Source organism: Heteronotia binoei, chromosome 14 (genome assembly GCF_032191835.1).
Source record: "Heteronotia binoei isolate CCM8104 ecotype False Entrance Well chromosome 14, APGP_CSIRO_Hbin_v1, whole genome shotgun sequence".
Taxonomy (NCBI): domain Eukaryota; kingdom Metazoa; phylum Chordata; class Lepidosauria; order Squamata; family Gekkonidae; genus Heteronotia; species Heteronotia binoei.
Genome location: NC_083236.1, coordinates 61,588,677 through 61,660,213, shown reverse-complemented (window position 1 = coordinate 61,660,213; position 71,537 = coordinate 61,588,677). Strand labels below are relative to the sequence as shown.

The window sequence follows — 71,537 nt, the reverse complement described above, 5'->3', positions numbered from 1 at the left end:
AGAGTACATCCTTCCTCAGATTTCAAAACCTTTATTTTGAAGAGAAATACTTTAAGCCCTAGCTTCCATTGATAATTTGCCTAATTCCACTCTCAATCAACAGTATAGACCTTAGTAGAGTCTGGTAGCTACACAGAACCAGGCAATTCGAGGTTTCAGATTCAAGGTCTGAAAGAAGAAAGGAGGCATAGCATGCCTCTAATCTTCCTGCAATTTTTAGAAGAAGAAGAAGAAGAAGAAGAAGAAGAAGAAGAAGAAGAAGAAGAAGAAGAAGAAGAAGAAGATGATGATGATGATGATGATGATGATGATGATGATGATGATGATATTGGATTTATACCCTGCCCCTCACTCTGAATCTCAGAGTCTCAGAGCAGCTTACAATCTCATTTACCTTCCTCTCCCACAACAGGCACCCTGTGAGCAGTGTTCCCTCTAAGCTGAGTTAGTGTGAGCTAGCTCACAATTTTTTAGCCTCCAGCTCACACATTTTTGTCTCAGCTCAGGAGAAATGGTCCTAGAGCAAACTAATTTATGCAGTAACTCACAACTTTAATGCTAGTAGCTCACAAAGTAGAATTTTTGCTCACAAAACTCCACAGCTTAGAGGGAACATTGCCTGTAAGGTGGGTGGAGCTGAGAGAGCTCTTATAGCAGCTGCCCTTTCAAGGACAACTCTGTGAGAGCTATGGCTGGCTCAAGGCTATTCCAGCAGCTCCAAATGGAGGAGTGGGGGAATCAAACCCGGTTCTCCCAGAAAAGAGTCCACACGCTTAATATTACACCAAACTGGCTCTTTTTTAGAGGAGGAATGTAATAAATATGTACCTAAATTCTCTGCAAGTGCATACCTGAAGACAACCAAATCCAGGTGGGCATGCTAAACCATTGTGTGAAAACAGCTAAAATGGATTTTCCCACACAATCCCCATGCAAGTAACTTGAACCAACAATGAATTTCTAGTTAAGAAGGCGAAGTATTGTTTCTGGCTCATTTCAAGTTGGGATTAACTCTTCTAGTTCTCTTTTGTTGCCATTTTTCTGGCATAAATTAATTTTGCATCAGTCATGGAAGAGGAAAGTGTGTCATCTCCAAGCAAACATTGTCAAAGCAGCTTTGGCGGCAGGCCTGAAATTTGCGTTCCACAGAAATGCAGGCAAACACAGCTTTTTTTTCCCCCCCTTGCAAGCGCTTTCAAAGACGGAACAGGGTGAGATGCAAACAGAGGCAAGCTGAAAAGCGATTCTGGATGTGCAGACATATTCAGATACATTTCTCCCCCCACTGTTTGCCTAGCTGCGAATCAGAATTGATTTTCAACAAGCACAAAAACACAGGTACCTTGAGCCGCAGCGTGTAATTTTTCAAATCAGATAAAATTATTTGTAAATGTCATTTTCTTTTCTTTGCCTTATCTCGCCGCTCCTCGCTTCTCGCCGCTTTTTGCCTGGGTCCCCCTTGCTGTACCGCATTCTTTCATTCCACTTCTTCTTCCAACATCAGAAGCTCTCTTGCTTCTGAGGCCTGTGATATGGGGCTTATCGTTTTGGAGTCCTCTTCCCTTCCCTTAAAAGAAAAATCAAGACCAAGTTTTCAGAAACGGGGCTGCCGTCCAGGAAAATAGCCACAGATCTCCCCTCTTCTGTTCCATTGCTCAGGCCAGTTTAGAGAAATGGGATTATTTTAAAGGCATATCTGTGTAGCATTGAATGAATGAGTCTCCCCACTAGGGTTATCAATCCCCAGGTGGGGGCAGGGATCCCCCAGTTTGGAGGCCCTCCCCCCACTTCAAGGTCATCATAAAGTGGGGACGTGTCTGCTGGGCACTCCATTTTTCCCTATGGAGATCGATTCCCATAGGGTAAAGTGGAGAATTGATCTGTGGATATCTGGAGCTCTGGGGTGGCTATTTTTTTGAGGTAGAGACACCAAATTTTCAGCATAGCATCCAGCACCTTTCCTCAAAACACCCTCCAAGTTCTAAAAAGATTGGACCAGGGAGTCTAATTCTATGAGCCCCCAAAGAAGGTGCCCCTATCCTTCATTATTTCCAATGGAGGGAAGGCATTGAAAAGGTGTGCAGACCCTTTTATTGTGACAGCCAAAACTCCCTTTGGAGTTCAATTATCTTTGTCATACCCTTGCTCCTGGCTCCACCCCCCAAAGTCTCCTGACTCCACCTCCAAAGTCCCCAGATATTTATTGAATTGGACTTGATAACCCTACTCCCCCCCCACACACCAATAAAACAGATATTAACTATGTCCTTGGGTACCAGCAGGGCTATTTTTTGTATTGAGAATTCCTTTGCATATTAAGCCACACACCTCTGATGTAGCCAATCCTCCTGGAGCTTACAGTAAGCCCTGTACGAAGAGCCCTGTAAGCTCTTGGAGGATTGGCTACATCAGGGAGGATGGAGACTGTTACTCATCAATAGAACATCTGCTTGGCATGAAGAAGGTCCTCAGTTCCTGCTACACAAAATGCCTTAGATAACAGTCTTATCCCCACCCTCTCCTTACTGGATTTTGTGCCAGTCCTCATCTACCATGGAAGGTTGTACCTTGATGCCTTTAAAACCATTAATCCCATTCCCAGAGGGCAGGTCAAAACAGGATACAAGGGAGTGGTGGAGACTGAAAGTCCAAAGAAAGGATGGAGACTGTTGCTCATCAATAGAACATCTGCTTGGCATGAAGAAGGTCCTCAGTTCAATCCCCAGAATCTCTAGTTCAAAGGACCAGGCAGGAGGTGATGTGGAAGACCTCCATTGTACATTTTGGAGAATTGCTGTCTGTCAGAGTGGACTATCCTGTTCCTGGGAAGAGGAAGAAGAAGATGATGATGATATTGGATTTATATCCTACCCTGTTTTCTGTGGTCCTAGAAGGTAGGACCAGAACCAATGAGTTGAAATTAAATCCAAAGGGTTTCCAGCTCAACATTAGGAAGAACTTCCTGATCGTTAGAGCGGTTCCTCAGTGGAACAGGCTTCCTCAGGAGGTGGTGGGCTCTCCCTCCTCGGAGGTTTTTAAACAGAGACTACATGGCCCTCTGACAGCAATGAAGATCCTGTGGATTTAGGGGGAGGTATTTGTGAGTTTCCTGCATTGTGCAGGGAGATGGACTAGATAATCCTGAAGGTCCCTTCCAACTCTATGATTCTAGGTGGCTTGGCGTTGCCTGACTTGGTAGTCTCCCATCCAAGTACTAAACAAGACCAGCCCTACTTAGCTTCTGAAATCTTATGAGATTGAGCTAGCCCAGCAATACCTGGGTGTTTCCTTTGAAAGACCTCTCTAGGTCCACGAATGTCAATCGAAGCAGCCTGAATGGCAATTTGATCAAGCCCTAAAAAACACATTTCATTAAGTTGGTTCACTGTGATGAGTTTATTATGTGGAACTAATAGAGACTGGTGCTTTCCCCTCCTTTTATACAAAATACAATGTACTGCATAATAAGATTCCATTTATTACTTCATCAACTCTTTCCAGATTGATAACGGGTGACAGACATAAGCAAAAACATTAATCACGAGGCGGGCCTAACAAGAAAGCCGGGCTGTCGCATTCCATCAAAAATTTCTTTCAAATTGTTTAATCTCAACGTCCCCCCTTTTCCCTCCCTGTCGTTCAAGCGCTTGGAAATGGGAAATAAATAAAGCAAACCTTGCGCTGAATTGAAGTAATGTTACCATTTCTTTTTTCCCCCCTTCAACGTGGATTATGTGGAATGAAGCCAACGAAGAGCAGGAAGGGCAGAAACAATAAAGACTCGTTATTTTCGAAGGAGTGAAATTTAATAACTTTAGACCACCATTTCCTTGGCAGGCTCTGTCTCACGGTCATTATCCAATAATTTAACATAAAGCGTTCCCGGAAAGACGTCTCCATTGAACGATGATTTGGAATTGATTTCTTCTCCCTTTCCCTTTTTTGTCATTTAAAAGTCAGTAAAAAAAGAATTTTTAAAAAAGATAGCTTTTCACTCCCCGACGAACCCCCCGCAACATGTAATGCCAATGTCAGTAATTGTCAATTCTCTGTTTCAGATAGCAGTTCTGGAAATGTTTATATATTATCAAAATTAGGTTTCAAAATGAGCTATTGTGCCTATAAAGAAGAGGAAGAATATTGTTGCGTGGAAACTAATTGGAAACTTGTTTTTTTGACTAAAGTAGTTATTATTTCCATTAAGGCCGGTTGGAAGAACATGAAATTCACCTTTATCTTCCTTCCAGCCTGCTGTCTTGCGTTATTTATTCAAAGTGAAATTAAAACCTGACAAAATCCCAGGGAGGTATTTCATACCAGTAAAAGATTATTCTTCTGGAAAGAAACTTCTATATGAAATTTCATTATGTTGTTAGAGATGCATTTATTATATCAAATGGAATGCATAATTCAAAGATATGTGCTTCACTTTATGCAGGGAAAACCTCTATCGTGTCATATAAATGTAATGCAATAACACTGGAAAGATACATACCCTCCCTCCCCCGCCAAAGATATGAACTGACCTGTTCAAGAGGCTTTTAATACATTCGCTGACAGATTCATTTGCCCTTTTGCATCAGTCCCCCTCCCCCAAGGAAAAAACCCTCCTAGTTTATGCACAAAAAACACTGCCAATCAAAACAGGTCTGGAACTATTAATGTTGCTTAATAAGGTTTTTTTTAAAGTGTTTAGTTATGATTGATGTATATGGAAAGGAAAGGAAAGGTCCCATGTGCAAGCACCAGTCATTTTCGACTCTGGGGTGATGTTACTTTCACAACATTTTCACGGCAGTCTTTTTACGTGGTGGTTTGCCATTGCCTTCCCCAGTCATCTACACTTTCCCCCCAGCAAGCTGGGTACTCATTTTACTGACCTCAGAAGGCTGGAAGGCTGAGTCAACCTCGAGCCAGCTACCTGAAAACCCAGCTTCCACTGGGGATCAAACTCAGGTCGTGAGCAGAGCTTAGACTGTAGTACCGCAGCCTTAACACTCTGCGCCACAGGGCTCTTCTCTGATGTATATGAGAGACAGCTTAATGTAGTGGTTAAGAACGGCAGATTTTGATCTGGAGAAACGGGTCTGATTCCCTGCTCCTCCTCCACATGAAGCCAGCTGGGAGACCTAGGGCTAGTCGCCGTTCTCTCCGAGCTCTCTCAATCCCACCTGCCTCACGAGGGGCCTGTTGTGGAAAAGAGCTGTGGACTGTAAACTGGAGAACCAAGTTTGTTTCCCCACTCCTCCTCATGAAGCCAGTTTGGTGACCTTGAGTCTGTCACAGTTCTCTCAGAACTCTTTCGGTCCCGCCTACCTCTCAGGGTGCCTGTTGTGGGGAGAGGAAGGGGATTGTCAGCCATGTTGGAATTCCTCAGGGTAGAGAAAAGCAGAATATAAAACCAATTCTTCCTTTCTTGATTTCCCTGTACGCATCCACTTTCTGATGTCGAAATAAGGCTGCTGGTTTCACAAGAGAGAGAAGCTGTTACCTGGGTGGCCCAGACTAATCTGATATAATCAGATGTTGGAAGCTCAGCAAGATCAGCCCTGGTTAACACTTGGATGGGAGACCACCAAGGAAGTCCAAAGTCTGGCTGCCTGGCCTAACACTTAAGAGCAATCGCTAAGAGGATTCTTGCAGCTTGAAGAGGCTCACTGCAGACTGAGGAAGCTCACGCGAAACAAGGGTTCAGTACGACCTTGTCCTTGGAAACTTGGATTATTGGCTGCATCTGTGGACAGACATTAAACGTCTGGAGTGCTACACCAGGATTTCATGGAATGAGATGGGAAGTTTTACCATAGGATAAAAAGGAGGACTCTTGGTGCTAAGGCTTCCGTTTCTATTAAGGACTAAAAGTTATGGTTGTTTTGTAATTTATGACGGTGGAATTTGTATATGAGTGTGTTTATTTTTGTCGACCTTGTATAATTTAATAATAGAAGCTGGTTTTCACGGTGGGTTATGTACCTTTGATTTTTTTTTTTTGTCCTTTTGCCATGTTACTCTCTGTGTGTTGTATAATCCCCAGGTGGGGGCAGGGGATCCCCTGGTTTGGAGGCCCTCCCCACACTTCAGGGTCGTCAGAAAGCGGGGGGAGGGGAGGGAAATGTCTGCTGAGAACTCTATTATTCCCTATGGAGATTTATTCCCATAGAAAATCATGGAGAATTGATCTGTGGGTATCTGGGGCTCTGAGGGGGCTGTTTTTAGGGGTAGAGGCACCAAATTTTCAGTATAGCATCTAGTGCCTCTCCCCAAAATACCCCCCAAGTTTCAAAAAGATTGGACCAGGGGGTCCAATTCTATGAGCCCCAAAAGAAGGTGCCCCTATCCTTCATTATTTCCTATGGAAGGAAGGAATTGAAAAGGTGTGCCTCCCCTTTAAATGTGATGGCCAGAACTCCCTTTGGAGTTCAATTATGCTTGTCACAGCCTTGATTTTGGCTCCAACCCTAATGTCTCCTGGCTCCACCCCCAAAGTCCCCAGATATTTCTTGAATTGGACTTGGCAACCCTAGCTGCGAGCAGGGTGGAAACTGGGGGGGGGGGGGGAGTCAGCCAGGGCCTCTAAAGGCATGGGGGCCCATAAGCCAGTGCCTACTTGGCCTAATAGTTAATCTGGCCCTGCAGGCAATGACTGACCAACTCTGTTTCTCTCTTGTCTCGAAACCTTATGTTATGGCTGCAGCTTGTTGGCACTTTCCACCTTCAATACGGCTGATAAAAAGGGGATTGGAGGATGGATGGAGAATAGAGCGGATCATGAGTTTCAGAAGCCGATTGGTAGGCTCCTCGAGGTACAGGATGTGACCTAAAAGTGCTAGAAGTGAGGACCCTGCAAATGTTTGCATTGAATATGTTCAGTGGTTGACGTTTGACTGGGATGGTCAGATGTGAAGAAGAAGAAGAAGAAGAAGAAGAAGAAGAAGAAGAAGAAGAAGAAGAAGAAGAAGAAGAAGAAGAAGAAGAAGAAGAAGAAGAAGAAGATGATGAAGATATTGGATTTATATCCCACCCTCCACTCCGAAGAGTCTCAGAGCAGCTCACAATCTCCTTTACCTTCCTCCCCCACAACAGACACCCTGTGAGGTGGGTGGGGCTGGAGAGGGCTCTCACAGCATCTGCCCTTTCAAGGACAACCTCTGCCAGAGCTATGGCTGACCCAAGGCCACTCCAGCAGGTGCAAGTGGAGGAGTGGGAAATCAAACCCGGTTCTCCCAGATAAGAGTCCACACACTTAACCGCTACACCAAACTTGCTCTCCGACTTATAATGTGGACTTATTACCGGATCTGTTTGCTTAACACCGAACACCTGTCCAACAGATTTGGATATTAATGCATGCAAACACAGCCAATCCAATTTACAGTAGTGTTCCACCCCCCCCCTCCCCCCCAAAAAAACACTGCACAAAACACGCTGCCCATCAAAACAGGCCAGTAACCATTATTGTTGTTAGTAAGGATTACTTAGACCAGAGATGTCGATGTTGTTATGAGGGCCGGATCTGACACAAATGAGACCTTGTTGGGTCAGCCCATGTGTGCCATAAAATGTAATGCCAGGTAACAGAGATATAAACTTTATAAAGGACACAGACAAGCACAATTAAACTTTTTTAAAAAAAAAACCCTTAAAGCATGCTTAAAACATTAGCACTCATTGGTCATAAACGTGCTTTCTTTGTATCTCTCCCATGGGATCCAGGGAACTGGGCAAAGGAAGCTCTGGCTCTTTCCTCCCATCCCCAGGGGGATCAGGAGGGAGAGAGCCTCAACCAACAGAAAGAAGGGAGGCTTGGCTCAGTAGCTCTACTGTGCAATTGAGGGGCCTGGCAAAGCGAGCTCTGTCTTCTCCCCAAGGGAGGAGCCTCAGCCAATGGAGAAAATGCCAGGTAGTGAAGATATAAATTTTGTAAAAAGACACAGACAAACATTATATTTAATAAACACCAACACGGCCAAGTATAACCCTCATTGGCCCCCATTTTGTTTTTCAGGACCCCAGCATCTTCAGAGGTAGGGTAGGATTATCTCTGGCAACTAATGGGGGGCAAGGTGGTCTTACGGAAAGTGGGAAGGCGGCAGAGGCCACTGGCACCAGTGATGCAGCAACAACAGCGATTCGGCCCCCAGGCCGCATATTTGACACCCCTAACTTAGACAAATGCTGAACAGTAGGATTTTTTTTAAGCATTTAGTTAAAATTGATGTCTATAATTTGTGACTATAATTGTGACATAACTGCTGATCAGAGCAGTGTTGCAGCCGGGGAGAAGTCAAAGGCTGGGTGAGAACATACTTACGAGATAAGCCAATGGCATTTCAAAGGAATGGGTAGAATGGATAGAGCTGCTGAACACCCATGAATAGGTTGATGAACAGAGGAACGGTCTATTGGAAAACCAGCTCACTTTTCACAACTGGGAAACAGGACGTGACACGAAAAGAAGAAGAAGAATTGCTGAGCAGTTGGGTTAGAATAGATAAAAGGAAGTACCTTCTTCGCCCAAAGAGTGAGTAACACAAGGAATTCACTGCCACTAGAGGTGGTGGCAGCTACATGCATAGATGGCTTCAAGAGGGAATTGGATAAACATATGGAGCAGAGGCTCATCAGTGGCTATTAGCCACAAGATATTGATAGAACTCTCAGTCTGGGGCAGTGATGCTTTGTATTCTTGGTGCTTGGGGGGCACAGTGGGAGGGCTTCTAGTGTCCTGGCCCAATGGTGGATCTTCTGAAGGCACCTGGTTTTTTGGCCACTGTGTGACAGATTGTTGGACTGGATGGGCCATTGGCCTGATCTAACATGGCTTCTCCTATGTTCTTATGTGAAGGAGGAAGAGGAGGAGATTGGATTTATACCCCACCCTTCACTATCCAAAGGAGTCTCAGAGCAGCTTACACTCTCCCTTCCCTTCCCATACATTCTGTGAGGTTAGTTGTGTTGAGAGAGCTCTGACGGAAACTGCTCTTGAGAGAACAGCTCTGAGAGAGTTATGATTGACCCAGGAATACTCCAGCAGTTGCACGCAGAAGGAGGAGTGGGGAATCAAACCCAGTTCTCCCAGATAGGAGTTCTCACCTTTAACCACTGCACCAAACTGGCTCTCTAGGTGGGTGGTTGATCATCCGTAGTTGGAAGGGGGGGGGGTTGCAGGACCATGGACAGTTCCAAGGAGTGTATTCAACAGGAGACGGAGATGATTGGTGGTTGTGTGGTCTGATCCAGCCCTGACCTGGATTGTTCAGGCTAGTTCAATCTTGTTAGATCTCAGAAACTGACTGGAGTCACCCAGGTTAGTATTTGGATGGGAGACCACCATGGAAGGCCTGGGTAGTGACGCAGAGGCAGGCAATGGCATATTTGATCTGAACGTCTCTTTCCTTGAAAACCCTACACAGTCAGAAGAAGAAGAAGAAAGATATTGGATTTATATCCTGCCCTTCACTCTGAATCTCAGAGTCTCAGAGAGGCTCACAATCTCCTTTTTCTTCCTCCCCCACCACAGACGCCCTGTGAGGTAAGTGGAGCTGAGAGAGCTCTGACAGAAGCTGCCCTTTCAAGGACAACTCTGCAAGAGCTCTGGCTGACCCTAGGCCATTCCAGCAGCTGCAAGCAGAGGAGTGGAGAATCAAACCCCACTTCTCCCAGATAAGGGTCCACACGCTCAACCACTACACCAAACTGAATCAGCTGAGACTTGACAGCAATTTCCACCACCAGTCTGATGCAGCCCTCAGAGATTAACTAAGTCCTGTCCTTCAGTGGACAGTAAGACAACTGTAAAAGGTAAACCCTCTGGCTAAGAACCTGGAAGTACATATGAATCTGCCTCGTACTGAATCAGGCCCTTGGTCCATTAAAGTCAGTTTGTCTACTTGGACTGACAGCAGATCTCCAGGGTCTCAGTCTTTCCCATCATTTGCTGCCTGATCCTTTTATCTGCAGATGCTGGGGATTGAACCTGGGATCTTCTTCAAGCCAAGCAGATGCTCTACCACTGACCCACCTAATCCTTGTCACTGGAGACACCAGGGATTGAACCTGGTACCTTCTACACGCCACGCAGATGCTCTACCACTGACCCACCTAATCCTTGTAACTGGAGATGTCAGGGATTGAGCCTGGGACCTTCTACATGCCAAGCAGATGCTTATCACTCCCCCCCCCCCATCATGAGTGCTGTGGGATCCCCTCTCCCCTTGAATGCCTCTTTCTTGGGTCCTTGTATGTTGTGCTGTGATGGCCGTGCACTTTTTGTGTTTTGTGTGGATTGGTTTGTTTTGATCTGTGCTGGCCACTGGCCGTAATAATAATAAACTAAACTGCTCTACCACTGAGCCAACTAAGCCTTGTAACTTGGAGATGCCAGGGATTGAATCTGGGACCTTCTAAATGCCAAGCAGATGCTCTACCACTGAGCCACCTAAGCCTTGAGATGCCAGGGATTGAACCTGGGACCTTCTGCATGCCAAGCAGATGCCGTACCACTGAGCCACCTAATCCTTGTAACTGGAGATGCCAGGGATTGAACCCGAGACCTTCTACATGCCAAGCAAATGCTCTGTCACTGAGCCATGTTTAGCAATGCTGCAGATATATAATGTCCACGAACCCTGTACATATCCATGAACCTCTTGAAAAGACTTCTGAGAACTCAAAGATGGGGTTCACAAGGAAGAGGGGGACCTTAAGTATTCGGCATAGTGACTCTCTGGGGTTCTTAGACCACTCATTTGAGGCCAGGGGTAGAATTCTAGCAAGAGCTCCTTTGCATATTAGGCCACATACCCCTGATGTAGCCAATCCTCCAAGAGCTTACAAAAAAGAGCTACATCAGGGGTGTGTGGCCTAATATGCAAAGGAGCTCCTGCTAGAATTTCACCCCTGGATGTAGCCAATTCTCCAAGAGCTTACAGGGCTCTTTTTTGTTAAACTCTTGAAGGATTGGCTACATCAGGGGTATGCCTAATATGCAAATGAGTTCCTGCTACAAAAAAAGCCCTGCTCTCACCACCAATTCTACTCGGTCAAATCATAAATGTTAATTCAGGACAAACTTTTAGAGTCGTACAAAACCTTCTCTTTATCCACGTCTCCCTGCTTTCAAGGGTGGAATGAGAATTACACAGGGTGGCATTAATTACTTCCCTTCCCTTTTAATTTGAATGCATGCAAAGTTGATCGTCAGTCGTCGGAGTCCAAGACATGCGAATTAGGGATGTTTCGATGTGCTAATCCCCTGTTTGAAATGCAGAGAAGGGAATGCTGCCGTGATCATTTGACAAAAGGGAGGAACCCAACCTCCATTGAAGCACTGGGAATGTTGCCACCGGCTTAATTGATTCTGTCCCAATTACCTCCATTATATATGAGTGACGGCAAAAATCAGTTTGAGTACACTGAGACCAGGAACGAATGTCCCTCCAGAAGGGGGGCTATTGCTTTTGTAGATGTCCTGAAAAGACCGCTGAAATCCGCCCCCTTCCCCTCACTATTCCTGTTTTCATTCTCTTGCCTTTATTGGACAGGACTGGGAAAACAGAGTGAGACTGGTAGATAGTGATGATGATGATGAAGAAGAAGAAGAAGAAGAAGAAGAAGAAGAAGAAGAAGAAGAAGAAGAAGAAGAAGAAGAAGAAGAAGAAGAAGAAGAAGAAGAAGAAGAAGATATTGGATTTATATCTCGCCCACTCCAAATCTCAGAGTGGCTCACAATCTCCTTTTTCTTCCTCCCCCACAACAGACATCCTGTGAGGTGGGTGAGGCTGAGAGGGCTCTCCCAGCAGCTGCCCTTTCAAGGACAACCTCTGCCAGAACTATGGCTGACCCAAGGCCATTCCAGCAGCTGCAAGTGGAGGAGTGGAGAATCAAACCCGGTTCTCCCAGATAAGAGTCTGCTCACTTAACCACTACACCAAACTGGCTCTTTCAACCATCCTTTCAAGGACATCCTTTTCCAGCGCTATGGCTGACCCAAGGCCATTCCAGCAGCTGCAAGTGGAGGAGTGGGGAATCAAACCCGGTTCTCCCAGGTAAGAGTCTGCACGCTTTACCACTACATCAGACTGGCTCACTACACCCAACTGATGAGAGAGAAATGAATGTCTCACTATTACCGATGGCAAGAATTCACACTAAGGCGATTGATTGATGCACACTTTAATGCTGAGGCTGCGATCACGCACATGAAATAATGCTCTTTCAACCCACTTTGAATGCACTTTTTCAACTGGATTTGACTGTGTGAACTGGCAAAATCCAGTTGGAAAGTGCATTGAAAGTGCATTGAAAGTAGCCACTCCTCCTGGAGCTTACAGGCCTCTTAGAACAGGGCCTACTGTAAGCTCCAGGAGGATTGGCTACATCAGCGGTATGCAGCCTAATATGCAAAGGAGTTCCTGCTACAGAAAAGGCCCTGGGAGACACTGTGTTTCCCAACAAAACTCCCAACTTTGGTGTATGTGTGTGTGTGTGTGTGGTTGGGTGGGTGGGTTAGATCTGGAAAACAGCAAACGGGAAAGGGTTAAATGTTCCAATCTCTCGCTCCCCCATAGCTGCTTTATGGCAAAACTGAACTGAAAAGAACCCTGGCGAAGGGGGAAGGGAACTCTTCAAAACTCACAGCAATCATGTTATTATTAGTATTTTGATTCCCCCCCCCTCCCAATCGCATCAGTGTAATGCAATTAAACTTTAATCATTCTGATGGTGTCAGCACCCTCCATTAGACAAAATGTTCTCTTTTTTTTCCAATATCCCTCAAGTTTGCCTCACATCGACAGAGTCATTTTTCATGTGCCATGCTGAGATTTAGCAATTGCTATGACAGCCTAAACAATGAGCTGGAAACGATGCTGGATCTGGTATGTGTGTGTGTGTCTGAGTTTTGTTGCTGTTAATCAGGGGAGATTTCGACACACTTGCCCAACGTTTCGACGGCATGAGCTAATTTCACAGAAAACCAATGGTGTTTGTTCAGCTTATGAAATAACAAGTGAGAGATCAAGCAACCATGCGGCGATGTTACCTTGCGCTCTTATCCAACAAATCACGGGAATGGCTTTTTGTTTTTGCTCCCTTCAGCAACATTTGGGAATGTCTCTGTTCTACTGTGGCTCTTTCTGTTCTGCATCCAGGTTCCACAATGGGTGCTCTTTGAGCTCCTGTTTTCACCTGCAGTGATCAGAACCAGAACCTATATTGGGATGGCCAAACTGTGGCTCTTTCAGCAAATATTGTGTGGCTCTTAAAGCCCCCACTGCCCTGTTGGCCAGCTTGGAGAAGGCATTTGTCTCTTTCAATCACTTCTTCAAGCTAAGCCAGCCAGCAGCTTGAAGAATGCATTTAAAGTTAAAGTTGCTCTCCTTCCATCCTCCCTCCCCCCCTCCCTCCCCCCCTCCCTCCCTCCCTCCCTTCCTTCCTTCCTTCCTTCCTTCCTTCCTTCCTTCCTTCCTTCCTTCCTTCCTTCCTTCCTTCCTTCCTTCCTTCCTCCCTCCCTCCCTCCCTCCCTCCCTCCCTCCCTCCCTCCCTTCCTTCCTTCCTTCCTTCCTTCCTTCCTTCCTTCCTTCCTTCCTTCCTTCCTTCCTTCCTTCCTTCCTTCCTTCCTTCCTATGTTCATATCCTGTGGCTCTCAAACAATTGATGTTTATTCTCTGTGGCTCTTATGTTAAACAAATTTGCCCACCTCTGGCCTATATGTTAGAGGTGAACCGAAACTTGGATTGATTTCACACTAGGCTTGTTCTGGGTAGAGAGCCCTTTTGCTCCTGGGGCTTCTCTCTGTTTTCACACAAGTTGCGAGTTGGCCCGCCGCTTTTCTGCAGCAAGTGAGATTGGTTTCTGCTTGCTGCAGAAAAGTGACAGGCCAACTCGCAGCTCCGGGGCGACTTGTGTGAAAATGGAGAGAAGTCCCGGCTCTCTACCCAAAACAAAGCCCTAGTGCAAAATCAGTTTCGGTGTCAATTTGAAATTGGTCACACGTTCAGAACTAGGTTTTGTTTACCCCGCATACACTTTTTTTGGTCTAACCTAGATGCCCTAAGCTCTTCGATGCAACTGGGAGTGGAAAATCTCCTAAAAATCATTAATTGCCTTTATGGCCACCTGTGGCAGGATAAATCAGTCCTAGAGAACCAGTTTAGTATAGTGGTTAAGTGCGTGGACTCTTATCTGGGAGAGCCGGGTTTGATTCCCCACTCCTCCACTTGCACCTGCTGGAATGGCCTTGGGTCAGTCATAGCTCTGGCAGAGGTTGTCCTTGAAAGGGCAGCTGCTGTGAGAGCCCTCTCCACTCCACCCGCCTCACAGGGTGTCTGTTGTGGGGGAGGAAGGGAAAGGAGATTGTGAGCCGCTCTGAGACTCTTTGGAGTGGAGGGCGGGATATAAATCCAATAACATCATCATCATCTTGAAAGGGCAGCTGCTGTGAGAGCCCTCTCAGCCCCACCCACCTCACAGGGTGTCTGTTGTGGGGGAGGAAGGTAAAGGAGATTGTGAGCCGCTCTGGGACTCTTCGGAGTGGAGGGTGGGATATAAATCCAGTATCTTCATCTACCTCACAGGGTGTCTGTTGTTGGGGAGGAAGGTAAAGGAGATGGTGAGCCGCTCTGAGACTCTGCGATTCAGAGTGGAGGGCAGGATATAAATCCAATATCTTCATCTTCTTCTTCTAACTCAGGGACCCTGATGAATCGGAGTTCCCATTTTCTTTTTCCATTTCAAATTAAGCTTGCGATTCTATCTAGACCAAAGGAAATTAAAGACACATTGTTTCCCAATAAATGACAAAATAGGGAGGGAAGGACGAGGGATGGAAGGATTATTAGATTAATTATTGTGTGAGTCATTAATAACATCTGAAAATGTGATTTCTAAAATTACTAATCCGTATTACGCTCACAAGAAGTAGGGACAATGAGTTAACAAAATAAATCCCACTTTGTAACTGGGGGAGAGGGGAGATGGGGCCATCAAAAATCTTTTGTTGTTGTTCAGATTGTGGTTATTCATGGTCCAACTCTCTCAGGCATAATGACAGAACAATTATTAATTCAAAACATGCAAATAAACGAAGGGAAAAAACTTTGAGAAGATTTTTTTTTAAAAAATTACCTCCGCAAGCAAGCTCAGAATTAATCGTAGCTCTATGGGCAGGGGTGTCGAACTCATTTGTTATGAGGGCCGGATCTGACATAAATGAGACCTTGTCAGGCCAGCCTGGGCTATGTTGCGCTGGGCCATGTGTGTCCCTGTTTAAGATTAGGTAGCAGCGATAGAAACTTTTTAAAGGAGACAGACAAACACAGCTAAAAAATTTTTTAAACTTAAAAGAAAGCATGCTTAAAACATTCACACTCGTTGGTCTTAAAGGTGCTTTCTTTGTGTTTCTCCCATGGGATCCAGGGAACTGGGCAAAGGAAGCTCTGGCTCTTTCCCTCCCTCCCCAGGGGACCAGGAGGGGGAGGAGCTTCAACCAATGGAGAAAATCGAGGTCTTGCTCTGTAGCTCCTGTGCGACTGAGCAAGCCTTACAAAGCAAGTTGAGCTGCAGAAGGAAGCGAGAGAGGGAGAAGGAAGCGGACAAGAGCCAGTTGCTCAGGGGGCTGATAGGAGCCCTTTGGGGCCTGATTCGGCCCCTGGGCTGCATGTTTGACACCCGTGATCTATGTGCTGCTCATCGTTTTACTGTTTTTAATTGCTTTTACTGTTTTGACGGGTTCTTATTGTAAGCAGCCCTGAGCCCACTCATGGGAGGTTATAAATCAGATGATTATGATAAAGACAATGACGACGACAACAATGATGACGACAACAATTATGGTGGTGGCAGGTTCCCCAACATGGTGCCCATGACCCTACCAACACCTTCCCTGGTACCCACCAAGTAGGGGTGGAATTCTAGCACGAGCTCCTTTGTATATTAGGCCACACCTCCCTGATGCAGCCAATCCTCCAAGAGCTTCCAAGGCTCTTTTTTGTAAGCTCTTGGAGGATTGGCTACATCAGGGGTGTGTGGCCTAATATGCAAAGGTGCTCCTGCTAGATTCCCACCCCTGCCACTTAAAGGTGCTTTCTTTGTGTTTCTCCCATGGGATCCAGGGAACTGGGCAAAGGAAGCTCTGTGCATATTATAATACTTCACCTTATTTTGTCCTAGCATACTGTATGATTTCACCTTAGGTACAATTCATTGCTTTAAGTGGTTGTTTATGTTTCCTTTAAAAATTTCAATGAAAATTTGTTGATTATATTGGAGGCTGGTTTAATCACAGAACTCTTAGGGGCTCCCCTGCTACCCACCTGGGGATTGGCAACCCTAAAGCTGTGGCAGCCATTTTGTGGCTGCACCCATCAAAGCTGTGCCAGAATCCCAAAGGTGCCTGCAAGCTCAAAAAGGTGGGGGGTTCCCTGGTGTGTATATCCACATTGAGGAAGCAAAATATGTTAAGTTATTCTAAGATTCCCAGGGGACAGAGGGGTAGGGTTACCAGATACAGGTTGGGGAACCCCTATGGATTTGGGGATGGAGTTTGGGGAGAACAGGGACCCCAGTGGAGTACAATGCCACAGAGTTCACTCTCCAAAGCATCCATTTTCTTCAGGAGAACTGATAGGACTGCCAAGTCCCTCCACCCCCATCATCAAGTGCAGTGCCCTGCTCAATGACATCACCCAGAAGTGAGGTCATTGTGCTGGGCACGTTGTGCTGGAGACTCACTAGGATTTGCAGTAAGGAATCTATGGTACCATAGAGTTTCACCGTGAACCCTAGAGCATCCCTGGTGTGCCGTGCCCAGGGCGATGATGTCACTTCTGGGTGACATAGGGTTGCCAATCCCCAGGTGGGGGCAGGGGATCCCCTGGTTTGGAGACCCTCCCCCCACTTCAGGGTCGTCAGAAAGAGGGGGGAGGGGAGGGAAATGTCTGCTGGGAACTCTTATCCCCTAGGGAGATTTATTCCCATAGAAAATAATAGAGAATCGATCCGCAGGTATCTGGGGCTCTGGGGGGCTGTTTTTTGAGGTAGAGGCACCAAATTTTCAGTATAGCATCTAGTGCCTCTCCCCAAAATACCCCCCAAGTTTCAAAAAGATTGGACCAGGGGGTCCAATTCTATGAGCCCCAAAAGAAGGTGCCCGTATCCTTCATTATTCCCTATGGAACGAGGGCATTGAAAAGGTATGCCGTCCCTTTAAATGTGATGGCCAGAACTCCCTTTGGAGTTCAATAATGCTTGTCACAGCCTTGCTCTTGGCTCCACCCCTAATGTCTCCTGGCACCACCCCCAAAGTCCTCAGATATTTCTTAAATTGGACTTGGCAACCCTAGGGTGACATCATCAAGCAGAGCACGTCACATGACAACGGGGGCGGGGATCCCCCCAGCAGACTGCTCCATGCCAGCAGGTTGGGGCATCCTGAACTGGGGGATCCCCCACACCTGGCAGGAGCTTGGCAGCTTTTAGAACTGAGATCTGGTCTGGAGATGAGCTGTAAATCTGGGGGATCCACAGGTGCCACCTGAAAGCTGGCATGATATCCTCATTATCTATCTATCTATCTATCTATCTATCTATCTATCTATCTATCTATCTATCTATCTATCTATCTATCTATCTATCTATCTATCTATCTATCATCTCTCTCTCTTTCTCATTCTATCTATCTATCTATCTATCTATCTATCTATCTATCTATCTATCATCTCTCTCTTTCTCATTCTATCTATCTATCTATCTATCTATCTATCTATCTATCTATCTATCTATCTATCTATCTATCATCTATCTATCTATCTATCTATCTATCTATCTATCTATCATCTCTCTCTTTCTCATTCTATCTATCTATCTATCTATCTATCTATCATCTCTCTCTTTCTCATTCTATCTATCTATCTATCTATCTATCTATCTATCTATCTATCTATCTATCTATCTATCTATCTATCTATCTGTCTCCATCTATCTATCTATCATCTCTCTCTTTTTCTCATTCAATCTATCTATCTATCTATCTATCTATCTATCTATCTATCATCTATCTATCTATCATCTCTCTCTTTTTCTCATTCAATCTATCTATCTATCTATCTATCTATCTATCTATCATCTCTCTCTTTCTCATTCTATCTATCTATCTATCTATCTATCTATCTATCTATCATCTATCTATCTATCTATCTATCTATCTATCTATCTATCTATCTATCTATCTATCTATCTATCTATCTATCTATCTATCTATCTATCTATCTTCTCTCTCTCTTTCTCATTCTATCTATCTATCTATCTATCTATCTATCTATCTATCTATCTATCTATCTATCTATCTATCTATCTATCTATCTATCTATCTATCTATCTATCTATCTATCTATCATGTTCAATTTCTATCCCACCCTCTCCGCAAGCAGACTCATTGCAGCTAACCATCCATTCTATAATCCAATTTAAAACCAATAAATACAATTTGAAACATTTTGTGGTGCTCTACAACTTTGATATGGCGGTATCTTTCTTTTTTTGCTGTTAGCGATCCTATGACGTTTGTTAACTCTTCAGTGGTGTTAGATGGCAGTTCTCTCCCGGTTTAGGTGTTGAAGGCCTGCCAGAACGATTCGGTTTTACAAGGCCTGCAGAGTTGAGAAAGATCCCGCAGGGCCCTTATGGCCTCCGGGAGAGCATTCCACATTTCTGGTGCTGCCACCGAGAAGGCCCTAGTCCATGTAGAACACAGCCTGGCTTCCTTTGGTCTGGGGATGGACAATAGGTTTTGTGTCCCTGAACGCAGTGCTCTCTGAGGAACATGCGGAGAAAAGCAGTCCCATATATAGGCAGGCCCCCGACCATAAAGGACTTTAAAGGTCAAAACCAACACCTTGAAAGGGACTCGGAGCACAATAGGCAGCCAGGGCAGATCACACTAGCCCATATATATTATCTGGTTGCAGGATGGAAAATGATGCAGTATATGAACACTGATTGTTGCACCACTCGAGAAGTTGCGTCATCCCTCATATAAATGACTACACAGACAAGTGGGGGGGGGGAGAAGCACAAAGGGATTCCCTGATGTGTTCATTTTTCTGAGAACTTAAAAAGGAATCCAACAAATGCAGTCTGTGTTCAAACCGGACTTGCGGCTGGCCATTAAGCATCAGACTGCACGCTGGCCCTAAGCCGACTCCTGCCAAGTTTGCATGTGTCCAGTCCTAAATTAATTCTAGCATCACACTAATTAGCACTAGAAGATTCAGCATCAGACATACCACCTCTTCCCTTCTGAATCTCCCAGCGCTGAGAAGCCAACATGGCTAGGTTTCACAGCACAGATTAATTAGCTCCGCCGGCCAACGCATAACACTGGCGGCTGAACATCTTTTTCATCTCTGCCTTTCCCCTCTAATGACATCGTTTTTTTTTTTTTTAAGGGCAGATGGGAGAACAACCTACATCTAAGATTATCAGCACTAATCGGTGCTTCTCGTATCGAAAGGAGGGGGGAGGTTAATTGGTGTTGAAAGGAACTTGTGCGCAAACAGAGACAATGCACAGAAATGGTTTGTTAGCACGTGCGTCAGGATCAGTTCGCATTTCTCTTCCCGGTCCTGAAATCCCACGTTTCTCACATGCAGCCAAAACTGTGAGTCCGTTCTCGTGCCAGTTTCTGGGTTCCTTGAACAACACAACTAATCAGCAATTATTTGTGGGCCAATTAATCGACATTATATGCATACTGTATGCTCTCAGTGATGTCTATGAGAACATAAGAAGGAGCCCTGATGGATTAGACCAGTGTTCCATCTGGTCTAGCATCCTGTCTCACATGATGGTCAGCCAGGTATGCTGGATGACCAAAAACAAGGCACAGAAGGTGAGGCCTCTCACGGGTGCTTCCGCCTGGTACCAGACCTCTCCTCCATGAATCTGTCTACTTCCCCTTTTAAAGCCATCTATGCTCCTGGCAAGGGGTCATTTTGTAGAAAAAGAGGTGCTGATAGGGTTGCCAAGTCCAATTCAAGAAATATCTGGGGACTTTGGGGGTGGAGCCAGGAGACTTTGGGGATCTCCTTCACATGGCCTTTCATGGAGACATGAGTCTCTGCAGGTCTCTTCTGCAGATACAATGCCCTCATCCTCCCACATACATGATGCCAGATGAGCTGGCCATTTGTGATCAGGAGAGTACTCTTTAGATTAGGCTTAAGAACATAAGAGAAGCCATGTTGGATCAGGCCAATGGCCCATCCAGTCCTACACTCTGTGTCACACAGTGGCGAATATATGTGTGTGTGTGTGTGTATATACACACACACACATACACGCACACACACACGCGCGCACACACACACACACACACATATATATATATATACACACATACTGTGGCTAATAGCCACTGATGGACCTCTGCTCCATATGTTTATCCAATCCCCTCTTGAAGCTGGCTATGCTTGTAGCCGCCACCACCTCCTGTGGCAGTGAATTCCGCATGTTAATCATCCTTTGGGTGAAGAAGTACTTCCTTTTAACCATTCTAACCTGACTGCTCAGCAATTTCACTGAATGCCCACGAGTTCTTGTATTGTGAGAAAGGGAGAAAAGTACTTCTTTTTCTGAATGTGAACTGGATCCACTTGGATAGCTGCAAGTTCACCTTTCTCGCAATATACTTCTTGGGAGATTTATTTACTGCACTCAGGATCACGCTTCTCTGACTGGGCAAGCTCCGCTCTATTAACCAAATACCCCAATGCATCTGTCTGAATCCTGTTGTATGGCATGCAGAGATTTCTCTCGCCGTGCCTTTGAGTTTTGTCACGTCCCCTCCATGTATTTTTTTTTTTTTATACCACGCAACTAATGAGGGGTCAATTGCTTATGCAAATGTGGGAAACAGTCATCTAGGGGTTGCTGTACTGAGACTCAACGTGAGCTACCGCTAATGTTCTAATATAAATCATTTTGATTTTAATGAATGCAATACTTTAAAAAAAAATGGCCACAGCACATTTGCTATCGTTCGAGGGTGTGTACTAGGGGGGGAACGTGGAAAATTTAGACCATGCTTTACGGCAGCTACCCTAGATTCCGTTTTATTCTCTCTGGCAACACAATGACTAATATTGTGTGGAGAAAAAGTCCATTCTATCCACTGTAGTCATTAAAAGCGGGTATTTTTATCAGCCTCCCGCTGTGATTGCGGGAGCTGCCTAACAACACAGGTGCGAGCTGCACTGGATTCGTCACAGTGGATCAAAAGGGTGATCCATCATCCGGAGCCAAGTTTTACCTCCAGCAACACTCCTCCATAATAAAGTTGCAGCGTTCAGGTATTTAAAGGTGGACTGAAGTGCATGCAGTAGAACAAAGTAGGAGTCAAGTGGCACCTTTAAGACCAACAAAGTTTTATTCAGAACGTAAGCTCTCGTGTGCTCCAAGCACGCTTCGTCAGACGAAGAATCAGGTACAGTGGGCAGAGCTACATATAGCTGGTAGGCAGGGGTTTAGCATGCAAAATGGTACAAATTTAAGATCCAATGACAGAATCGTGAAATTAGCAGATTGAGCAAACCTTTGATCTGGGTGGCATGAGTATGAGAAAGCAATCAATCAGTAATACGTCAAAATGTAAGAATGTCTGTCAATCACTCTGTTATATAAGCCTGCGTCAAAAAGAGGGCATTGCTTTCCCAGGGCATGCTGTCTCAGAAGGACGCGGTACTCCGGGAAAACTTGTAATGCACCATGGCGAAAGAAAATAGTCATCACAAAATCAGGGCTGGATTAACAATTAGGCCAAGAAGGTACTGGCCTATGGGGCCTCACGGCTTTAGGGGCCCTGGGCCAGCTCTCTCCCCCCTCCCACCCCCCCGGTTTCCCCCCAGTTTGCAGCCCTCTCAGCCTGCAAATAAGTCGCTCTTTGCCCGACTTGCCTGGTGCGGCTGCTGCTGGTGTTGTTGCCAAGTTTGCCTCTCTCTGTCTCTCCCCCGCAGCTTTGTCAAAGGGGCTTTTGAAGAGGGGCCTGCAGGCTGCAGGGGGGCTGTGGGTGGCGGGGCGGGCACCCTGACTCTGAGATCATTTGCGAGGAGATCCCAAGATTTCGATTGCCTAGGGGTCTCCACAGGGTTTAATCTGGCACTGCAAAATGATTGATCTATCTGACCAGTTTCTATCAGGCTTTTGGAGAACAAGTTTTCAAGGTGGATTACAAGCCCTCCAGTTTGGTGTAGTGGTTAAGTGTGTTGACACTTATCTGGGAAAACCAGGTTTCATTCCCCACTCCTCCACTTACAGATGCTGGAGTGACTTTGGGTCAGCCATAGCTTTCGTAGAGTTGTCCTTGAAAGGGCAGCTTCTGTGAAAGCTCTCTCAGCCCTGCCCACCTCGCCGGGTGTCTGTTGTGGAGGAAGAAGATAAAGGAGGTTGTAAGCTGCTCTGAGTCTCTGATTCAGAGCATAGGGCGAAGTATAAATCTGCAGTCTTCTTCTTCTTTGTAGCAGGAACTCCTTTGTGTATTAGGCCACACCAGGGCTTTTTTTGTAGAAAAAGCCCAGCAGGAACTCATTTGCATATTAGGCCACACCCCCTGACACCAAGCCAGCTGAAACTGTGTTCCTGTGCATTCCTGCTAAAAAAAAAGCCCTGGGCCACACACACCTGATGAAGCCAATCCTCCTGGAGCTTACAGTAGGCCCTGAATGAAGAGCCCTGTAAGCTCTTGGAGGATTGGCTATATCAGAGGGGTGTGGCCTAATATGCAAAGGAGTTCCTGCTACAAAGAAAGCCTTGATTACAAGAATAACTGTCTACCAATCTATCTATGTATAACTACCTGCCCCCAGTGCCTGGGGGACAGAGTTGTCAACCTTCAAGTGGAACCTGGAGATCTCCCGGAATTACAGCTGATCTGTAGACTATGGAGATAAGTTTCCCCAGGGGAAAGTGGCTGCCGCAGAGGGTGGATTCCACATGGCATTATATCCTGCTGAGGTCCCTCCCATCCCTAAACTCCGCCCTCCCCGGGATCCACCCCCAAACCTTTTCCCAACCTGGAGACAGCGACCCTACCGAAAAGAGACCATTGCTCTCGAGGGCAGAGATTTTACATCCTGTCTGCTCCCCTCCCTTGTGAATTAGTCTGTTGATAACAGGGCAAATTTGTTGCATTTAATCTTTTATTAATACACTGCCTGATTTTTCTGTGAGGTTTTTTTTGTGTGTGCCTGTGTGTGTCTCAGTGTGTGTGTTTGCATGCCTGGAAGTCACAGTGACTTCTGGTAATCCCTCATAGCGCTAGGACATTTCAAAGAGGTGCCTTGATATCGCCTGCCTCTGCATCCCAGCTCTGGTATTCCATAAGAACATAAGAGAAGCTGTGTTGGATCAGGCCAATGGCCCATCCAGTTCAATACTCTGTGTCACATAAGAGAAGCCATGTTGGATCAGGCCAGTGGCCCATCCAGTCCAACACTCTGTATCACAGAAGAACATAAGAGAAGCCATGTTGGATCAGGCCAATGGCCCATCCAGTCCAACACTCTCTGTCACAGAAGAACATAAGAAAAGCCATGTTGGATCAGGTCAATGGCTCATCCAGTCCAACGCTCTCTGTCACAGAAGAACATAAGAGAAGCCATGTTGGATCAGGCCAATGGCCCATCCAGTCCAACACTCTGTGTCACACAGTGGCCAAACCGCCCCCCAAAACCAGGTGCCATCAGGAGGTCCATCGGTGTGGCCAGAACACTAGAAGCCCTCCCACTGTTGCTCCCCCCAAGCACCAAGAATGTAGAGCATCACTGCCCCAGACAGAGAGTTCCAACAATATGCTGTGGCTAATAGCCAATGATGGGCCTCTGCTCCAGAGGTTTATCCAATCCCCTCTTGAAGCTTTCTATGCTTGTAGCCGCCGCCATCTCCTGTGGCCATGAATTCCATGTGTTAACCACCCTTTGGGGGAAGAAGTCATTCCTTTTATCCGTTCTAACCCGACTGCTCAGCAATTTCATGGAGGGCCCACGAGTTCTTGCATTGTGAGAAAGGGAGAAAAGAGAAAATTCCATGGAGGTCTCCCTTCCAAGTGCTTGCCAGGGTCGTCCCTGCTTCACTTCCATGATCTGATGAGATCAGGCTTGCCTAGGTTATCCAGGTCAGGGCTGGTTTTTCGGTATTTGATTACTGCTGACCATCGCAGTGGACAGTTCCAGCATTAGACGGATGCTCCGATTCCCCCGATGAAGCCTGCATGGCAAAACAGGTAGGGACTTTGTACAATAATCCATCATTTTTTTTTCGGAAAAAGCCCAGCAGGGACTCATTTGCATATTAGGCCACACACCCCTGACACCAAGCCAGCTGGAACTCCGTTCCTGCTCGAAAAAAGCTCCGGCAGTATGTCATTACGTATTTATTATTCTCGATTTATCATTTCTATGCCGCTTTTTCTCCCCAAGGGGACTAAAAATGCCTCGCAGAACTTTCCAAACCCGCCAATTTAAACAATGCACTTTCATTCAATAAAATGCTGCCATTTCGTTTTTGCTGCCCCAAACTCCCTACCCGGGCAAGGAAAAGCGGAACATACCGAGCTAGTGAAATCGCCTTCTGCCTTTCCCCACCTCCCTCCTTTAAAAATTCTCTGTGGGTTTGCTCTTTGGGAAAAAATGCTGTCTTTTCGAACAAATCACGTTGTTAAAAAAAAAAAAAATACCGGGTTATAATTCAGCAAGTAATTTTTTAGAAAAATGACAATTTAATCAATCAGCTTCTACCCCTCTGGAAAAAAAAAAAAGTGTATGCGTGTGCAGGGGGGGATATCCACACGCCATAAACTTTCAGAACTTCAATCACGCCGAAACAAGCCCGCAGCATCAATGTTTATTAAAGCCTTGGGAGCGGCGTATTGACCCAGGAAAGTGCAACGCCAGCACCTGTGTGGCTAGAGTGCGTTCCGTTGCCTAGTTAACAAATAGGCCGTGATAGTTTCCCTTTCCCCTCCCTTTCATGACAACTCTTATTTATAGAGCGCCAAATCAATGGGCCGAGCGCTTAGCAGAGAAAGTTCCCTTGATCCCTAGGACTTCGCAATCGTTTCTCGTCGGATCGTTTCCAAGCAAACGTTCTAACGTGCTAACAAAATTCTCTTCTAATTAGGGACGCCAGTCCCCAGTTGAGGGCAGGGGATCCCCTGCTTTGGAGGCCTTTCCCTATGCTTCAGGGTTATCAAAAAGGAATGGGAGGGGTGTGAATGTCCACTGGGCATTCCATTATGTGGAGACTGGTTCCCTTAGGGTATAATGGAGAATCGATCTATGGGTATCTGGGGCTCTGTGGGGCTGTTTTTTGTTTATTTATTTTTATTTATTTATTATTTATATCCCGCCCTTCCCACAAGTGGCTCAGGGCGGCTCCCAACAAATAGTCAAACATAAAATTAAACAAGTATTTAAATATATAAACAATTAAAACTGTTAAAACCTTAAAACCATTAAACATTACAAAAATATGTATAACAGGAGTCTGGCAAAGCTACATTTAGTTTCTCATCTCAGCTAGGTGTAGGCTAGCCGGAAGAGGGTTGTCTTACAGGCCCTGCGGAACTGAACAAGGTCCCGCAGGGCCCCCACCTCCTCCGGCAGCTGATTCCACCATGTAGGGGCCATAACAGAGAAGGCCCTGTCCCTAGTGGATTTTAGGCGGGCTTCTTTTGGCCCAGGGATAGCGAGAAGATTTGTTTTTTTCTTAGGTAGAGGCACTAAATTTGCAGCATAGCATCTGTTGCCCTGCCTCAACCCCCCCCCCCTCAAGTTTCAAAAAGATTGGACCAGGGGGTCCAATTCTATGAGACACAAAAGAAGCTGCCCCCATTATTTCCAATGGAGGGAAGGTGTTTTAAAGGAGCACGGCCTCTTTAAATGTGATGGCCAGAGCTCCCTTCAGTGTTCAGCGGTGCTTGTCACGTCAGGGCCAGCTTGGTGTAGTGGTTAAGTGCGCGGACTCTTATTTGGGAGAGCCGGGTTTGATTCCCCACTCCTCCACTAGCAGCTGCTGGAATGGGCTTCGGGTTAGTCATAGCTCTCGCAGAGCTGTCTTTGAAAGGGCAGCTTCTGGGAGAGCTCTCTCAGCCCCACCTGCCTCACAGGGTGTCTGTTGTGGGGGAAGAAGATAAAGGAGATGATGAGCCACTCTGAGACTCAGAGCAGAAGGTGGGGTATAAATCCAATATCTTCTTCTAGACTGATAGGGAAATATTGTTGTCGTTGCTGTTGTTTATTTATGTAAAAATATTTCTATGCTGTCTTTCCATCCTATCAGGGACCACAAAGCGATGAACATTAATAATAATAATAGTAATGCATTTGAGCAATTAAAATATCCGTGGGGAATTTTGGGGACCAAGGAGAGGGCCTGTGGCTCAGTAAAACAGTCCTTAGTTTGCCTGTGAATGCCCCAGCTTTGAGAAAAGCTGTCCACCCATTTTTCCAAGTTACAGGGCGTTTTTTGCAGCAGGAACTCCTTTGCATATTAGGCCACACACCCGATGTAGCAAATCCTCCTGGAGCTTAATGTAGGCCCTGTACTAAGAGTCCTGTAAGCTCTTCAAGGATTGGCTACATCACGGGGTGTGACCTGATATTCCAAAGAGTTCCTGCTAAAAAAAAAGCCCTTTGGGTGCATTAGGCAGGGAATCCATGCATTTGCATCTGTTTGCATTTATTTATTTATGACCTGTTTCTCACTTCCGGTCGAACTCAAAACAGCTTAGGACATTGTTCTCTATATTCTCATTGCAGCCTTGCGAGGTAAGCCTGGCTGAGAGATTCTGACAGGCCCGAGGTCACCCAGCGAGTTTCCATGGTAGAGGTGGGGATTCGAACCCAGGTCTCCAAAGAACCTACTCCGCCTGTCTATCCACTGTGCCACACTGACTTTCAAGGTATTGCTTCGAGTGTACCTGTGTCACTCATGATGGTAACAAGGAATTGTTGCCGATCCCAAAAGCATACATGGGAAAGAAGCTGTCAGGCAGAAATACGATAACTTGATTTGTATGGCCCTACGTGCCAGGGTCCCCTAAGTGTATTACCGTTTTCGCACACAGCTTACCTCGCAGTCACAATCCTGTTCCCTCCGCAGCGTCCGGTCGGATTTCCCACCATCTGCGCCGGAGTTACAGGAAGTGCCGCGGCTTTTGCGTAGCAAACATAAACTGCTAAAACCCAGTTTACGTTTGCTACACAGAAGCTGCGGCACTTCCTGTAACTCCGGCGCAGATGGTGGGAAATCCGACAGACGCTGCGGAGGGAACAGGATTGTGACTGCGAGGTAAGCTGTGCGGGCGAAAACGGTATATATCATCTTGTTCTGCATTTCAGCGAGATCAAACGGATACAGAATGCGCTGGTGGCACTTCAGAATAACAAGAAATCGATGCATGTCTCGATCGCCTACCCAAGAAGCCTCAGCCTGACTCGTCCAGGTTAAAAATATGGAAATGTGAAGTGCGTTCTGAACTCGCAACCATTTCTGCTTACCAATTATGCTCAGGGCATGCCTTTCCCCACCACCCCCATCCCTGATAACGGAGGACGGGATGATATATCCGTGGAGAACACTGGCGTGTACAGCAATCATATTTTCACGCGTCTGACTTGGCATGGGAAAAGGGAGGGAGACGTTGCTCCAGGTGTGCGGCTGAGACTCCCAGAAATTGCTGCCTGGCACCAACACACCATCCATCATTTTTTCCTCATCCTTAAAGTGGAAAAGAAGATGATCTATAGGTAGAAGATGCCGGCACGGATCCCAATCATTGCGCAGTATACTTGACGCTCTTTGAAGGAGGATTACACGAACGGTCAGTCTCGGAAATCAGACTATTAAGTTTATATCAAATTTCAACATACTGAAATACGTTCCGATCGTTTCAACGGTAATAGTTTAATCCTTTGGGGTTGTATTGATTGATTGATTTCAGAACCCACTCCGCATGCATTCCGTTACTCTTCGATGTCCTGGTTTTTTAAAAAAAGAGAGAGAGAAGAAAAAAGAGGACTTCCCTCCTTCCAACTTGTTCTCTGTGGGATGCCCTTGAAGCTGCTTTGGCAGCTTCTTTGAGCACAAATTAAAGCAACGCGGGGCCTTGCCGGAACCTGTCATCGTAAAGATATAACAGTGGTTTTCCTGCAGCAGCACAGGCTTTCGATTTGGGTTCCGTGCAAGGACTAGTTGTTGCCAGCTTCCAGGTGGGCCCTGGAGATCCCCTGCTTTTACAAGAGATCAGCTCCCCTGGAGAAAATGATAAACACAACTGGAACCGGCGTACTCAAGGGATAATAAAAGGGAATCAACGGAAACAATGTAACGTTCACCAAAGAGTGTCCCAATATATTTAGTGCAAACTGAATTGCACAAAAAGAACAGAACGCTGAGCATACGGTATGAAGAATGTCCCCACAAAGTCTTTCCGCAGCCTGAACGTCGGCTTCTTCTGAAAGACACAGGGGCGGGCAAAATCCTTTGAACTCAGCGTTCAACTCCAAATGGCACGGAGGAAGTAAGGAGGAACCGCTTACGGCAGGAATCCTTGCGATTTCGACAGAATATACTTCATCAGCCGACAGCACCTATAGAAGAGCATGCATCTCTCCATGTATAAAGAACATTTAGTTAAGGCTCCACATAACACCAAGAGGAGGCAAGGGATCTCCAGGGCCCACCTGGAGGGACGGTGGCTCAGTGGCAGAGCATCTGCTTGGTAAGCAGAAAGTCCCAGGTTCAATCCCCAGCATCTCCAACTAAAAGGGTCCAGGCAAACAGGTGTGAAAAACCTTAGCTTGAGACCCTGGAGAGCCGCTGCCAGTCTGAGTAGACAATACTGACTTTGATGTACCAAGGGTCTGATTAGGGTTGCCAAGTCCAATTCAAGAAATATCTGGGGACTTTGGGGGTGGAGCCAGGAGCAAGGGTGTGACAAGCATAACTGAACTCCAAAGGGAGTTCTGGCCATCACATTTAAAGGAACGGCACACCTTTTCAATTTCTTCCTTCCATAGGAAATAATGAAGGATAGGGGCACCTTCTTTTGGGGCTCATAGAATTGGACCCCCTGGTCCAATCTTTTTTAAACTTGGGGGGTACTTTGGGGAGAGGCACTAGATGCTATACTGAAAAATTGGTGCCTCTACCCCCAAAAAATAGGCCCCCCAGAGCCCCAGATACCAGCAGATCAATTCTCCATGATTTTCTACGGGAATAAATCTCCATAGGGAATAATAGAGTTCCCAGAAGACATTTCCTTCCCCTCCCCCCGCTTTCTGACGACCCTGAAGCAGGGGGAGGGCCTCCAAACCGGGGGATCCCCTGCCCCCACCTGCGGATTGGCAATCCTAGGTCTGATTCAGTATAAGGCAGCTTCATATGTTCATACTGTATACTCAGTGTTCTGTTCTTTTTGTTCAATTCCGTTTGCACTAAATATATTTGTACACTGTTTTGTGAAAGTTGCATTGTTTCCGGTGATTCCCTTTTATTATCCATTTTCTCCACGGGAGCTGATCTCTGCCAGCTGGAGATCTCCAGGCCCCACCTGGAGGCTGGCAACCCATCTCTGCTGAGCTCACCCAGCCCCTTCACACACCCTGAAGTCTCCACGTTCCACCCCCGGGATCTCCATGAGTAGCCCAACCTGGAGTTGGCAACCTTAGAAGACTCTCCCTATCCTGTATCCTTTTCTTTTTTCTTTTTTAAAAGGCGCAGACTCTAAGTGAGGGCAACACCAGGGCAAGACGTCAAAGCCAACGGCTTCGCTTGGGACCAAAGAGCATGCTCCGAAAGACTGCGCATGCTCCCTGGCGCTAACCGAAGCCGATCGTGTCACCAAGCTGCTCTCCCGGAGCTGCGCATGCGCACTGACACTCCGTCAGCCGCGGCCTGGTGCGAAAGAGCAAGTGGCGCCTTCGGCTCCGGAAAACGGAGGCTTCGTGTCCGCCGCTGCCATGGCTCGGGACGTGAAGAGCAAACTGTCCAAGAACCTGATGCGTATGAAGGTGAGGGGCAGCTGAGGAAAAGGAGGGTGGCGGCGGCGGCAAAAATAAGCTGAGCCGAAACACTTCGGGAAGAAGCGGCGGGAAAGGGGGAGGAGTCGAGTGTGCCGGAAAGACTTCGGATCCACTCGGGTTGCCTTCGTCCGCGAGTTCGAAGTTCTTCGGGCTCAGCACGAGGAACTTCGGGTTGGTGGCGGAAGGTGACCCGAGTGGATCCGAAGTCCTTCGGTTAGGACGAAGACGAGCCGAGCGGCTTCGAGTCTCGTGGAGAAAAGAAAGCTGAGCCGAACTGTGCCGACTTTATCCGAATGGGTTTCGCGAAAGCGAGCCGAGCGGCTTCGGGGACTAGGGAAAAGAAGCCAGAGGCTGACTCTGTTACAGTAGGGGTTGGGGGCATTCTTGACCCTGGCGCCTCTTGCTGCGGATTCTAGTCCCTGAAGGCGCTTCTTCTGCGATGTCAGGTTATGCTTGTCTTGTGCGTCAAGAAATGCACTCTGCACGTGCTCAGGAGCAGGCATAAAACTAAAGCTTCGATCTCTCCAGCATTGGGGGGAGGGTCAAGTGCCAAGTAATGCACATTGGGGCCAAAAATCCTAATTATAAATACAAGTTGATGGGGTGTGAACTAACCAAGAGAGAGATCTTGGGGTCGTGGTAGAGAACTCACTGAAAATGTCGAGACAGTGTGCGATTGCAATAAAAAAGGCCAACGCCATGCTGGGAATTATTAGGAAGGGAATTGAAAACAAATCAGCCCCTGTATGAATCGATGATGCGGCCTCATTTGGAGTACTGTGCACAATTCTGGTCACCACACCTAAAAAAAAATGTTTTAGCATTGGAAAAAGTGCAGAAAAGGGCAACTAGAACGATTAAAGGGTTGGAACAGAAAGGTTAAAAAGCTGGGGCTCTTTAGCTTGGAAAAACGTTGACTGAGGGGTGACATGATAAGAGGTTTACCAGGTTATGCATGGGATAAAGTGGAGAAAGAAGTACTTTTCTCCCCTTCTCACAATACGAGAACTCGTGGACATTCAATGATATTGCTGAACAGTCGGGTTTGAACTGATAAAAGGAAGTACTTCTTCACCCAAAGGCAGCTTCAAGAAGGGATTGGATAAACATCTGGAGCAGAGGTCCATCAGTGGCTATTAGCCACAGTGTATTGTTGGAACTCTCTATCTGGGACAGTGATGCTTTGTATTCTTGATGCTTGGGGTGGGGGGGGGGGCACAGTGGGAGGGCTTCTAGTGTCCTGGCCCCATTGGTGGCACTTGGGGTTTTTTGGCCACTGTGTGACACAGAATATTGAACTGCATGGGCCATTGACCTGATCCAACACAGCTTCTCTTATGTTGGGGAAACAGTTGCTGGTACAGAAATCAAGTCCAGGAGAGACACAGGAATACGCAAACAAACTTGCCTGGAAGCTGCTGGGAGCCAGTTTGGTGTAGTGGTTAAGTGTGTGGACTCTTATCTTGGGAGAACCGGGTTTGATACCCCACTCCTCTGCTTGCAGCTGCTGGAATGGTCTTGGGTCATTCATAGCTCTTGCAGAGGGCTCCTATCAGGTCCCCAAGCAACTGCCTGTCACCTGCTTCCTTCTCCCTCTCTCTTGCTTCCTTCTGCGTCACAGCTTGCTTTGCAAGGCTTGCTCGAACACACAGGAGCTACAGAGCAAAGCCTCTATTTTCTCCATTGGCTGAGGCTCCTCCCTTGGGGAGGAAGGGGGAAAGGCAGAGCTTGTTTTTCTCGGCTCTCTCAATTACACAGCAGAGCTACTGAGCCAAGCCTCTCTTCCTTCTATTGGCTGAGGCTCCCCCCCCCCTCCAGTCCTCTGGGGAAGGAAAGAAATAGCCAGAGCTTCCTTTGCCCTGTTCCTTGGATCCCATGGGAGAAATACAAAGGACAGTTTCTGGGAGAGCTCTCTCAGCCCCACCCACCTCACAGGGTGTCTGTTGTGGGGGAGGAAAGTAAAGGAGATTGTGCGCCACTCTGAGATTCAGCGTGGAGGGTGAGATATAAATCCAATATCTTCATCTTTTTTTTTTTGAAGTTATAAATTGTCTTTATTAAGCGATTTCAACATACAGAATGCAAAGGCATCCTTACATGTATTCATAACATACAAAATTTGCTTCATTCCACCCTGCAACATATCCCTTTAGATAACCAACAGGCAGGTGAAGGCATGGCCATATAATTTACTGAATCTGTCCCCTGTCAGCTCACCGCTGGTATTCAGACACAGACATTCACTAATGTTGATTAGTGCTCTTTATCCTGGAATCTTGTTTGACTTCAGTGGAGGAGAAGAAAAGGGCAATTTTATTTTGTGTGTTTTTGTAGGTAGATCTGGATTAGTGTCCAGTTTTAAGGCTTTAAGTAATAGCATACCCGACTGCTCATCAAATGCCTGAAAAGTCTTGCCTTGGTAGCGCACAGAAAGTTTCCCTGTTGGGTTCCAACGATATTTTACCTGGGCTTCTTGCAAGCGCTTGGTGACTGGCTTCAGTGATTTCCTGATGTTGAGAGCCTCTGCAGGTACATCATTGAGGACAAGAATATGGGAGCCTTTAAAGTCCAAGAAACCTTTTTCTCTTGCCACCTGCATTAGAGCGTTTCTGATGCTTAAATCCTGCAAAGTTATTAAAACATCTCTTGGGAGAGGCTTATTTGCAGCTTTAATAGATCCCAGCCCGTATGCCTTAGTAATAGCTATTGGGAAGGATTTATCAACATGGAGCACTGAGGAGAGCCATTGGGACATAAAGTCTGTAATATTTGAGTCTTGTTCTAATCCTTCCTCCAGCCCCCTGAATTTTAAATTATTCTGTCTCACTGTTGATTCCAGTGTGACCATTCTGTCTTTCATAGTCATTATGTCTTCCTGAGTTTGTTTGCTGTCATCTTTAAGGATCCTGCTGAGGTTCGTGGCTGATTCTGCAGTCTGTGCTGTGAGAGTCAGAGCTTCTGATATTTCTTGTAGCTTCTGTGTTGTTGGTCTCAAAGTTTCTTCCATTTTTTCAGTCAGAGTCTTTAACAAAGTAGCTTCCATTTCTTTAAAAGAGCTCTGGAGGGAGGAGTGGAAAGACTCTTGAAGGGTGTCTTGTAAGGATTTGATATTAGAGGCTTCCATAGACATCTCCTCTGTTGTTTCTGCCTCACCCGATTTTGCCGCCGCCATTTTTTCTCCGTTTAGTGTCCCGACTATTTTACAGGCCGGGTTTTTTGCTCTCAAATTTAGCGTGGTGTAGGAGCTTTATTGTCTCAAACCCGTAACCGCTACGTCTGTAAAGGTTTTAGAAAATGTCGTCAGGTGAGGACGCTATTTTTATTTTTGATTTTACTGTCCGTTTTAGTGAGTTTCGGGAGGGGGTTTAGGGAGCAGCAGGATCATGCGTCCACCATTGCTCGTGGCTACGCTCCGCCCCCCCCCCCCAATATCTTCATCTTCTTTCAAATTCTTGCTTGTGCCTCAGTTCAATACTAGTTAAGCTTGCCAAGTCTGAGTTGGGAAATTCCTAGTTTTGGGGATGGAGTTTGGGAAAGGTGGAACCTCAGTTGACCATAATGCCATAGACTCCACCCTCCAAGGAACCATTTTCTTCAGGGCAACTGATTTCTGTTATCTGGAGTGGGTTTGCCAGCCTTCAGGTGGGGCCTGGGGATCTTCTGCTTTTTTTTTTTGAAGGCATCCTTACATGTATTCATAACATAATTAAAACAACATTAGGCAAAATTAAACAAAAAATCATATTAAACCAAACTATATCTAAATAAACAAAAATCCCATATCTTCCCTAATGTACCATAAATTAAGCTTTTACAGATAAATTAGCTTTTTGTAATACTCTTTACTAGGAAGGCTAGTAAGGCTAGGAAGGCTGCTTTTTGCAACTGCTCTCCAGCTGGCAGAGATCAGCTCCTCTGGAGAAAATGGCTGCTTGGAAGGGTGGGCTCTATGGCATTGGACCATGAGGCCCATCACCTCTCCAAACCCCACCCTCTCCCAGATCCACCTCTGAAGTCTCCAGGTATTTTTTTTCCAACACAGAGCTGGCAACTGTAGTCTGAAGGCCAACTGTTAATCCAGGAGATCTCCAGGCCTCACATAGAGGTTCACATAGCAAAGCATGAAACTACAGTGTACAGTTTGAGGAACCACAAAATAACACTGTATCTTATTTAAATTAGTGTGTTATTGTTATTCATATGCTTATGCGCTCAGCAATACAAAGTTACATTTCCAGAGCCATAATTCATGTCTAGAATGCAACAACAGAAGTCGGTATAGAAGTCTCAAGTCAGTTTCCAAAATCTGGTCAATTTCCAGTAGAGTTCATCTGAGCTCTTGACTTTAGATAGATGATAAACTCTGGTCAATTTCCAGTAGTGTACCTCTGAGCTCTTGGCTTTATATGAGTGACGACACATCTCCCAGGTTTAAACTGGATGTGTTTCAAGAGGCTCTCCCTTCTTCAGATCACCATCATTAATTTTGGAACCGCTGCTCAAAATACAGTTTCACAGAGGCATGTGTCCAACCAGTGATACAGGCAGTCTCTCAATCTGCACGTGCTCAGGAGACCATGATTGTTTTGATAATCAGAAAGAGAGCCAGTGATTAACTTGATTGGTCTGTGCTTGTAAGTGGGGCCACAGCATTGTTCCATGCTTGTAAGCAGGGGTGGAATTCCAGCAGGAGCTGTTTTGCACATTAGGCCGCATGCATCTGATGTACCCAATCCTCCTGGAGCTTACAATAGGGCCGGTATTAAGAGCCCTGTAAGCTCCTGGAGGATTAGCTACATCAGGGGTGTGTGGCCTAATATGCAAAGGAGCTCCTGCTTGTAAGTAGGCCCCAAGTGTAAAGAACTATTAATTTAAACATTTGAGAGGAGAGGGTTTATCCAGCAGCCTAGCAAAGGCGAAACATGTTAATTTCCCTCTAGGAGGTACTGAATGTTGAAGACTGTGTCAGGTAAAGAAGCCAGGAATATACGAAGTGTTAGAAGAGTAAGACTGTCCGAGACCTATTTTCCATCAAACTGTTGTGATTCAGGATCATATGGGAAGCTGCCTTCTGCTGAATCAGACTCTTGGTCCATCAAAGGCAGAATTGTCTACTCAGACTGGCAGTCGCTTCCCAAGGTCTCAGGCAGAGAGGTCTTTCACAATACCTCTTTTCAACTTTTGTCTTGCGCTGTAGTATTCTCAAGAAGAAGATGATATTGGATTTATATCCCACTCTCCACTCTGAATTTCAGAGTCTCAGAGCAGCTCACCATCTTCTTTACCTTCCTCCCCCACAACAGACACCCTGTGAGGTGTGTGGGGCCGAGAGGGCTCTCACAGCAGCTGCCCTTTCAAGGACAACTCCTAGAAGAGCTATGACTGACCCAAGGCTATTCCAGCATGTGCAAGTGGAGGAGTGGGGAATCAAACCTGGTTTTCCCAGACAAGACTCCACACACTTAACCACTACACCAAACTGGCTCTCTTCTCAGTGTCTCTCAAGATGGTTAAGCACCTAAGTTTTAAAGCTGATGGAAGGTTCTCTCTTTTCTGGAAAGGCTGCCTGTTTATAAATCACAGGCTGTGATCTGTAGGTGAAGAACTTGTTACTTGCAATCATTTTAGTGCGGTTCTGGCTTGTCCGTTCTAAAGGTCGTTCTGTTACCAGCTCGTTTTGCATCAGCCGCTAATGTTGGAATCGTGCAACCGTGCCGATATTAACCATAATTTTTTTCAGCTCGTTTAACTATTTTTTTTAATTTTATCCTCAACTCATCAATGTGGTACTGTATGCGCTGGGATATTTAACAAAGCATTGAGTTCACCATTGCCCTTGGATTTGCGAGTCTGCTGTTAAGCCCAAAGTGAAATTAGTCTCGACTCAGTGGCTGATGGACTCCGTTTACATCTTATAATGCAATTCAGTCGAGAGCTGCCCGTCGCCGTAATTGATCGCTCCCTTTTCTGTGAACAACATCGATGTTTGAGTTGCCATTTATTTTTTTTTTAAAACTATAAATATTCATTAAATATTTATCCCTTAATATCGCCGTACCTTCATGGCTTGTTTGCTTTGGTTGATGGCGCATCGTTCCATTTTATTTCCGTGTTTGAGGATGTTGTTTAAAAATCCTTTTTTGGTCCAACCACCGTACCCGACGTATTATGTATTTAAACAGCATCTATTTTGGAACTGGGGAGTTTACATCGTTCCAAGGTCGCTGCGCATCTGCTGTAATTGAAACGTTCTTGGCGGATTTTACAAAAAAGTGGTGGCCATGCGTCTCTGCCGGGCTTCTGTTAGCATCTAGGTTGGGGGTCCCAGGGCTTTTTTTGTCGCAGGAACTCCTTTGCATATTAGGCTACACCCCCCGATGTAGCCAATCCTCCTGGAGCTTACAGGGCCCTTCTTGCAGGGCCTACTGTAAGCTCTAGGAGGATTGTCTACATCAGGGAGGGTGTAGCCTAATATGCAAAGGAGTTCCTGCTACAAAAAAAGCCGTGGGTGGGTCCCCAGCCTTTTTGGGCCAATGGCTACCATTGGAATTCTGAGATAGCATGTTGGATGCAGCCGCAAATTGGCTGCCACAGTAGGCAGGAAAAGGAAAGGTCCCCTGTGCAAGCACCAGTCGTTTCCAACTCTGGGGTGACGTTGCTTTCACAACGTTTTCATGGCAGACTTTTTACGGGGTGGTTTGCCATTGCCTTCCCCGGTCATCTACGCTTTCCCCCCTGCAAGCTGGGTACTCATTTTACCGACCTCAGAAGGATGGAAGGCTGAGTCAACCTCGAGCCAGCTACCTGAAAACCCAGCTTCCACCAGGGATCGAACTCAGGTCATGAGCAGAGCTTAGAACTACAGTACTGCAGCTTTAACACTCTGCGCCACGGGGCACAGCTTTCCTTCGATTGCTCAGTGAAGAATCTTGGGCTGTTGTGGTAGCTGCTGCTAAACTAACATTTAAAAATAATCTGTACAGCCAATCAGAAGCCTTCTTGGGCAAATGCCCTTCCTGGCCCCATCCGCTTTCTAAAAAAACTTCAGTGGGTGCCAGGGAAGATATTGGTGAGTGCCATGGTACTCACAGACATCCATGTTGGGGATTCCTGTTCTAGGAGGAATAGAGGAGGCATCCGTGGTATTCATGAAGTTCATTTAGGTATGTTCAGAGGTTTCTGTACCCTCAAGGGAGCTTCTGAATTTGGTGATACTACCTATATGAGTAGGGGTAGTACCTACCTCTTTCTTATTTGCCAGTTTAGTGCAGGGACTTTGATCTGAGAGAACCGGGTTTGAGTCCCCACTCCTCTACATGCAGCTGCTGATGTGACCTTCAGTCAGTCACAAGTTCTCACAGAGCTGTTCTGCTCAAGAGCAGTTCTGGGAGAGCTCTCTCAGCTCCACCTACCTCGTGGGCAGCGTTCCCTCTAAACTGAGTTAGTGTGAGCTAGCTCACTGGGGGTTTTTTAGTTTCCGATTCACATCTTTGCTCATGAAAAATGCCCCCGGAGCAAACTAATTTATGCAGCGGCTCTCAACATTGAATGCCAGTAGCTCACGAAGTAGAATTTTTGCTCACAGCTTAAAGGGAGTATTGCTCACAGAGTGTCTGTTATGGGGAGGGAAGGGAAAGGAGATTGTAAGCAGCTCTGAGACTCCTTCAGGTAGTAAAGCGTAGGGTATAAATCCGGTTTCCTCCACCTCCTCCTCCTCCTCTCTTTTCTACTTCTCCTCCTCCGCCATAAGGATAATACATGCTGAAAAGTGTCTTGTGTATGTGGATAATAGTCATACAGACCTTTGTAGGGATGCTTCCAAATTCCTCCTAAATTGGTATTCTTTCAGCATGCTATTTAAATCCAAGCTTCCTTATCATGCAATGCAGCTGCACATGTGTTCTTGGCTACTATCCAGTGTATGTTCTTGTTATTTGAGGCGCTCCGAGCAGGTTCTCTAGAGAGGCGCCATAGATATTTTTCTAAATAAGGAACGGAATGCATTTGGATAAATTTGGAGGTTCATTGCCATTATGATAGCGTGAACTTTTTTGCATATCTATTATGTATAACGTGCTTTCCCGGCAGTGTTCCCACTAAGCTGAGTTAGTGTGAGCTGGCTCACAGTTTTTTAGCCTCCGGCTCACACACTTTTGTCTTACCTCAGAAAAGACAGCCCCAGACCTATTTCATTTATGCAGCTGCTCGCAACTTTAATGCCAGTAGCTCATGAAGTGGGGTTTTTGCTCACAAGACTCCACAGCTTAGAGGGAGTATTGTTTCCCAGATGCCTATTGTGTACGTATTGCACAAGTAAAACTCAGCCAACATGTGCAGGAGATTGTCTAAATCAGGGGTGTCAAACATGTGGCCCAGGGGCCAAATCAAGCCCCCAGAGGGCTCCTATCAGGCCCCCAAGCAACTGGCTGTCATCTGCTTCCTCTCTCTTGCTCCCTTCTGCATCACAGCTTGCTTTACCAGGTTGTCTCAATCACATAGCAGAGCTACTGAGCCAAGCTTCTCTTCCTTCTACTGGCTGAGACTCCTTCCTCTCCTGGTCCCCTGGAGAAGGAAGGAAAGAGCCAGAGCTTCCTTTGCCCAGTTCCCTGGATCTCATGGGAGAAATACAAAGAAAGCATCTTTAAGATCTAGTGCTAAAGTGTTAAGGATGTTTTAAGTTAAAAAAAAAAATCTTTGTGTTTTTCTGTGTCCTTTCTAAAGTTTATATCTCTGCTACCTAGTTGTAAATAGGTACACACGTTGCTCAGCCCAACCCAAAATGGCTTGGCCCAACAAGAACTTTTATGTCAGATTCAGCCCTCATAACAAATGTATTCGACACCCCTGGTCTAAACAATAATGATATTGGATTTATATCCCGCCCTCCACTCCGAATCTCAGAGCAGCCCACAATCTCCTCCCCCACAACAGACACCCTTTGAGGTGGGTGGGGCTGAGAGGGGTCTCAAAGCAGCTGCCCTTTCTAGGACAACTCCTGAGATAGCTATGACTAACCCAAGGTCATTCCAGCAGCTGCAAGTGGAGGAGTGGGGAATCAAACCCGGTTCTCCCAGATAAGAGTCTGCACACTTAACCACTACACCAAACCGGCTCTCGTGATCCACCGTTATACACCCTCTCCATTCCCGAAAGGTTTGTTAACCGAGCTTCAGCTGATACAGAACGGAACGGGTCGACTGGATGTGGAATGGGTTGACTGACATCCATCTGATCCTAAATTCTTTGCATCTTTGCTTTGGAAATAAGACGCTGAGTCCTTCCCACGGTGAACATTTTTGTTTTTAAGCGTCAGCACTAAGCAGGAGTTGCTAATGAAGCAAACATTTTCCTCGCCTGCTGTTTGGGCCTGCTGTATGAGCAAGGTTTTTTTTTTTTTAAAAAAAATACCTATTTGCTGATCGAAAAGTATATCCTTTTCTCCAGCCGCATGAAAGCGGAAGGTAGTTTTCTTCTGCCCTGGCACTCCCCGGGATACTGGGTCAAATAACACCAGCAAATTGGCTTTCGCTAGAGGCTAATCTCCACGGTGTCCCCAAATTCGTCACTGCAGACCTTGTTGAGAGTCAAGTGTGCCTTAGGTCCTGGATGAACATAGACGCCAACGCTTTGAAGAGAAAGATGTTGAAAGGGGGAAGTAAAGCAAAACGCAGCTATCGCAGTCACAGCTGAAGCTCGGTTAACAAACCTTTTGGGAACAGAGAGGGTGTATCACAGTGGATCGTTGATCACTGTTGCAAATTCTCCTGGAATTCCTTTGCTGCGAGTCTGCTTTTTCTTTCTTGCTTCAAGAGGTAGTTTGATCATGGAGCAATCATGATCCGGTTGTCAGGGCAAGAAAAATCCCAGATAATTTAGCAGGGCATGAAAAATCCCAGCTACCTAAGCAGTCAGCTGTTCAGTTTTCAGACAGACCTTTTCTCATCTGACTTGTCTGCTGAGCGATCTGTGTATGCTTGAGGCTGAAGCCTTGAATGTTATGGAAGTTAGGACAGGCGTGGCTGAACTGTGACCTGGGAGCCACGTGTAGCTCTTTCACACGTATTGCGTGGCTCTTGAAGCCCCCATTGGCCAGCTTGGAGAAGGCATTTGTCTGTTTCAATCACTTCACCAAGCCAGTTGGCAGCTTGGCGAATACATTTAAGGTTGCTTTCTTTCTACCTCTCCCTCCCTACTCCATCTATTTGTTTTCCCTCCCTCCAAATCTGATACTTATGTCTTGTGGCTCTCAGACATGTGATGTTTATTCTACATGGCTCTTAAATTAAGCAAGTTTGGCCACCCCTTTGTTAGGGGTACAGTACATACAGAACGTTGGTCTTTTAGGCCAGTGGCCCCCAACATTTTTGGCACCAGGGATCAGTTTTGTGGAAGACAATTTTTCCATGGATCGTTGGGGGGGGGGGGCGGCGGTACTGAGTTTTTTGCTGCCCCAGACTGCCCCCCACCTGTGCCCCATCCCTGCCCCCATAGGGGGTCTTTAAATCGGGAGGGGGGAGACTGGAGCTGTTTCTTCCGCCTCCCCGCTAGGTGACCAGGTGGCAGAAGCGGCCAATCTGCCTCTCCCTCCCATTTAAAGACCCCTGCCAATCAGCTGATCAGAGGGGGCCTATAAATGAGGGGTAGTCTTAAGGTCACAGCAGCGCTGCCCCTTCTGCCAGTCCAGGACTCAGGTGGACGAAGGAGGTGGTGTGGGCTTTCTCCACGATCCAGTTGCTAGCAGGCCACGGACCATGGTCGGGGACCCCGTCTTAAGCCACTTGTCCACACAGGACAAACCGTGGTCTCAGCAACGCATTCCGTTTTCCCCTGTAGCTGCAAGTTAGAAGAGGTGAGCAAACGGCATTTCAGTAAAGCTTGGATCCCAACTCTCACGGGGAGAGCAGCTGGGTTTTTTTGTGTGCAGAAGCTCCTAAGTTAAGTTCCCAGTGTCTCAATTACGTTTGTCTGTGTCCTTAAAAAGTTTATATCTCCTCTACTTAATCTTAAATTGTTACACGCATAGCCTGGCCCGACACTGTCCAGCCCAGCCAGACAAGAGATCCATCCCTCATAACAAATGAGTTTGACACCCCTGGCCTAGGGTCTGCTCCACTGACCTTGACGCACCAATGGTCCGATTTGCTATAAGGCAGCTTCCCAAGTTCAAAGCTTAGAGAAACAGTATTGTTCATCTTGAATACCAGCTGACATACATATGATGTGTAGATTGCCAGAGGCCATTGGCTTGTTTCCAGAAGGGCCCTATGTGCTGGTGAACTCTCCGGCTGGTCCCGACATGCTGGGCTGACTGCAGATGTCAAAGTCCGTTCCTTGGCATTAAATCAGACTTGGACGGGAGAATGCTGGTGCAGCTCGAAAGCAAAAGGCCTGCTTTTCCACAGCTTGATATTAACCACCACCCCCTTCCCGTTCCAGGGTTTCGTATTGGAAGAAGGGCCAGACGAATGCTCATTTGGAACATTTTATTTTCTTTACAGCTGTTGCAGCCAACAGCTAGATATTTTTATCCGAAGCACTTTTGGAGTCTGTCTTTCTTTCTTTCTTTCTTTCTTTCTTTCTTTCTTTCTTTCTTTCTTTCTTTCTTTCTTTCTTTCTTTCTTTCTTTCTTTCTTTCTTTCTTTCTTTCTTTCTTTCTTTCTTTCTCTCTTTCTCTCTTTCTCTCTTTCTCTCTTTCTCTCTTTCTCTCTTTCTCTCTTTCTCTCTCTCTCTTTCTCTCTCTTTCTCTCTCTCTCTCTTTCTCTCTCTCTCTCTCTCTTTCTCTCTTTCTTTCTTTCTCTCTTTCTCTCTCTCTCATGGGAGGAATTTTTGCTCATTGAGACTTTTAATTGACCAACCGATTTTCTCGATTTGCTTGGCGCCTCATTCATTGCCTCATCCTCTTTCCCCCGCCCCGCACTTTATTTCTCCTCTTCAATCTTGGTTCAGTTTTGATACTGTGTTGAGTTCATATGTAAGGCGGTGAGCACGGTTTTTTTCTCCGCCATTTCAGTAAGAAGTGGGTGTTTTTTATGTGGCGGCGTCTTGGATTTCTGGCCCTGCAAATTCGCGTAGAAACATAAGACGTTTCAAGAGAAAAATGACTCAGTGCAAAGTTGGCTTGCATCCTTACCCTCTCCCTGTGTTGTCATTGGCTTCTGTTGAAACATAGATTGCTGTCTCCTTGGGGCAGGGATCTTTTTCCTTGTTTAAGAAGAAGACTGCAGATTTATACTCCACCCTTGTCTCTGAATCAGAGACTCAGAGCAGTTTACAATCTCCTATATCAGGGGTGGCCAACGGTAGCTCTCCAGATGTTTTTTTGCCTACAACTCCCATCAACCCCAGCCATTGGCCATGCTGGCTGGGGTTGATGGGAGTTGTAAGCAAAAAACATCTGGAGAACTACCGTTGGCCACCCTTGTCCTATATCTTCTCCCCCCACAACAGAGACCCTGTGAGGTGAGTGGGGCTGAGAGAGCTCTCCCAGAAGCTGCCCTTTCAAGGACAATTCTGTGAGAGCTATGGCTGACCCAAGGGTGTTCCAGCAGCTGCAAGTGGAGTAGAGAATCCAATCCGGTTCTCCCAGATAAGAGTTAGCACACTTAACCGCTACACCAAACTGGCTTTAAGTTATTTGGCTGTAGCTGCATACTATAAAGTTATTTATTTATGCTATTTGTGGTCTGCTTTTCTCACTTGGGCTCAAGGTGGATTACACAGATTGCATCAATGCAGTCGACCAATGGGACATTCAATAAGCAACACCGGGCAGTAGAATCGACTAGAAGTCTGAAAACAGGACTGAAGGAAAGCATAAGTGTTAACATGATACATTAAATGCAAAATCCCTTAGCAGGATCCTATTTTTCAGCAATCTATACCCACTAGTTTAGACCACAGTCCCTCATAATTTTTTCCCCAAGTAAGTTTGTAAACCATTTTGTATAGTGCTACCCTATTGCCTGCGTAGATAAACCATCTTGAATAATCCAGTTTTCCATAAATTCAGGTTTAAGGTTGCTGTGTCTGACTCAGGAAGTATCTGGGGACTTTGGGGGTGGAGCCAGGATACTTTGCCATTCCCTAAAATAAGTACAATACAGCAGTGTGGTTCCCCTGAACACACTTCAACTAAATGAAATTGAAATTTGTCAGACCCCCCACAAGTCCCCTTGTCAGGTTTTGAAAGCATTTCCAAGCATGATTTTTTTAAAGGGACATACACTCACGCTCACAAAACAGCCAAAATATATAGCACTTGCAAGCCAACACTTTTGTGATCTCGTTGGGGCAGTTTACTCGACGGAGTTGCTGAATGTAACCATCTGCTTTATTCCAGCCAGCTTCTTCAGACAGGAACAGGAAAGGAGAGCAGCCTAGGGGGTGGAGTTTTCCTCCATTCCATAATCAGGTTCTGCTGCTGAGATTTAAAGGCGCACACAGGTTCCAAAATGCAAACAGTTGCAAGCATCTCCTAACCCTGCTGTGGTTTAAAGGCACATGGTGTTGGGGCGGGGCTTTCCCTTGCCAGCCAGCTGACTGGCGGCGGGGAGGAGCCTGCGAAACCAGGGGATCCCCTGCTGAGACCTGGGGACTGGCAAGTCTAATTCAGGTGGTCGCCGTGTTGGTCTGAAGCAGCAAGACAAAGTTTGAGTCCAGCGGCACCTTTAAGACCAACACAGTTTTATTTGAGGCATACATTTCCATGTGCATGCATGAATGGGATCCAGTCTGGTGTAGTGGTTAAGTGCATGGAGTCTTATCTGGGAGAACCGGGTTTGATTCCCCACTCCTCCACTTGCAGTGCTGGAATGGCCTTGGGTCAGCCATAGCTCTGGCAGAGGTTGTCCTTGAAAGGGTGGCTGAAAGAGCCAGTTTGGTGTAGTGGTGAAGTGTGCAGACTCTTATCTGTGGACTCTGATCTGTGGACTCTTATCTGGGAGAACCGGGTTTGATTCCCCACTCCTCCACTCGCAGCTGCTGGAATGGCCTTGGGTCAGCCAGAGCTCTCTTATCTGGGAGAACTGGGTTGGATTCCCCACTCCTCCACTCGCACCTGCTGGAATGGCCTTGAGTCAGCCATAGCTCTCTTATCTGGGAGAACCGGGTTTGATTCCCCACTCCTCCACTTGCAGTGCTGGAATGGCCTTGGGTCAGCCAGAGCTCTCTTATCTGGGAGAACCGGGTTGGATTCCCCACTCCTCCACTTGCAGCTGCTGGAATGGCCTTGGGTCAGCCAGAGCTCTCTTATTTGGGAGAACTGGGTTTGATTCCCCACTCCTCCACTTGCAGTGCTGGAATGGCCTTGGGACAGCCAGAGCTCTCTTATCTGGGAGAACCGGGTTGGATTCCCCACTCTTCCACTTGCAGCTGCTGGAATAGCCTTGGGTCAGCCAGAGCTCTCTTATCTGGGAGAACCGGGTTTGATTCCCCCCTCCTTCACTTGCAGCTGCTGGAATGGCCTTAAGAACATTTGTTTGTTTGTTTGTTTATTTTAGTAGATTTATATTCCCCATAATGGGCTCAGGGTGGATCACAAGCATGATAAAACAGTAAAAATCCAACAATAAAACCATAAAACAATCAACAAACCCTTAGCAGGATCCTATTTTTCCAACAATAAAACCATAAAACAATCAACAAACAATCAAAATATGCATCAGGGATGGTACAGTGCGTTTTATAGATTAAGATATAGATATCATAAGTGCCATAGATGTCATAGCTGTAGGCCCGATATAGTTGGTCAGTGTAGGGAGGTCTGTTAGATGATGTGAGTACTAAGGTGAAGACGCCCTCTTGCCTCAACCAAAGACCTGGCAGAATGGCTCCGTTTTGCAGACCCTACGGAATGGTAGTAAGTCCGGTAGGGCCCAGATTTCCGTAGGGAGCTGATTCCACCAGGCCGGAGCGAGGGCCGAAAAGGCTTTGGCCCTGGTCGAGGCAAGCCGGACGTCGTAAGAGAACATAAGAGAGGCCACGTTGGATCAGACCAATGGCCCATACAGTCCAACACTCTGTGTCACGCAGTGGCCAAAAAGCTTTGGGTTAGCCGTAGCTCTCGCAGAACTGTCCTTGAAAGGGCAGCTTCTGGGAGAGCTCAGCCCCACCCACGCCACAGGGTGACGGTTGCGGGGGAGGAAGGTAAAGGAGATTGTGAGCCACTCTGAGATTCAGAGCGGGGGGCAGGATACAAATCCAACATCGTCGTTGTCTTTGTCTTCTTTGCATAGCTTACAGAAAACCAGAAGAGCGAAAGCCTTCCTGGCTACCTTAGGCAGGTTATCCCACAAATTAGGGGCCGTAGCCGAGAAAGGGAAATGTATGGGCAGTTGCTGAATTTGCCCATTTGCATGTTGGCACCTGCAGAAGACTCTGCTCCGGTGAGCAAAACTGGCCTGGCAGAGCATATGAGGAGAGGCGTTCTCGCGGATACGAGCGTCCAAGGACATGAAGGGCTTTGTTACGTGGTAGCGAATACCTTAAAATTGAGCCCGGTTAACTGATGGGCAGCCAGTGAAGAGCCTACAGGATGGGAGTAATATCCATGCTCCATCGAGCTTTTGATAAATTACAGGGCATAATAAACATGCCCTTTCACTGTTTTCTCTTTGCTAGGGGCCGTGGCTGTTTTCTGAGACTCAGCTCTGTCCCAGTTTTCGCCTGTCCTTTTTGCCTTCAGGGATGCCTTGTTGAATGTTCTTCTCCCCCCCCCCCCCCCCCCGCTTTTTTGTTAGCGCGAGTTGTTAACTGCTGCGCCTCTTCAGATTTTTAGCTCCTTAGGCAGGCCGTCTTGAGCGGAGGAGGTGGAAAAATCTGATCTCCGGCGCACATGACCGTTAAGGCACCAGGTATTGCTAAGCTTGCTCCTTCCCACGCTGGCAGGATTTTGAATGCCTGTTAAAGCAGCGTAACGCAGTTATATATATTTTTTTTTTCTTGCACATCTGAAGTCCAAAGAACCCTGTTGGCGAGGCAGGCCTTTGCAAAACCCAGGAATGCGGTGCACGCAAGACGGAGCAGAGCCCTTGGCGTTCTTTAATTAGAGGCGATGCTCCTTGGTCTGGACAAGGGAGCTGCGATTTTTTGGGTTGTGAGATGGTGGAGAGATGAGTAGCAGTAACGGGGAAATCCAGTGCTGGCCTTCCAGGCGTCCTCTTTCAGCACGCTGGCAGTAGAGAAACAATGCTGTGACTCACAACAGTTGCACTTGAAGGACACGCGGTTCTGCTTTGGAGCGTTCTAAAAGTTTTCTGACCAAGATTACTTTTTAACGCTGGATCGTTTGTTTGTTTGCCGTTAAGCTGCGGACTACTGATGGTGACCCTGCCGGAGTGTTAAACTCATTTGTTATGAGGCCCGGATCTGACATAAATGAAACCTTGTCAGGCTGGGCCATGTGTGTACCTATTTAAGATTAGGTAGTAGAGATATAAACTTTGTTAAGGACACAGACAAACACAAAGTTGTTGGGGTTTTTTTCTCCGGTGAGATCCAAGGAACTGGGCAAAAGAAGCTCTGGCTCTTTCCTTCCTTTCCCAGGGGACCAGGAGGAGAAGGATCTTCAGCCAATAGAAGGAAGAGAAGGTTGGCTCAGTAACTCTGCTGTGTGATTGAGAGAGCCTGGCAAAGCAAGCTCTCCCTCCCCTCCTTCCTCTCCAAGGGAGGAGCCTCAGCTGATGGAGAAAATAGAGACTTTGCTCTGTAGTTCCTGCGCGATTGAGCAAGCCTTGCAAAGCAAGAGGGAGGAAGCAGATGACAGCCAGTTGCTCAGGGGCCTGATAGGAGCCCTTTGGGGGCCTGATTCGTCCCCCGGGCTGCATGTTTGACACCCCTGCTATAGGGTGTTCAAGGCAAGAGATGTTCAGAGGTGGTTTGCCATTGCCTGCCACTGTGCAACAGCCCTAGACTTCCTTGGTGGTCTCCAGGTCTCATTTGGGGCAGGAGCTCACAGGAGCAGAGCTCCAGAACCTCTAAATTTTATTGCACTTTCTTTCTTACCTCCCCCTCCAAACAAAAAACAACAACAACAGCAACCAAAAACCCTGCTTCTGGGCTCCATTGTTCAACCCCCTGCGAGAATTTTGCTGAATTCTTAAGATTTGACAAATTATCTAATTTCCCCCCCACCACCACCGAAAAATGGAAAAAGTCACCTAAACATACAAACCAGGCAGATTGAAATCTTCCTCATGCCACTGTGAACATACGAACACACGAAACTGCCTTCTACTGAATCAGACCCTCGGTCCATCAAAGTAAGTGTTGTCGACTCAGACTGGCAGCGGCTCTCCAGGGGCTCAAGCTGAGGTTTTTCACGCCTCCTTGCCTGGACCCTTTTTAGTTGGAGATGCCGGGGATTGAAACTGGGATCTTCTGCTTACCAAGCAGATGCTCTACCACTGAGCCACAGTCCTTCCCCTTAGACATAAGAACATAAGAAGCTGCCTTATACTGAATCAGACCCTCAGTCCATCAAAGTCAGTATTGTCTACTCAGACTGGCAGCGGCTCTCCAGGGTCTCAAGCTGAGGTTTTTCACGTCTCCTTGCCTGGACCCTTTTTGGTTGGAGATGCCGGGGATTGAACCTGGGATCTTCTGCTTACCAAGCAGATACTCTACCACTGAGCCACCGTCCCTCCACTTAGACAAAAGAACATATGAAGCTGCCTTCTACTGAATCAGACCCTCCTGGGTCCATCAAAGTCAATCTTGTCTACTCAGACTGGCAGCGGCTCTCCAGGGCCTCAAGCTGCGGTTTTTCACGTCTATTTGCCTGGACCTTTTTTTAGTGGAGATGCCGGGGATTGAACCTGGGACTTTTTGCTTCCCAAGCAGATGCTCTGCCACTGAGCCACTGTCCCTCCCCACACAGGAGAAAGTAATTTAAAAAGTATAATGGGAGTAAGAGCAATGCTGGGTTTTAAATGATATTTTAATGTTGAATCAGACCCTCTGTCCATCAGTCAGTATTGTCTTCTCAGACTGGCAGCGGCTCTCCAGGGTCTCAAGCTGAGGTTTTTCACACCTATTTGCCTGGACCCTTTTTAGTTGGAGATGCCGGGGACTGAACCTGGGACCTTCTGCTTCCCAAGCAGATGCTGTACCACTGAGCCACCGTCCCTCCCCACACAGGAGAAAGTAATTTAAAAAGTATGATGGGAGTAAGGTTTTATTACGGTAATAGTAATTCAAGAAGCCTTTCAAGGTAGATTCTGAGCTGATATAATTGAGTACCCCTTCCGGTGATGTCGGGGTGTGTGTGTGTGACATATGCAAATGGGTTGCGCTAATGAGCTCCAACATCTCTTTCTCTATTAAATGACCCATGGTGGTCTCCAGTCCAGGTTCTAGCTAGGTTAACTCTGCTTGGCTTACAAGATCAGGCTAGCCTGGGGTACCCAGAACAGTGCTGGGTTTTAAATTGAAAGGATACAACAGTTTTGTGCACGCCTTGTTGGTCAAAGAAACTCTCTCTTGCAGATTTAAGGAGAAGTTTATTTATAGTTATTTATAGTTTAAAAATTCCCTTTCAGTTCAGTTCAGTACATTTATTGGCATGTTATAAACATAACAAAAGGGGTGAGTACAATTTTAGCATTACAAAGGGAGAAATTTCCCCTCAGAGTATTTCACCTTATGCTCCCAAATCCTCATAGCAATTAGAAAATACCTTGCTAAAGGTAACGGTAGTCCCCTGTGCAAGCACCAGTCGTTTCCGACTCTGGGGTGATATTGCTTTCACAACATTTTCACAGCAGACGTTTTATAGGGCGGTTTGCCGTTGCCTTCCCCAGTCATCTACACCCCCCCCCTCAAGCTGGGAACTCATTTTACCAACCTCAGAAGGATGGAAGACTGAGTCAACATCAAGCCGGCTACCTGAACCCAGCTTCCGCTGGGATTGATCTCAGGTCATGAGCAGAGCTTAGGACTGCATGTTATATAAGTTATATCCAACAGAAGATATAAAGCAAGCCTTGCATCTGGATATCCATGGAATTTGCACAGAAGAGAGCTAATTATGAAATCCACAGTTTAAATGATACTTTAATGTTGCTGAGAAAGCCTGGTTCAGTTTTGGTTTATTAACCGGACAGCCCTGAACCGAATCCCCAAACTGAAACCCCGAACAAAGCCTTCCTGATCTGAACCAGATGGGGTCCCCCCTACTGACACACGTGTCACTTCTGGGCTGCATTGGGTGCCCACCTGCATTGTCCAGAAGTGACACGAGCATGTCAGTCTCCCCCCCCCTCTAGGTCTGGGGAAGGGTGCTCGGGGCGGGGGGCAATGCCAGTGAGGGCACCCTCCAGAATAGCCATTTTCTCCCGGGGAACTGTCATCTGGAGATTACCTGTAATTCTAGATCTCCAGGCCCTGCCTGGAGGTTGGAAACCCTGCACTGAATATGGAATCAGCTGCCAACGTCCGATGACTCTGCCCAGTGCTGGGTGAGCCATTCTAGTCCCTCTCCCGTTTGCCCCATTCGTGCTTCCATTATTAAAATACTTAATTGATACTTGAAGTTGTCCACATTCAGCATCTTAGTTGCGCTCCCCGAAGATGAAAACTTGTTCATGCGTTCTAAAGTCTTGCTTGCTTGGGGCTTTTTTTTTTTGCCTCATCAATGAAGCTTTCCCTGCAATTCTGAAATATATTTTGCAGCGCTAAGACAAAGCATCAGAAGTTCGATAATTATGCCTATAGAAGAGCTGGGCGCGAAAGCAATAGTCTTGCCGATTCACCGTATTTCTTACCCCGCCATTTTCAGGAATTTCTAAAACACATTCTGGTGCCAAATAATACTTTTAAATAAAAGGATCAATTAGGATTTTGAGGATCCGCAAGGCGGATTATCTCAAACAGCAGTAAGAATTAAGTATAAAAACATGTTAAGGCCATTCCCTAACCAGAGCATTAGTATTAGTACAATAAGCTTTTAAAAATAAGAATTATAAAAGCATTGGGGAGTTTTAAGAAAAGCAATTTATCCTCCACAGAAGTTCTACAAAGCTGCAGTTTTGTAAATCTTTGGAGGAGATAATCGTTCTGCATTTTCTGTGGAAGGGTTCTCGGGGGGATCTAGACAGCTCCACGCCGCACTTTTAGGTAGAGCTGACGCATTCCTGATATTCCGGAACATTTTGGGGGTGAAGCCAGGGGAAGGCAGAATTTGGGGAAAGGAGGGAGCGCAGGCAGAGAACGAGCCCATAGCGTCTACCTTCCCAAGTGGCCATTTGCTTTAGGGGAGTTGGTATCTGCTGCTGTGGTCACTGTTTGCTTTAAGCCAGGGGTGTCAAACATGCAGTTTGGGGGCCAAATCAGGCCCTCGGAGGGCTCCTATTAGGCTGTCATCTGCTTCCTTCTCCCTCTCTCTTGCTCCCTTCTGCATCACAGCTCACTTCACAAGGCTTGCTCAACTGCACAGGAGCTACAGAGCAAAACCTGTATTTTCTCCTCCCTTGTGGAGGAAGGAGGGGGGGGAAGAGCTTGCTTTGCCAGGCTCCCTTAACTGCACAGCAGAGCTGCTGAGCCAAGCCTCTCTTCCTTCTATTAGCTGAGGCTCCTCCCCACCCTCAGTCTGCTGGGGAAGGAAGGAAAGAGCCAGAGATTCCTTTGCCCAGTTCTCTGGTTTCCATGGGAGAAATACAAAGAAAGCACCTTTAAGACCAATGAGTGCTAATGCTTTAAGCAGGTCTAAAGTTTTTCAAAATATATATTTGTGTTTCTCTGTGTTCTGTGTAACATTTTTATCTCTGCTACCTAAGCTTTAATAGGTGCACACATGGCCTAGCCCAACATGGCTTGGCCCAACCTGACATGGCCCGGCCCGGCCCGACAAGGTCTCATTTATGTCAGACCCGGTCCTCATAACAAATGAGTTCGACACCCCTGCTCTGAGATGTGGAGTTTTGTGAGCAAAAAAAAAATCTACTTTGTGAGCTACTGGCATTCAAGTTGCGAGTGAGCAATCTGGCTACTCTAGGGTTGCCAATCCCCAGGTGGGGGCAGGGGATCCCCCGCTTTGGAGGCCCTCCCCCCGCTTCAGGGTCGTCAGAAAGCGGGGGGAGGGGAGGGAAATGTCTGCCGGGAACTCTATTATTCCCTATGGAGATTTATTCCCATAGAAAATCATGTAGAATTGATCTGCGGGTATCTGGGGCTCTGGGGGGGGGCTGTTTTTGGGGGTAGAGGCACCAAATTTTCAGTATAGCATCCAGTGTCTCTCCCCAAAACATCCCCCAAGTTTCAAAAAGATTGGACCAGGGGGTCCAATTCTATGAGCCCCAAAAGAAGGTGCCCCTATCCTTCATTATTTCCTATGGAAGGAAGGAATTGAAAAGGTGTGTCGTCCCTTTAAATGTGATGGCCAGAACTCCACCCCTAATGTCTCCTGGCTCCACCCCCAAAGTCCCCAGATATTTCTTGAATTGGACTTGGCAACCCTAGGCTACTGCATAAATTCAGTTTGCTCTGGAGCCATCCTTCCCGAGCGAAGACAAAAATGTGCGAGCTGGAGGCTAAAAAACTGTGAGCTCATCTGAGAAGGGACACTGGCTGTGCTCTAGTTGGAATTCCAGATTTCCAGCTGCTGCTGGGAGGTTGGGAACTCTCTCTCTCGGCTTGGCTTCGCAAACGAAGATTTAAGAAGGGTGCAGTAGTCCACGTTTGCTGCAGGCTCGCTGGTGGCTGACAAGACCAATGTGGGACAGGCAGGTCCGGCCACAGCGGCTGCAGGGAAAAGTCTGATTTGGGGTTGGTGCTGTAGCAGTGCGATTCTTCCTCAATCTCCTTTTGTCCTCAAGACCAGCTATGCATGCGTTCTCAAAGGAAGAGACAGCCTGGTGGATGGTGTGCCTCCATGCTTTGCGATCTGAGGCTAGGTCAGACCACTGGTGATGGTTGATGCGACAGGTGCTAAGGGATTTCTTCAAGGAGTCCTTGTACCTCTTCTTTGGTGCCCCTCTATTTCGATGGCCGGTGGAGAGTTCGCCATACAGGGCAATCTTGGGAAGGCGGTGGTTTTCCATCCTAGAAATATGGCCTGCCCAGCGCAGCTGCGTCTTCAACAGCAGTGCCTCGATGCTGGTAACCTCTGCCCGCTTGAGGACTTCAGTGTTGGTCACAAAGTCGCTCCAGTGGATGTTGAGGATGGTGCGAAGGCAGCGCTGATGAAAGCGCTCAAGGAGTCGCAGGTGATGACGGTATAAAACCCACGATTCAGAGCCATAGATGAGGGTTGTCATCACAACCGCTTTGTAAACATTGATCTTTGTGCCTTTTTTCAGATGCTTGTTGCTCCACACTCTTTTGTGCAGTCGGCCAAATGCACGGTTTGCCTTTGCCAGCCTGTTGTCAATCTCCTTGTCGATCTTGGCATATGAGGAGATGATGATGAGGAGGGAACTCTACGCCCAGGACAAATATACATGATGGGGGGAAAGCATTCCTAATTGATTTTAAACCATGTTGTCAACAACCATTATTCCGATTGCCAGCTCTGAATAATGAGCAGACAGCAAAGCTTTAGAAAAATAGCTGTCTTTCTTTCCCTTTTAGATTGTAAATCGGGTTGCCAACTCCGGGAAGAGAAATACCTGGAGATTTTGGGGGGTGGAGTCTGGAGAAAGGGGAGGAATAATGCCATACAGTCCACCTTCCAAAGCGGCCATTTTCTCCAGGGAAACGGATTTCCATTGCCTGGACGCCAGTTGTAGTGCCAGGATATCTCCAGCCACTGCCTGGAGGTTGGTAGCCCTGTCTAATCTTCGGGCAAGCAGCCCAGTAAACTTGGCTGGGCATATTTACAAGGCCCATTCCTAGGGTTGCCAGTCCCCAGGTGTGTGGTAAGACAGAAGAAACACCGCGTACCAAATGCTGCAATGCAAGTGCACATGCACTTTTTTACACAAACATTTTAACAAATTAATTTTTAAATGTCCTTTAAAGCATAAGAAAAAGAAGATGATATTGGATTTCTATCCCGCCCTCCACTCAAGAGTCTCAGAGCAACTTACAATCTCCTATATCTCCCTCCCCCACAACAGGCACCCTGAGGTAGGTGGGGCTGAGAGAGCTCTCACAGCAGCTGCCCTTTCAAGGAAACCTCTGCCAGAGCTATGGCTGACCCAAGGCCATTCCAGCAGGTGCAAGTGGAGGAGTGGGGAATCAAACCCGGTTCTCCCAGATAAGAGTCTGCACACTTAACCACTACACCAAACTGGATCAAGTCTTTAGTAGAAACTCAAATTTTGAAGATTGCCAGATACGTAGAGTGTGCCGTCTTCTCTTCCTTCTGTTGAAAGATGCAGATGGACCCGACTGCCCCTCTTTGAAGAGTAATTCAACAGGTGTAGTGGTGGGGACATGAGTCCTAGGTTCAAATTCATGTTTCCTTTACACTTCCTCTGGCCGCAATTGTTACACTCCGGAACCCATGCTTTAAGGCAACAGCTCACAGTTGCATCTTACTAGTATGCATGAACGGTTCTCCGGATAATTATTTTATTGAAGTGTTTGAGTAAGAGTGCATGTGCGCTTGCATTGCAACATTTGGTACGCGGTGTTTCTTCTGTCTTACCAAATTCCACACTGCCAATTTCCTAATTATTCTTTTCAATCCCCAGGTGGGGGCAGGGGATCCCCCGGTTTGGAGGCCCTCCCCCCGCTTCAGCTTACTTTTATTATGGGGTAGCTCAGAGCTGGTTGGGGATCTTGCATTTCAGGTATTCTCATTTATTGGCCTCTATACATGCGGCGCCTTCTCTCAAGGTTGGGTCACACCTATTACTGGCCTTTTGGCGTTGCGTTGTTAAAATGCATGCTTCTGTTGTGCGTGTTTGTGCATGTTCAGGGTATGTTTACTCCCCTTTCCCCCGAGAAACATTTTGTGCATCTGTAGAATTGCTCTCTGCCACCCCGCCCAAACGACCACCTTCTCCCGTACCAACCTGCCCACTCACTCTGCACATCTTTGGAGGCCCTGGTTTGGTTGCCCCTGCCATCTGAAGCCAGATGGGTGGTGACCTGAGGAAGGGGCTTCTCTCCCTCAGGTTTGGTGTTGTGGCACCAAAACTTTGCTGGGGAGATTCGTCTATCTCCCTCTGTTGCTGTCTTTTGTTTAGGGCTGCCAAGTATGGGTTGGAAAATACCTGGAGACTTTGGGGTGAATCTAGGAGAGGGTAGGGTTTGGGGAGAGGGGCAGCTCAGCACGGTACAGTGTCCTAGAGTCCACCCTTCAGGGCAGCCATTTTCTCCAGGGGAGCTGAGATCTCTAGGCCCCACCTGGAGACTGGAAACCCTACTTTTGCAGCAGGTGAAAACTTTTTTGTTTTATCCAGCATATTCCAAAAATGATTAGAGGTCCTTCTTCTAGGATTGATCCCAGTAGGCAGCCGTGTTGGTCTGAAGCAGTAGAACAAAGCAGTAGACAATTGCACCTTTAAGACCAATCAATTTTAATTCAGAATGTAAGCTTTCGTATGCTTTTAAGCAGACTTCATCAGACAAAATGGGAATGGAAGCAGCAGTTCTTTAAATAAGTGGGCAGTGTAGAATCATGGGAATGTTTTTAGCAGATTAAAAGAATCACAAATAGGGACCTGTGTATGTTAGAGTTAGGACAAAGCGAGACTGAAAAAACACTGGAGGGTGAGAAAAAGCATTATCACCCTCCAGTATTTTTTCAGCCCTGCTTTGTCCAAACTCTAACATACACAGGTCCCTATTTGTGATTCTTTTAATCTGCTAAAAACATCCCCATGATTCTACGCTGCCCATTTATTTTAAGAATTGCTGCTTCCATTCCCATTTTGTCGGATGAAGTCTGCTTAAAAGTACGAGAAAGCTTCCATTCTGAATAAAACTTAGTTGGTCTTAAAGGTGCGCTTGACTATTTATTTATTTATTTATTACTTTACATTTATATCCCGCCCTCTCCGCAAGCGGACTCAGGGCGGCTTACAGTATCATACTGCTTTCTTCTAGGATTGTTTGTGTTTTTAAAATTTATTTACGGTATAATTTTAATTGTATTTTTGATTGTTACATTTGTCACCTTGTGGACCCTTATTGGGTGGAAAGGCAATATAAAAAAGTTTAAATAAGTTAAAAAAAATGTGTGTATAATTTGGGTTCCAACTTCCAGGCAGTGTCTGGAGTGCTCTTGGAATGATAACTGATTAGAACATAAGAACGTAAGAGAGGCCATGTTGGATCAGGCCAATGGCCCATCCAGTCCAACACTCTGTGTCACAGAAGAACATAAGAGAAGCCACGTTGGGTCAGGCCAATGGCCCATCCAGTCCAACACTCTGTGTCACAGAAGAACATAAGAGAAGCCATGTTGGGTCAGGCCAATGGCCCCTCCAGTCCAACACTCTGTGTCACAGAAGAACATAAGAGAAGCCATGTTGGATCAGGCCAATGGCCCATCCAGTCCAACACTCTGTGTCACAGAAGAACATAAGAGAAGCCATGTTGGATCAGGCCAATGGCCCATCCAGTCCAACACTCTGTGTCACAGAAGAACATAAGAGAAGGCATGCTGGATCAGGCCAATGGCCCATCCAGTCCAACACTCTGTGTCACAGAAGAACATAAGAGAAGGCATGCTGGATCAGGCCAATGGCCCATCCAGTCCAACACTCCGTGTCACAGAAGAACATAAGAGAAGCCATGTTGGATCAGGCCAATGGCCCATCCAGTCCAACACTCTGTGTCACAGAAGAACATAAGAGAAGGCATGCTGGATCAGGCCAATGGCCCATCCAGTCCAACACTCTGTGTCACATAAGAACATAAGAGAAGCCCTGTTGGATCAGGCCAATGGCCCATCCAGTCCAACACTCTGTGTCACATAAGAACATAAGAGAAGCCCTGTTGGATCAGGCCAATGGCCCATCCAGTCCAACACTCTGTGTCACATAAGAGAAGCCACGTTGGATCAGGCCAATGGCCCATCCAGTCCAACACTCTGTGTCACACAGTGGCCAAAAAACCCAGGTGCCATCAGGCAGGACCGGATCTAAGTGTTTTCTTTTGGGGGGGGGGATTAAAAAATGGCGCCCCTTATGGGCCATTCTGCCTTATGGTCACATAGAATACAATGGACTCCATACCCAATTTGGCCTCCCCTCTGTCGGCGCCTGGGGCAAGCACCCCGCTCTGCCCCCACCCCTAGATCCGACCCTGCAATAAGGAGGTCCATCCATGGGGCCAGGACACTAGAAGTCCTCACCATGTTGTCCCTCCCAAGCACCTAGAATGCAGACCATCCGTGCTGCAGACAGAGCGTTCCATCAATACACTGTGGCTAATAGCCACGGATGGACCTCTGCTCCATATGTTTATCCAATCCCCTCTTGAAGCTGTCTAGGCTTGTAGCCTAGGCTTGCCAATCCCCAGGTCCCAGCGGGGGTTCTTCCGCTTTCCCAGGCTCCTTCCCGCCCCCAGTCAGCTGGCCGGCGCGGAGGGGGGAAGCCCCGCCCCCACAGCCCCAATGCGACTTTCCATCTCTGGAGGCTTCAGTCTCCGATTGGAAACACTTCCTATTGGGATGGTGTGTCTGTGTTACTTTGAAGAAGTTGGCAGCAACTTGTGAGTAGAGATGCCAATCCCTCGTTTCAGAGTCACCAGAAACGGAAATGTCTGCTGGGCACTTCATTGCTCCCTATGTGGAGATCGATTCCCATAGGGTATAATGGGAAATTGATCTGGTGGTATCGGGGGCTCGGGGGGGGGGCTGTTTTTTGAGATAGAGGCACCAAATTTTCAGTATAGCATCTCGTGCCTCTCCCCAAATACCCCCCAATTTTCAAAACGATTGGACCAGGGGGTCCAATTCTATGAGCCCTAAAAGAAGGTGCCCCTATCTTTCATTATTTCCTGTGGAAGGAAGGCATTTAAAAAGGTGTGCTGTCCCCTTAAAATGTGATGGCCAGAACTCCCTTGGAGTTCAGTTATGCTTGTCACACCCTTGCTCCTGGCTCCACCCCCAAAGTCTCCTGGCTCCACCTCCAAAGTCCCCAGATACTTCTTGAATTGGACTTGGCAACCTTATTGTAGCTGCCGCCACCTCCTGTGGGAGTGAATTCCACATGTTAATTGCCCTTTGGGTGAAGAAGGACTTCCTATTCGTTCTGACCTGACTGCTCAGCAATTTCATTGAGTACCAGATTGCAGATTGCCAGACTGGAGAGATTAGTTGCCCTGGAGGAAATGACACTTTCAGAGTGTGGACTGTACGGCATTACACTCCTGCTGGACTCCTTCCACTTCTCTGAATCTCCAGGAATTCCCCAAGTTAGAGATGGCATCTCCATTTAAACGATGTGCCCCAAGATTCTGTGGTGTGTTTGTGGATGTGGACTGGGGCTTGCTTTTCCCACGGAACTTGCTTCTCTGATGTACTCCCCCTCCCGCCCCCAGACAAGTGCTGTGCCGTTTGACCACTGAGAGACCCCCCCCCCCTCTGTCTGTGTTTCAGTTCATGCAAAGGGGCTTGGATTCGGAAACCAAAAAGCAACTCGAAGAAGAGGAGAAGAGAATCATCAGCAAGGAGCACTGGTTCCTGGATCTGCCAGAACTAAAGGAGAAGGAGTAAGTTCCTTTTTTAACACGGGGAGTAAAAAGCAACCCCCCCCCACCCCGAACCTGGAGGGCAAACATCCATTTCTTGTTTGTTTGTTGCCTGTCTATCTTTCTGGCTAGTTGCTGACTTAGCTAAGCTTATTCATGAGTCTCTATCCCTTTTTATTTTTATTTTTAATGCAGGAACTTTGTAATAGAAGAGCGAAGCTTTCTACCGTGTGAAGATCTGCTGTACGGCAGAATGTCATTCAAAGGTTTCAATCCTGAAGTTGAGGTATTGTGGTTCCAACGTACTGAAAATTTGGAAGTCCTCGCTGTTCAGAAGATATTGTTATCCCGCCCTCCACTCTGAATCTCAGAGCGGCTCACAATCTCCTTTACCTTACTCCCCCCACAACAGACACCCTGTGAGGTGGGTGGGGCTGAGAGGAATCTCACAGCAGCTGCCCTTTCGAGGACAACCTCTGCCAGAGCTATGGCTGACCCAAGGCCATTCCAGCAGGTGCAAGTGGAGGAGTGGGGAATCAAACCCAGTTCTCCCAGATAAGAGAGGTATGGCTGACCCAAGGCCATTCCAGCAGGTGCAAGTGGAGGAGTGGGGAATCAAACCCATTTCTCCCAGATAAGAGAGCTATGGCTGACCCAAGGCCATTCCAGCAGGTGCAAGTGGAGGAGTGAGGAATCAAACCTGGTTCTCCCACATAAGAGAGTTTGGCTGACCCAAGGCCATTCCAGCAGCTGCTATTGGAGGAGTGGGGAATCAAACCCGGTTCTCCCAGATAAGAGAGCTATGGCTGATCCAAGGCCATTCCAGCAGGTGCAAGTGTAGGAGTGGGGAATCAAACCCGGTTCTCCCAGATAAGAGTCCGAACACTTAACCACTACGCCAAACTGGCTCTTTCAACCACCCTTTCAAGGACAACCTCTGCCAGAGCTGTGGCTGAGCCAAGGCCATTCCAGCAGGTGCAGGTGGAGGAGTGGGGCATCAAACCCGGTTCTCCCAGATAAGAGAGCTATGGCTGACCCAAGGCCATGCTAGCAGGTGCAAGTGGAGGAGTGGGGAATCAAACCCGGTTCTCCCAGATAAGAGTCTGCACACTTAACCACTATGCCAAACTGGCCAATCTGCTCTCCAAGGCTCAGTCAGAAGCCTTCCTGGGCAAGAATCCCACCTGGGATTGCCCACTTTCTAAGAACACCTGGTGGGCTCCATTTCAGAGACCCTGATACATATCCAGATTTGGATCCCGGTCTGCATCTCACAGCAGGACGCGAGGGAAAGCGACGGTTAAAAGCTTGCAGCGCGCGAAATTATACATTCCGAACGTTCCCTCTTCTTCTCAAACAACAATTTTCTCCTTCCCCGCCAAATCCGTCTCCTTGACTTCCTTCAAGGAGCGTAATATTTAAACCGATATCCCCCCGTTTTTCATTTTCAGAAGTTAATGATCCAGATGAACTCAAAGTACAAGACGGAAGAAATCGAAGAGGAAGATAATGCAATGGAGGCTGATGTATCGGATGAAGAAATGGCCAGAAGGTAACCGTTACCTTTTTTATGACACAGTTAACGTTACCGAGGAAGATGCATTGCTGCTTTGTGTTCCCATGGCAAAGCAAAACAGCCAAGCGCTCGATGCAGGAAAACAAAACAAACAAAAAAAACCCCTCACCTGTTTCTCCCTGCAAAATAAAATAATCTCTTTCAAAACTATTTGTCAACCCCTGCCTTCTCCGGGCACTTCCGTTTAGAGCTAGCCAATTCATGCTACCGGTTTTACTGTATAGCCACCCCGTTCACATCCGAACACTCTGACAGATTAATGCATTGCTGTTTGGACAAACATCATTTTATAATCTCCCCCGCTTTTTTTTAAAAAAGGGACAACGGTATTGATAGTGTCGTTGCCAAATCTACAGCGGAAGGGAGTAAAACCGAATGCTGCTACCTCAGAGCCAAAGGCAAGAGTCTGTGCCACCATCTTGTGTCTCTTAGCTGTCGATTCCTTGGCTGGAAATCCCAGGATGGAACCTTTTCTCGACATCACCGTTTTGGGCGTAGATCAAGATGGAGAGCAGAAAAAGAGCAAGAGGCCAGGAGCCTTTTAAAGCAGGGGTGTCGAACCCATGTGTTACAAGGGCCGGATCTGACATAAATGAGATCTTGTTGGGCCGGGCCGGGCCTTGTCGGGCTGGGCCATGTGTGTACCTATTTAAGATTAGGTAGCAGCAGGGGTGAAATTCTAGCAGGAGCTCCTTTGCATATTGGACAACACACCCCTGATGTGGCCAGTCCTCCAAGAGCTTACAAAAAAAGAGCTTTGTTAAGTTCCAGGAGGATTGACTACACCAGAGGGTGTGGCCTAATATGCAAAGGAGCTCCTGCTAAAATTCCACCCCCGGGTAGCAGAGAGATAAAGTTTTTAAAGGACAGACAAACACAACTAAAGATTTTTTTAAAAACACCCTTAAAGCAGAGGTGGCCAATGGTAGCTCTCCAGATGTTTTTTGCCTACAACTCCCATCAGCCCCAGCCATTGGCCATGCTGGCTGGGGCTGATGGGAGTTGTAGGCAAAAAAAATATCTGGAGAGCTACCATTGGCCACCCCTGCCTTAAAGTATGCTTAAAACGTTAGTGCTTGTTTGTCTTAAAGGTGCTATCTTTGTATTTCTCCCATGGGATCCAGGGAACTGGGCAAGGAGACCAGGAGGAGGAGGAGCCTCAACCAATGGAGAAAATAGAGGTTTTGGTTGAGCAAGCCTTGCAAAGCAAGCTGCGGTGCAGAAGGAAGTAAGAGAGAGGGAGAAGGAAGCGGACAAGAGCCAGTAGCTTGAGCGCCTGATAGGAGGCCCTCCGGGAGCCTGATTTGGCCTCCGGGCCGCATGTTTGTCTCCCCTGCCTTAAAGATTATAACAGAATTTGTGGCAAGGCATGACCTTTTGTGAGCCACTACTTCCTTCTTCGGAAAGCTCCTACCCTACCACAAATTTTGTTAGCCTTTAAGGTGCTCTTGGATTCTTACTCTTTTCTGCAGGGTGTGTGTGTGTGTGTGTGTGTGTGCATGTTATGTCATGTAGCGCTTTGGTGGCCTCCAGACATGTCAGTTTGAATGCCTGGTTTTGTATGTCTGTGGCATCTTCAAGAAAGGATATTTCCAGGGCTTCTTTCCGGATCCAGCCCATTCAAGGTTCACTACAGAAACACCAGCTTTAATTGGCAGGGAAGCTGAGATGACAGAGAAGGTTAGGCCCTTTCTTCACTTCCTTACCCTTGCTCTCAGCAAGCAGCCTGGAGTGTGTTGAGGTCATTCCTTTCCCTTTTGACCTGCAGCAGCTCTCCATGGTCTCAAGTGGAAGCCTTCCACATCTAATATGAAAGCTGTTTACCTGGAGATGCCAGGGACTGAACCTGGGAACTTCTGCATGTAAAGCAGGGTGCCCAGGCCCTGAGCAAATGGCCATCTGGTTTCTTTGCACTGCCTCCTGCCCTATTATCCATCACTGGGGCCAGGACTTTGTTTCTGCGAAGCAGCGGAGGCTGCTACGAACCAACCCAGTTTTCAGTCTGCACTACCTCATTCAAGTCTGTTTCTTGGAAGTCCTAGATTGTGTTGGATTATGACGAACTGGTTTTCACATACGCGTTTGCTTGATTGCTGCAGTTTACATACGCCTGTTCTGTCACTGAATCCAAAAGAATTGCCTGCAAGGTGATGCATCTATCAAAAAGGGAAGACAAGAAAATCCCCAGTATTGGCTCTTGAATAACTTAAAACAGGCATGGGGAAGTTGCGAGAGTGCTGGTCTAGGATCTGGAAGAGCCATGTTCAGATCTCTGTTCTCCCACGAAACATGCTGCCTGATTCAGTGCGCCAGGGGGAGCACTGTGAAGGGAGTGCAGGACCTGAAAAAAATGGAACTGAAAAAATTCAGGTATCCCGAATATTTTCCAAATCCAAATACCATACTGGTAATGGGATTTGGGAATATTGGGAAATACCAGGATTTTGGGGGGTTCAGTATACCCAAACCAGAAAAATATAATTGGTGTTTTTTTTATACACACCCTAATCTCTATTATATTTAAGGGGAGAGAGAAACATCTGTAATTCGTGTCAGTGGCTTCTTAACCTACAAATGTTTAAACAGGATTCCGAATACTGTTGAGAGTCTCAGGAGGTTGATGGGGAATACATCCTGGTTATTAGTTTGAAGGAGGAGGGGGCACAGCTTCTAGAATCCAGAGTTTATAATAGGGGAGGCCAAACTGTAGCTTGGGAGCCACATGTGGCTTTTTCACACATATTGTGTGGCTCTTTAAGCCCCCACCACCCCATCAGCTGGCTTGGAGAAGGCATTTGTCTCTGTTAATCACTTCGCCAAACCAGCCAGCAGCTTGGAGAATTTAAAGTTAAAGTTGCTTTCTTTCACCTCTCCTCCATCTATTTGCCTCCCTCCCTCAAACACATTAACATCTTGTGGCTCTCAAACATCTGACATTCATTCTGTGTGGCTCTTGCATTAAGCAAATTTGGCCACCCCCGGTTTATAAAGTCCGAGTGAACTACTCTGATCTGATGCCTAAGACCTTGAGGATCCCTGCATGGGAACTTCGTTGCTGTTGAACATTCATTTTGTTCTGCATTTTGACATTTACAGGTACGAGACGTTGGTTGGAACAATCGGGAAGAAGTTTTTGAAGAAGAGGGACCGGCGTGACCTACAGGACACCGATGAGGCTGAGAACAGTCACCACGGACCTAGCAAAGCGAAGAAAATGTTTTTGAAACCCCAAGATTAAGGCAATGTGGATGATTTGCACATCCTTCAGGCTGGGGAAATATATTTTTTTGTACCACGGTTAACACCAGTTATTTTCCCAAATCGTTGGCTTTCTTTATGTCTCTGGGATGGATGCATTGTTCAGAGTAGATGCATACGTAAATGGATGTCATACATCCTCTGCTCTCTGCGTACTTTTTTTTCCCCTTTAAAGTGCGGGCCCTGTGAGATAACATGAGTTTATCACCGCACGTAAGCAGACTGGTTGCCGGACTCGGCTAAGAATACTTCCCAGTTATGATTTTGCTTTAACTACAAGCAGAGATTTCAATGGCCGAGTTAATTCCGGCCAGTTCGCTCTACAATGCTCTTTTCCGTTGTCATTTTATATTACGTGCATTTTGCTTTTAAAAGACCGGTTGGGTGGAGTGTTCAAGGACGATTTTTTTTTTAAAAAAAGCTGGACAACTCGACAATTTATTTATGTATTTGAAAGATATTTTATTGTAAGGGAGTATTTTTATTTTTATTTTGCCTGCTGCCGTTTTAAGCGGCGGTTCCCCATGCCCTCATGAGAGCTGTGACTGCAAAAGAGAAGCTGTGGGCAGGGGGAGGTACCAGACGCGCAGTTTCTGCGCTTGAATCAAGGGAATTGGTTGAAACTTTTGCCATTTCTTGCGGAAGGACAGCTGCTGAAGTATATGGGGACTATTGGCCTCTTGCCACAGTGCATATGGACCAGCGGGTAAAGGCTTTCTGTGCTTTAAAAACTGGTTATGTTTGTATCGCCTCCAATGTGTTCACTGAATACCCCCCAGATTGCTCTCTGGAGAACTTGTGCCAACCCTCCTAATTGCATAAGGTGAGGCAAGAAAATGGCTGGGTGTTCCCTGCCCCGCACATCTTGTATCTCATGCTATGTCTCTCCCCCGTTCCCCCCGCCCCCATTTCACTTCAACATTGTTGCATCTGGAGATTTAGCCTTAACGCTTTTGAAAACTGATACCACGTCAGCAACCTCAACCAAAGATGATCTCTTAAGTTTGCACGTTCTTCTCCGGTTGGGGCTGCGGATAAAACAGTTTCGGAGCGAGAACGCTCAACGTGTTTCTAATTTGTCACCGAGGTCACAATAAAAACGATGCCCTGTTTTCAGCGACCGTGCCTGCCATCTGGCTCGATATTATTTTGCTGTTCACCATCCTGGTATTCCTGCGAAAGGTTGTTCTGCAGAGAAAGCCAGGCAGCCGGAGGATGCCAGTTAAAAAGATCAAAGAAGTGTGGGGGGGCACGAGGAGGGGGCACCACGTCTTTCAAAAAGAATCGGGCAGCTTGTCGAAGCAGAGCACGGAACTCAATTACCTTTGGACGGGCGACATACGCGCGGAAATTTTTTTCCTGACACCACCTCATTAGCTCTCCGAGATGGATCACACATGGGAAGATAAAGATGCTTTCGGACCCGAGGAGGGGGTCTTATTACTGTCAGGAAAGAAATATGATGCATGGTCGTCTGTAGTATTCCAGAGCTAATTAAAGACTTCAGGGTCAATGACTCAAAACCTGGTCAGAGAATATCACCATCATGGGCAAGAGTTAATGATTGTAGAGCGCCCCCCCCCAACCCCTCCTGCTGGAAAAGAAGTTTTGTGCTGAGAAATGATTGATCACTGCTGGGCCCACTCCAGGTATATCCTCTTCGAATGAAATCGTCTCTTTGGTATCAATTAAGGCCCTCCGTTGAGGGAAAAGTCACAGTGCTTTGAATTACTGATTCAAAAAGCTCAAAAGCCAGTGTGGTATAGTGGTTAGAGCATTAGGCTAGGATCTGGGAGACTGAGGTTTGAATTCCCAGCTTGCTACGGGATGTTTTCTGGGTGACTTTGGCCCAGTCACATGCTTTATTTGTCTAAAGTGCAGGCCTGTAGCTATGGGGAAGGGGGGGGGGGGCTGCGGGGCCTTGCTCCCTGACTTCCTGCCGGGTGCCTCAGCTCAGGTGCCCCGACCCTCCCTCCCTTCCCCTCCAGGGGTGAAAGCTGAGAGGCTGGGCATCCCCCCCCCCTCCCCCCACAATTTAAATAGCGCAGGAGGCATACTCAGGACTGCCCCTCCCGTGCCATTTTAAGAGCCTTCAGGTGGTGGCAGCGGCAGTGGTGAGAGGAAAGATCAGGCGCCCTGAGTCATGGTGGTGGGGGCCGGGGAGGGAGACTCTAAGTGCCCCCTGACTTCTTTATATGCTCCCCCCCTTTGCAGTCCTGGCTGCAGGCCTCCTCATACCTCAATGGGCTGTTGTGTCGACAGCATGTAGGAGAGAATTGCTGTGTAAGCCATTGTAGCTCCCCGTTAAGGAGAAAGGTGGCGTATAAATGAAATAAGTAAAACGCAAGGCTTGTTAAGTGCTGCTATAGGCAGGGCTTTTTTTGCGCAGGAACATATTAAGCTGCCTTATACTGAATCAGACCCTCCTGGGTCCATCAACGTCAATCTTGTCTTCTCCGGCTGGCAGCGGCTCTCCAGGATCTCAAGCTGAGGATTTTCACACCTACTTGCCTGGACCCTTTTTAGTTGGAAATGCCGGGGATTGAACCTGGGACCTTCTGCTTCCCAAGCAGATGCTCTACCACTGAGCCACCGTCGCTCCCCTAACAGACAGAAATGCAGTTCCGGCTGGCTTGGTGTCAGGAGGTGTGGCCTAATATGTAAATAAATTCTTGCTAGGCTTTTCCCACAAAGAAGCCCTATGTGAAACAATGGTGACCTCATGGGGTCTAGCCCAATATGCAAATGAGTTCCTGCTGGGCTTTTTCTACTAAAAAAAAAGCTCTGGCTATAGGTATCCCGGTGAGCTTATGAAATTCTGAATTTCTGGGATTTTTCTTTTCTTAGGCTCGATGTAAAGGTTCTGTTTTACACTTTGCATGGACACATGCCAAGTTCTGCTTCTAGACTGCAAAATCCAGTGACTCCTTACAACTGTCTTGTTTATAGCTCTCCCTTTCCTCTTAAGGAGCTCAAGATAACATTGCATGGGGGTTGCTTGTGACATTAGGCAGAAAGAACAAATTTGTCTTGTCACCTTCCCCCCTACCCCTCCGTCCTAAGCAGTTACCCTATTCTGTGCTCATTGATCCTTATGGACTTCATGTTTGGTGCCAGTTTGGTGTAATAGTTAAGTGTGCGGACTCTTATCTGGGAGAACCGGGTTTGATTCCCCACTCCTCCACTTGCACCTGCTGGAATGGCCTTGGGTCAGCCATAGCCCTGGCAGAGGTTGTCCTTGAAAGGGCAGCTGCTGTGAGAGCCCTCTCAACCCCACCCACCTCACAGGGTGACTGTTGTGAGGGAGGAAGGTGAAGGAGATTGTGAGCCGCTCTGAGACTCTTCGGAATGGAGGGCGGGATATAAATCCAACATCTTCATCTACCTCACAGGGTGTCTGTTGTGGGGGAGGAAGGTAAAGGAGATTGTGAGCCGCTCTGAGACTCTTCGGAGTGGAGGGCGGGATATAAATCCAATATCTTCATCTACCTCACAGGGTGTCTGTTGTGGGGGAGGAAGGGAAAGGAGATTGTGAGCCGCTCTGAGACTCTTCAGAGTGGAGGGCGGGATATAAATCCAACATCTTCATCTACCTCACAGGGTGTCTGTTGTGGGGGAGGAAGGTAAAGGAGATTGTGAGCCGCTCTGATACTCTTCGGAGTGGAGGGCGGGATATAAATCCAATATCTTCATCTACCTCACAGGGTGTCTGTTGTGGGGGAGGAAGGTAAAGGAGATTGTGAGCCGCTCTGAGACTCTTCGGAGTGGAGGGCGGGATATCAATCCAATATCTTCATGTTTGGGCGGGATAGAAATCCAATATCATGTAAGGGTTCAGATGGCACCGCCGATCATTTTTGCTGAAACTGAAATTGGGACCCAGGTCCCTCTGGCTGAGTTGAAGCTGTAGCCGCAATGGATCTCTCATGTGGTGGTTCTGGTATACAAATGGTCCTGGATCCCTTCCATCCTTTGCATTCCCTTAAGTGGAGATTGAGGTTCAGCCCTGCACAGGAACTAAAAAGCTCAAGATCTGTGAAATCCCACCCAAGGGCGCGATCCTCCCATTCCTTCCCGTCTGTTCTTATTACTGCAAAGGGCAATGATGATGGTCTCCAGCTGATTGACCCATGGCCTGGAGATGAATAATGTGACATTTATTTGGCTGCTGTTTGACTTTGAAGCCATTCGTTGAGACTTATCATTGCTCCAACTGATAACTGGTGCAAAAGCCCAGGGTTGTCAAGATCCAGGTGGAGCTTGGGAGATTTCCCTCTTAAAACAGATCTCCAGAGATCACTGCCTTTGGAGAAGATGGTCACTTTGGTGGGTGGAGTTTATGGCATTGTTTCCCATTGAGGTCCCTCCCCTTCCCTTTCCTAAGCTGCATCCCCAAAATATCCAGGTATTTCCCAACCCAGAGCTGGCAACCCTACAGGAACTCCACCCCACAATACTGGGTAATGTCTCTCAGGAGGTAGAATATATGTTTTCCATTGGGCTTTTTTTTTTGTAGCAGGACCTCCTTTGCATATTAGGCCACACCCCCCTGATGTAGCCAATCCTCCAAGAGCTTGCAGTAGGCCCTGTAAGAAGAGCCTTGTAAGCTCTTGGAGGATTGGCTGCATCAGGGGTGTGTGGCCTAATATGCAAAGGAGCTCCTGCTACAAAAAAAAAGCCCTGCGCAGGCAGAAAATCCTCAGCTCAGTCCCTTGCATCTCAACCAGCAAGGGATAGCAAGCTAGAGATGTGTAGTGATCTGAGCATGGAATTGTGTTTGTTGTGTGCCTTCAAGTCTCAGCCAAGTAATGGGAACCCTTTACAATTTTCAAAGCAAGAGACAACCAGAGGTAGTTCACCATTTCCTGCCTCTGTGTAGTGACCCTGGACTTCCTTGGTGGTCTCCTGTCCAAGAATGAACCAGGACCGATCCTGCCTAGACTTCAAAGTTCTAACGAGATTGGACTCGCCTGGGCCACTGAGGCCAAGGTAGAGTGGGGAGACCTAGATTCAAATCGCCACTCCTTCTTGTAACTCATTGGGTGACCTTAGAGCAGTCATTCTCAGCCTAAAATGGTGGGAGAACATTGTGAGCCATTTTGAACTCCTTGGCAGAGGAGTAGGTTAAATATATGAAAAGATAGGAAATGCATCAACCCAAAATCTTGGAAGAGTGCTACTAACAAAATTGGGGCAGTCCTTGGCTAGAAGGACCAACAGTTTGATCTATCGTATGGCGACTTCTTCGTTCAACTTCTCTTCCTCCCTGGCCTACTGGGCCATTTCATTGGACCCACCCCCACCCCCCGCTACCTTTATCGCTCATGACATTCGGCTGATGTTGACAGAATATTAACTCTAGTCTTCACTGACCCATTGTGAGGTTAGACTTTGGTCCCTGCCTTTGCTCTTTTCGGCGGTCAGTCAGCTGGCTTCTCCCTTCCCTACATCCTCTGTTCACCCTGAAAAGGCAGTGACATGTAGCTAGTTCGTTGAGTTTTATATAATGGGTAGGCAGCCTTTTAGCTCCAATGCCATCTCCCCAATTTCCAGTCTATTTGGTCAGGAGGCAACATTAAGGTTGGCCAATGTGTGAGTCAGGATGCTGGGCTAGATGGACCATTGGATTGATCCAGCAAGGCTCTTCTGATGTTCTTATAAAGGGAAGGCCTCAGCCTCTATGTCCTGTTGTTGGCCTTCCAGATGAACTGGTTGGCCACTGTGTGAGACAGGATGCTGGACTAGATGGACCACTGGTCTGATCCAGCAGGGCTCTTCTGATGTTCTTATGAAGGCCTTGGCCTCTGTGCCCTGTTGTTGGACCTCCAGTGGAACTGGTTGGCCACTGCGTGAGACGGGATGCTGGACTAGATGGACCACTGGTCTGATTCAGCAAAGCTCTTCTGATGTTCTTATAAGGGAAAGGCCTCAGCCTCTATGTCCTGTTGTTGGCCTTCCAGATGAACTGGTTGGCAACTGTGTGAGACAGGATGCTGGACTAGATGGACCACTGGTCTGATCCAGCAGGGCTTTTCTGATGTTCTTCTGAAGGCCTTGGCCTCTGTGCCCTGTTGTTGGACCTCCAGAGGAACTGGTTGGCCACTGTATGAGATAGGATGCTGGACTAGATGGACCACCGGTCTGATCCAGCAGGGCTCTTCTTATATTCTAGATAATAAAAACATTATTTTTAACCAATGGGAAATGGAGAACAAAAGACCATCTGCTTGAACCCCCAGCCGTACATGAGGATAACCTAACCTTTGGACCTTCAGAGCACTTGATTTAAGGACCATCTAAAAGCCGATAGTTCCAGTTGATTTCAAAACGCAAGCAAGCTAGCAAGTTTCGGGGGAAACAGGCACTACGCGTGCGATCACACAGACCAAACAATGCGGTTTCAGTGCACTTTCCAACTGTATTTTGCCATACCACACAGTAAAATCCAGTTGGAAAGTGAATTGAAAGTGCATTATTTAGTGTGTGTGTGTGATTGCAGCCTTGATATCAGCCCACACGACAGCCGGCATGACATACTGGTGTAGAATATTGAATTAGAACCTGGGATAACCACTCTTATCTCTGCAGATAGATCCAGGTGGGCAGCTGTGTTGGTCTGAAGCAACAGAACAACACAGGTGTCAAGTCGCACCTTTAAGACCAACGAAGTTTTATTCGGAATGTAAGCTTTCATGTGCTAGAAGCACCCTTCATCTGAGCTCTGTCTCTGCTCTGCCATGTTGCTAAGCCTGCCACAACTTCTCAGCTTAACCTACCTCACAAGACTGTTGTTCTGGAAATAAAGTGGAAGAGTGAAGAAAGGTGTGGTAAGCCACTCTGAGTCCCAATTAGGGAGAAAGAGGGATTTTTTTTTAAGCATTAGGGAAGGTGAGCAAGAGGGGGAAAGAACAAGAAGAAGATGACTGCAGATTTATACCCCGCCCTTCTCTCTGAAGCAGAGTCTCAGAGTGGCTTACAATCTCCTATATCTTCTTCCCCCACAACAGACACTCTGTGAGGTGGGTGGGGCCGAGAGGGTTCTCACAGAAGCTGCCCTTTCAAGGACAACTCCTGCGATAGCTATGGCTAACCCAAGGCCATTCCAGCAGGTGCAAGTGGAGGATTGGAGAATCAAACCCGGTTCTCCCAGATAAGAGTCTGCACACTTCACCACTACACCAAACTGGCTCTCCCACTCTTACATAGTAATATTGTGAAGTATGTTGAAATATAGGGAGACCCGAGTTCGAATCCCCACAGCCATGAAGTGAAACAATGGACCAGTTACATAGCTTCAACTGACATGACCTCATAGGTTTGGCTATATATTTTCCCCTCCTGAATCGTATCCCTGTACGCTGTTTGGAGGGAAGGCAAGATAAAGAAACATGATAGATTCCGCGTTGTTTTTATTTCTTTCCAGGACGTCAGTTTATAAAAAAGAAACCAAATGAATAGTTGAAAGTTGCTGTGGCGCTTGAGCCAGTTTGCATCGCATCACACACTTTTAAAGTGTTTTTTTTTTTTTTTTTATAAAACTGGGACACATGCCTCTTCTGACTTTATTTAGTTGCTTATTTATTTTGTTGCAAAGGCGGGGTTTTTTTAGCAGTCCGCGTTCCAAGTAATCGGCAGCCAAAAACATGCAAATCGCAATAACAGAGTAAAACCCCATTATCCCTCTCTCCTCAAAAAAATAGAAGCTTACAACGCTATGCGTCATATATACAAATGCCAAATCTATAAAGTGGAACATCTTCTGATAGCATTGAACAATTTTTAAACAATATTAAAAAAAAAAACCCCAGCTTTTTTAACGAACGAAAGCGGAAAAATGCGGAGCGGTGTGGTGCTTCTTCATTAGAATGGGTATTGGAAGCCCAGCTCAAGTGTGGCCGATGGATATGTGAAGGAAACTAAATGGAGATGCAAGTGAAAAGCCTCTGTAAATATTGGGCTGGGTAATTAAAATTATATCAATATCATCCATATTTTGCAGATAAAGCCTTCAAGGGAGATTTTCATTCCCCCGCTCCCTTCGTTAAGTGCTGTGTTTGTCCAAAGTGTGCACCTTCGCAAATCCGAGATGAGCATGCCGTAGGAAGGTATTTTAATTAAAAGCTTTCCCTTTGTGGCCCCCTCTGCACAGTCCAGTGTAGAACATCAGCATTTGATTTTGAGGAACGAGGGAACCCTCGCTGAATTAAAAAGAAGAAGATGAAGATATTGGATTTATATCCCGCCCTCCACTCTGAATTTCAGAGTCTCAGAGCGGCTCACTCCTTTATCTTCCTCACAATATGTACCCTGTGAGGTGGGTGGGGCTGAGAGGGCTCTCCCAGAAGCGGCCCTTTTAAGGACAACCTCTGCCAGAGCTATGGCTGACCCAAGGCCATTCCAGCAGCTGCAAGTGGAGGAGTGGGGAATCAAACTCGGTTCTCCCAGATAAGAGCACACACACTTAACCAGTACACCAAACTGGCTCTCTATGGCTGACCCAGGGCCATTCCAGCAGCTGCAAGTGGAGGAGTGGGGAATCAAACTCGGTTCTCCCAGATAAGAGCACACACACTTAACCACTACACCAAACTGGCTTTCTTAGATCATGCCATTTTTAATATATCCTTCCTTTCTACTGGCAGCTAACTCGATCCTTTTCGAGCAGGGGTGGCTGAACTTTGGCTCTGGAGCCACATGTGGCTCTTTCACACACATTCTGTGGCTCGAAAAGGCCCCACCACCCCATCAGCTGGCTTGGAGAAGGTATTTCTCTTTCAATTACTTTGCCAAACCAGCCAGTGACTTGGGAAATGCATTTAAAATTAAAGTTACTTTCTTTCCATCTCTCCTTCCACATCTATTTTCCTTCCCTCCCTCCTTCCTTCGTGTCTTGAAGCTCTCAAACCTCTGACGCTCATGTCTTATGGCTTTCAAAAATATCTGACGTTCATGTCTTGCGGCTCTCAAACATCTGATGTTTATTTGATGTTTATTCTATATTCTTGATGTTTATTCTATATTCTTACATTAAGCAAGTTTAGCCA

At 46.9% G+C, this 71,537-nt stretch overlaps 1 protein-coding gene across 1 annotated transcript; it reads left to right on the top strand.

The window, feature by feature from the left end:
* Positions 1-29,881: 29,881 nt before the first annotated feature.
* On the top strand, positions 29,882-63,614 carry MPHOSPH6 (M-phase phosphoprotein 6). Its single transcript, XM_060254251.1, has 5 exons — positions 29,882-30,065; positions 57,568-57,680; positions 57,855-57,945; positions 59,111-59,211; positions 62,332-63,614. Exons 1-5 carry the CDS (start codon positions 30,015-30,017, stop codon positions 62,471-62,473), a joined length of 498 nt encoding a protein of 165 aa, XP_060110234.1. The 5' UTR covers positions 29,882-30,014; the 3' UTR covers positions 62,474-63,614.
* Positions 63,615-71,537: the final 7,923 nt, after the last annotated feature.

Bases quoted from the DNA above. Each gene is read 5' to 3' on its own strand.
- MPHOSPH6 (XM_060254251.1), top strand. From the start codon at position 30,015: ATGGCTCGGGACGTGAAGAGCAAACTGTCCAAGAACCTGATGCGTATG. The intron at 57,946-59,110 runs GTATTGTGGTTC...TTTCATTTTCAG, and splicing joins GTTTCAATCCTGAAGTTGAG to AAGTTAATGATCCAGATGAA. The intron at 59,212-62,331 runs GTAACCGTTACC...TGACATTTACAG, and splicing joins GATGAAGAAATGGCCAGAAG to GTACGAGACGTTGGTTGGAA.